Genomic DNA, 72,089 nt, shown 5'->3' on the forward strand with positions numbered 1-72,089 from the left:
CCCCCCAGAACTGTGCTTCCCCCCTGGATTTTTTTGAAAAATTATTTACTTTTTGTTACATGACAATGACAACCTCCATTTAAAGAATGATTGCTTGTTTTAAGAACAGGAGCAATTTAAGAAAATTTAGGGCCCTCTGGAAAAAAATCAGTGAATAAGGTAGGGCAAGTGCACAACAAAAGCTTAAACTGGAAGAGCCCCCAAAAGTCTGCTCACCCAAGACTTTCCCTGACTGAGGCTGGATTTTTCATGATCACCATCACCCTATAATTACTTAAGTGATCCTGGGGGGAAAACCCAGCCTGTATATTAACATGACCCCTGAAAAGTTAAATATTAGAACTTGGTATTATGGGCTAGAGTTAGATTCCATCACTTGGTCTTTCCTTTACACCACTTTTCATTTTCATTTTCAGTTGTGCTGTCTTCCCAAAAGAAGCATGTTTGTTTGCCTGCAATAAGAAGTAAGAGTTTGTTTATTCTGCAGTTATTATGAGTAGAGCAGGACTGAGTGCTTATTGCTAAAGGGTGCAATAAAGAGTTAATGTAAAGTGACCTGAAAAAATGGCTACCCTTTACTCTTTTAAAGAACTCACTATATGCACAATCATAGCGGCTATGTTTTCTTCTTTTTCGTGATTACTTGATGGCAAAGAATGCAAACAGCCCTAGAGGAATAGGAATATTGTTGTGCACACTACAGTTAGCTAGCTGTCTGGCTGGACACCTAGGTTGTAGCTCAGGTGTAATTTCTGATTTTCCCAATATGTGCAGCTCAGCATGAGGCCTTTTCAGGGTCTCTGGACAGAAAAATCAACCTAGCAACCAGTAAAACATAAAATTCCAATTGCTTTCCATAATTAGTTTCCAAATGCTTATTTTGTCCATTACATAGCAGCCAGTTAAAATGTTTTCCCTTGATTGTCCAACAGGGGGGAAAATTGAAAGGCCAGGAACAAAACTAGAAGGAGGGGCTCTCAAGGAAGAGTTAACAAACACACCCTGTAGTTTTTATTTTCTCTCTGCCCTTCCTTAAAGTTGTAGTATGGACAAGTTTGTTTTTCAGGTGGATTCTAAAACTGAGATACTTAAAGCCAAGCTCAGGAGGTCACTGTGTTTACCAAAGTAGTTCAGCTCACGAAGAAACAAAACACAGAGACAGACCACAAATGAAAGGGGACTGTAGCTGTAGACAAAGTCAAGCTTTTGAGTCTGATATTCTTGGAGATCTCTCAAAATGGGACAGACAATTCAACAGATTAAACTTCATTCATGTGAGTTAACACATTCTCTGGAAGGAGGGGAAGTGACGAGGAAGGTCATTGCCTTCCCCTTCCCCTGGCCTGGCCCTCACATCCTGTCCACCAATTTGGGGGGGGGGAATTGGCTGGCACTATGCACTTCTTCTATCATATGCCGAACCTAGAAATATGGCTACTCCACCTAACATGGAAGGTTGGCTACAGAGCTGCTATTCTGTAAGTGAAGTTTAAAAAGGAGAAACCCCATATGGACTAGGGGAGTTAAGAGGAACTTAGAGATCAATGAGAATTACTAGCCTGCCGTTTTGACAACTTTTAGTACTCCCCACATATATAAATTACGCATGCTTTGATTTACCAACTCATTAACAGCTTTATGGGCATGATTAAGTGCCATGTGAAAACTCTAGTGTTGAGAACAGGCTATAGAATAGACAGATTTAGACTATGTAATGACTTGTCATTTGCCCTTTGAATACACATTGTGAATTCTCAACTGATTGAATTTTATATCCAGTGTATTCATTCCAGTGATATAAACATATGTTTGCTTTCTCTTTCGATACAGAGCAGTGAGCTTTTACTTATGTGCGATTCAGTTTCTTATGATCTTTCTCAGTATTGCCTGAGAAATATTGATTTCGGCAGGATTTCAGAGCTGCCTCCCAGACACTGATATCCCCTCCCCCTTTGGAAGCCAGCAAAATACCTTATACTAAACAATCAAAACAATTACAAAACCTGTCACATTTTAAATTCCTGAACAAGGTGTCAGGAGCTAGTCAATTTACAGTATATGGACAAAGATGAAATTCTGTACTGCTCATCAATTGCATTGAATACTTGAGAAGATGCAGTGCTGTTTTGCCAATATCAAATGTGTTTCTCAAGTATTTCTTTAACATTTGACACAAATAATATTTTCAACAATGACAGACGGTAGTTATTATAGGCTGTAATTTTAATGTTGAAATGAATGGTTTATAGTGTGTAAATCCTCTTGCCCTTACTTTTTAATACAGTGCACCAAAGATCTCCAATGGCCTTAAAATACTGAGGTTGGGAAAACCTGTCTATTTATACACTAGGATTTCATTGTCCTCTTCTGACTACAGCTCCTGCATACTGCATTGTAGGCAATACTGAAAAGCTCTACACATTTCAGGAGAGAATCTTATGGGGGCTATGTGAGGAAGGCAAGGTGCCCAGATTTCCCTGCATGAACCCTTGCATAAAGTTTAGGCTCAAACAAGAAATTAAAAATAAAGTTTCAGAACATTCTGGTCAGAGGATCTGCCTGTACCAAATTTTAATTTGTGTGGTTCTTTGTGATTTTAAATAATTATCCTTGAGTTGTTTGTCTAATTGGTCTTAATTCAAGAACTGTAAAAACATGCAATGTAAGCCAACTCAGAGCATGTCCAAATGAACTTATTAGGGTTCTGATGCATTGCTTCAGCATATCTGAGCTCAGACAACCACTCAGAATCTGTGCAGTCCACATGGAATCCTTGATGGTCTTCTTGACAACCTTGGTGACTTTGCAGGGTTGCTGCTGTTACATTTGGCCACAAATCTATGTGCATGGTGAACGTGATCACCCCAGAAGCTGTAGAATGGCATGGAAGAAAACTTTGGTCAAGAGAATCTGGCTTATGAGAGAAATAGGCTTGAATGTCTGTCTGGAGGGCAGAAATGTTTGTCTGAAATATGTGAGAAGCAAAAATGCTGATAAAGTCAGTCAAGCTAAGACAATGCACCATTGTGAAAAAGATAGATCTGTTGCTCCATGTGCCTAGTAGCACTGGGTAACCTTCATGACTCTCTCTGTCCTCTGATAAATCTTGGGATCATGTCATCCCTAAGACAATGGAAAGCTGTTTCTGCAGGTGTTTACCCCATGACCTGTCATTTATCCTGGACACCAGATTGATCTCTTCTAACATGCATCTAAGATCAGAGGAGACTGATTCCTGGAATGTCACTCTGGATTGGTAGCTATGTCCTTCTCTTAAACTTCTCTTAAAGGCCATGTAGTTGGGACAGCTGGGGTAATATAGTATGCTTTATTTCAAGGGCTGGTGGCATTTAGTTGTGCCAGTGTAGAATTCATTGATATGTTGTATTCAATTTAATCTTGCATATCGTCTTCTGAGTAGAATTAAGTTTATATACTCATATTCTATTTTGTTATTTCCATACAATCATCATTTGCATATACTGTTCCTTATTTCTCCCTACCCCAAGATTCATTCATTGATAATGTGCTGTTTATTTCTGTTTCATATCTTTACACTCATATCTTTTATAAATTGTAGTGTGTTCACTGGTCTTTTGCTGATGTATTTAAAACAAATATTTCCATACAAATTTTAGCCTCCTGAGTCCCGTCTCGTAACCATCCAGTCACCTCTTGGAGCAAATAAAGAACCTCATTTTCAACTGCTGGTGGTACAGACCACACAGGAAAGAACAGAATAAGCATCACATAGCGTATAATTTTGTTTCAGGCACTACTGCTTTGTATTGCACTAAAATGATGAACCAGGAAGCAGTAGAATCAAACATGGCCAATTGCCAATAGGCAAGCACGTGTAAGTTTCTAATAAGGCTTATGGTCCAATTGTTTAACTTATTTCAGGTGTGACTACCCACATTCAGATTCTACAGTGCTGAATTTGCATGCAGGCATCAGATACAATTGGTATAGAAGGTTTTTAAAAAAATTCGTTCAATGCTACCAATAACATCCTTGGTAAAATCTTTACTCAGATCCTGCCGCTATATCCCTTGCCTGCTTCCCCATGAATGTTCTTGGTTTATTGTCTAGTTCCAGAATTATGGAATAGAATTTACCAATCAATCCCTTTTTGTTCAAAGATGTAAGATTTCACATTTAGTTTCTCCCTTAATTCTTCATATTTTCTGATTAAGAAAAAATAATGCCCCTCTGAACTGGAAATATTGAAACAGTGGGAGATTTATATTTCCCATTGCATGAGAGACTTTGACATAAAATATTATGCTTTGGCTAGCTGATCATCTCTTAATAGGGTCCAAGTCCATAATGATAAATCACCTAACATGCTAGATATATATAAACACAAATTCACTGTGCAATGGTGTGAGATCTGGGCATTATGTTTTTTCCCCTCTCATTTTATACCAGACTATTGGAGAAGTATACATAGAAGAACACAGGGAAAGCTCAAAGGATAATGCAGTGTTTTCTAAAAAATATCCCACTGAAGGGGAGAAGTGAAATCTTTTTTCAAACTTGTTTCAGTGTTGTTCTCAAGCAACTACAAACATCAAGTATAGTTCGTGGTACACAAGGAAATAGGCATTCTGGAAGGACATAGCTAATTGTCACCTTGAGTAAGTCCACCTAGAGGCTACTGATTAATAAATCTGTAAGGCAGCCAATGCATGAGCCTTTATTAGATCAGATTATTACTGTATCAAATAAATGGCTCATTTATCAGCCTTTGTGTAGCCTGGCTCTGACTGCTTGCATGCCACTGGAAGATAATCACAAAGTGCTTGGAACAAAACAAAATTGACTGGTTCCAGCTGGTGTGCTAATAAGGAGAAACTGGGAGAGTGAGATCAAAGGTTCATGGGCTAAGAAATGTTCAGTAGTCAACAATGGTGCAGCAATACATATAAGCATGTCTGATTAAAATACTTTGTTGGACTAAAAATCCTGAGCATGACAAAAGCCTATTTTAACAAGCACTCAGAAGTCAACACATTCTTATTGAATTTATGACTAATCCTCCAGTGTATTTATTATGTGGGATAATTAGAAAATGTTGGAGTGTCTGTTCTGGTCTCTAATGTAAGGAATGTAAGGGATACAAATGATACACTTTTGAACAAGAGACAGAAAAAAAGTCATGTTTCTTGGAGACTATGCATACTGACCAGAGTGTGCATATTGCCAGAAGAATATACAGAATACAGTTGAGATATGTACACTACCCAAGGCCTGTTGGAGATAATGGCTGGAGAGTATACAAAATTCAGGTGATATATGCACATTCCCAAAGGTCTGTGGGAGTTTACATGTATTGACCAGGAAATATGCACAATTCCCCATTCAATATGCACATTCTCCATGAGGCCTGGTGAAAGATCAGAATGGCAATGATTATGCACATTCTGCTCTACTTCTATTCCCCTTAATATACTAATGGAAAGTATCCAGCATTCTAAAAACCAACCACCACCCCCGAGATGTATAAATGGATAATGTAATTTGTTAGCGTCTAGGACCATGCATGGCCCTCTGATCCAGGCTAACCCAGTGAACACCCAACCAGGATGTGGCCCTGAATCATTTTGGGGGAAGGGCTAATGTTTAATTAGGGCTTATAAAACCCTTTATAGTCAAGTGTGCAGGAAAAAGAGATACTGTGTCTCTTCCTCCCACCCACCCCGACCACACTGCATAGAGCAGAAGGGTTCAGACCTGCTGGGTGCTGATTCACCAGCACATTCCATTCAGGAAACACACTGGCAAAGCAGACTGCTGCACCCATCAGGACTGCACCCTTGGTGGGTTGCTCCTGTATAGCTGCTCCACTTACTCAGCTGCCATGCCAGGCTCTTCTGCCAAGAGGAGCAGACATTTTCTTAAACAGATCCAGGTAGGCAATAAAATTTTACAGCAGTTGTGCTAATTAACAAGTGGTTAAGGGGTTGGACTGTGACTTGGGAGACCAGGATTCAAATCCCCACACAGCCATGAAGCTCACTGGGTGACCTTGGGCCAGTCACTGCCTCTCAGCCTCAGAGGAAGGCAATGGTAAACCCCCTCTGGATACCACTTACCATGAAAACCCTATTCACAGGGTCGCCATAATTTGGAATCGACTTGAAGGCAGTACATTATCATCATCATTCATGAGATAAGGACTAACAGAACAAACAGCACTAACAGATCAGATACAACCTGACTCAGATGCTGGGAGACCTCTTAGTAATTCTTGACAGCAGAAGTTAAACTTCTTTGGGTCATCAGTCACACACTCTCCCTCCTGCTGTCATCATGTTAATAGTATGTGTTAGAGTCTCATAGAGCAATGAAGTGTCAGCCCCTCTTATTCCAACTTGCCAGGGGTTGGTCTCTTGTGCAGCCAATCAGAATGATGTGCCATCCTCATGACAGTCAGCCGCCCACTACGTGAGTCAGCCTGGAAGCCCATGTATGGATTTCCTTTCTGGAAATGCCTAGTAGCATGACTAAGTGCTTGGCAGGCAGCACACCAAGATAAGCACCCACAGGAATTTCCCAGCATGCAGCCAAAGGAGATAAGCCATCCTTTTCCACATATTAAAGTCCTGCCCATATTTGATGCTTCCTCTGAACACTCCTTATATGGCTCTTCCAGTCTGGCACTGCCCAGCAAGCCCCCACTCCTCTTGATAGTTTCTAAGACTTGGAGTCTCCAACACCCTTCCAATCTATATTTCGGCTTCCTGGATACAGGCCTTTAGCCACCCCCTCTTGTAACATCAGGTGACATAATCCATTATATAGAATTAATTATTTACAAGATACAACTTCTCCCTATTACAATGGTATATGCTGACAGCATATACAAGCATATTATTAAGCCGTTTCAGATCCTTATTTAGGCTCCAATTAAGGCATTAATGGACTCCACATATATCAATCCGTTTGGTATCACAATAACTTGTTTGCCTTTCCCTCTCTGCCATTGCCCCCTGTGTTGTTGCCCCCAACATGTCCTGATTGGGTTCAGTTCAGTCTCAGGCTACCCCCCATTTCCTAACACACCATGGCTGTTGCTTACCTGGCTGGCCTCACTGCTGCTGCCACTGCATTATGGAAAATGGCTGTCTGAGCCAGACCAACCTCACTTGCCCCTGCCCCTCAAACCAACTCCCGCATCAGCTGTCACCATCACTATGGAGGCCATAACCAACGGTGAGAGACCAACTGACCCCTGTTGCTGGGCCAACAAGGGGTTGGTGGCTGGCTCTTCTCTGTTTGTCTCCATCCCAACAGTCATGGGATTAGGTCTCCTCTTGTGATCTTGGGATCTCTGCAGTCTTGGTAACCCTCTTTGCAATCCTTTTGGGCTTGCTTCCCTAGCATGGTCCTTGCAACAAACATGCTGGCAAAGCAGACCCTCGCAGCCAGCAGGATTATACTCTCTACTCACTGGTGGGGAGGGATCAATCCTGATCAGTTTCACTGTGCATGTGTGTTCCCCTGCTGGGAACAGGCACACACAGTTAAAGCCAATGGTGGGGATGTTTGAAAGCCCTCTTGCAAACAGCCCTGTGCAACTCTTTGCAGACTCTGCCTGCCTCTCCTTGTTCCTGCCAGACACCCTGCCTTCTGACAGCCCTGTATCTCTCCATGTGGCCCAAGCCAGAATGCTCTGGGATTGTTTCAACTCTACTGGTCAAAGCCTGGATCAGCCCCGATCAGTCCAATTCAGTATGGGATTTGAGCTTTGGCTGAATCCTGTGCACAGTCTACTTGTTGCTTAGAAAATTTGGTTAAAATCAGTGCAGTGTTGAAAGGCTCCACCCACCATATTGATTCAACATGGCATCTTAAGGTATCCAAACATAAACCAAAACCTGCTCCTTCATCTCAGGAACCATCACACCAAATTGGATGATGATATGTTCAGAGGTGTCCAAATCAGTGTAGTTTGGAATAGTTCAGCCTGCCATCTTGATTCAAAATTTTGTCTGATGGTTTCCAGATGTAGACCAAAACCTGCTCCTATATCCTGAGAACCATCACAGCAAACAATAACTACAGAGATGTCCAAATTGCTGCAGTTTGGAACATTTCATTCCAACATCTTGATTCAAAATGGTGTCCAATGGTATTCAAAGTAGACAAAAACCAGCTCCTCCATCTTGGGAACCATCATGCCAAATTTGGCAACAATACCTCCAGAGGCATCCAAATGCAGAGAGAGCAGACAGACAGAAAACGGACAATCCCTTTCCAAAATATATAGTAAATTTATTTTACATATTTTCAGTTGTTTTATATATTATTTATTTTATATATTTTCTGTTATTTCAATACATTTAATAAAAGCTGCCTTTCTTTTTAGTCTGGTTCTGGTTCTTTGGTCACTATCACTATCCCTATGCTCACTGGAAATGAATTGATATAGAGAGAATTGAGAACTGGTGTTTTTTCTTCAAAATAAATCAGCCAGTTTAAACATGCTTTTTCTGGAAAGAAAGAAAGAAAGAAAGAAAGAAAGAAAGAAAGAAAGAAAGAAAGAAAGAAAGAAAGAAAGAAAGAAAGAACACAATGTGAAATTTGATTCTCATTTAAAAGCTAATGGGTTTTCCCTTTTGCATCTTCTGTTTCACTTAGCATCTGCCCTTAGCACACGGTTTCCTCTTTATTATGTCCAAAATAAATAATTAATGTTTACTGCCATTGATCTAAGCAGACAGCAGCAGGTTGGTATATCCAGGATTTCACTTTTTTAAAATGCAACAAGGAAATAGATTACTGTCCAATGGACTCTTAGTTGGTTTGCCTAGATTTCACATTTTCATGAGCCCTGTTCATGAAAACCCAAGATTATTAAATAATGCAATACATTCTTATACAGTCTAGATGGTTTCACACATACTTATATAAAAGAATAACAGTTAAAATCTTATCCACGGGGGCTCAGATAAAACTCAAAATAAAACTCAGCAATTAGGCAAACTGACAACAGCATGAACATGGCTAAGGGGCATGAAGCTGTGCATGTGAGCCCCACTCCCAGTTTCTGCATATGCACCCACCCATCCCTGATATGCTGCACCCCTGACCTTCTCTCATTGAATGGGAAGTGCTGAAGAGCGGTTCTAAGGGACGTTAGTTGAATTTGCTTAGAAACTTCCTCATGATCAGGAAACCTAATTATCAATTAAAGCCAACATAGTGCTAAGGAATGTCCTATCAGCGCAGGGATTTATACTTGCACAACAGGACTTCCCCCCCCTCTTTTTCCCATGTGCCTTCTAAATCTGTTCTAGGGGTTCCCCCAATCCTACAGAGCAGGATTAGTAACCTGATTATTAATCAGGTCATTGCTGGACCCTATACATTTATATATAGAAATGAATGCACAGAATAGAGCAGCCAGAGTGCAGCCATGATGAATTAAGTTGGAGGGCCAATTTCATGCTGTGAGCATGTGTCATTTCTGGCTGAAGGCTGCTGATATTTTTGCGGACATTGCACTTTCAACTGCCAGAAAAGATATCCTGGTAAGAAGTTGGAACAAAGCTGCTGGATAACAATTGTAATGGATAACAAAACAATGTCAAAGCAAAAGAATAATACTGTTGCACCTCTCCAGTCTCCGAGCGATGAGATCTCAGGGGTCTCTGCGCTCATCCAGGGTTTGGTTTCCTTTGGGAAGAAGGTCAGCGGAGACTGCGGTGTCTTTATGAAATATGGTTTGTTTATTTACACACATGCCAACCTGAGCTTAGGATGGAGGGATTCAAGGCATAAGCAGTCCAATATCCAGCTTTTCCATCTGGGTTGCAGGAGGCATCCTAAAGCTATGGTGCAGAGGGATAGCCTCTCTGCCTGCCTGCAGCCCCAGCCATTCTCTAGACACTTCTAAAAACACTCAAAGCACAAACCTCTGCTAGCAACCAGGAAGGGGGGGAAGGCTCTCCTGAAGAGTTTCAATGATAAAAGGATCTTCCTGGCCCATTTCACCAGTTGCTGGGCAACTGATAGACCCATTATCCTACCTGGCCACTCTATTTGTTGAACAAAAGACATTCATCTGGCCAGCAAAGCCAGCCCCAAGGCACTGGATTCCAAATGAGAGGCTGGAAAGGGGACCCACAGGAATCATCTATTCCAACCCTCATGCTCATAACACTACAAATGTGTTTCTGAAACGCTGACAAAAGTGCCAATGGAAAATCACTGATGCAAGGGGCTCAGGTACTCATTTTATCCCCCTCCCAGACAGAATGTGGTAATTCATGGTATATGTGTTGTGAGGTTCTACTGTCAATTATTGAAATTCATATTCAATTATTGAATAATTCCAACCGCCTGATTCAAGTTTGCTGGGTGATATAAAGGGATGTATTTACATTAGGAAAAAGCTTTTTCTTGGGGGGAGGATTGCCTTTGGATTACTTTTTCTTCTTTTCTTGCCTCTATCTGCTCTTATCTGCTTTCACATGCTTTGCCAAGCTGAAGGCTTCAGGCCTGCCCACTCACAGATAACTATGTCTTTCTTTAATCTAATATTCTAGAAAACTTCAAGAGTCATAATACACAAGTAATGGGCTGGAGAGAACTAGGAGGAACATATATATGATTTATTCTGTTAGTTCATATTTTTATTGTTTTAATTAATTAGCTTACGCAAATATATATATATCACTTTAAGATATTTTCAACATTACTTTAAGTTCCTGTAATGTCAAACTATTATCTTTGTTTTGTTTTTTATCTGTCCGAGAGTACCACTGAGTTTATGCGTACATTGCCAATGTAACTTTCAGTTATTTTATTGTGTTCCATCATTTATTATTGTATCGTGGTTTTTCATTACAAGATCTCATTCTTATGAACTTCACAACTTTAATAAACCGATGTATTCATGTAAGTGATAATTTTGAGCTTGTGGTTTTGAATAATAGATTGTGTTTTCCTCCTGTTCCGCTGGGTTGCTGCTGAGCAAATAGAACCAGGGAGATGTATTCAATGAAGGTTGATGCATAGGCCAGAATTGGCATGTTATGCGTAGGCCCTGATTGAATCCACTAATTGACATTTAGAACCTTATTTTCAGGTGTGGGGTACACACACAGGGGGAGGAGAGGGGGAAAGTCCCACAGTGCAAGGAGAAACACTTGCATCGATGGAATGAGCTAGTTGGATACCACCCAATTCAGGGTTATTGATGATGGAGAGGCTTCTAACTGTACTCAACTGTACACATTTCCTAACCTCTGTCAGACCTTTCTGCTCCATATGGGAAGCGTGGGGATTGGAGCAAGGACTCATGGGGACATTGAGGATGGGGGCAGCATGGATGGCTCCACTTCTCTTCCGTGGGTTGAAAATTGCATGCATGAAAAGAGGTAATATAAAAGGTTGGTGAGTGTGGCTATAACACCTCAATCGAAACTGAATGCATTTACTTGAAATTTAATTCCATTGATTTCTGTGAAACCTGTTTCAGTGGCAGTTCTTCAAAACTGGGGTATTAATATATTTTTTCAAATGCTACAAGAACATTTTCCCTTGCGGCTTAATTCAAAACAAAGAACTTTCACTGCAGCAGCAAGCAAAAACATGAAATGTTTCAGTTAAACATAACTCACGGCTGGCAACTACTTAGATTATATCATCAAAAACCAATTAGACAGACCAATCAGGTTGATAAGATGGCTGACAAGCACTGTCTCAAAAATCCCCAGAAATACCAACTGGAGAACAGAGGCTATAGGAAAATAACAATTAATGTGGATATGAAGGTCTAAAGATTCAGAATGTCTGCCTCAATGTTATAAGGTTACTAATGTGCAGTTAAAACAAACAAGAGTTCTGTTACAGCATAAAGACTATGGCATGCATTCATTCATTCATTCTTTCATTCATTAGATTTATATCCCACCCTTCCTCCCAGTAGGAACCCAGGGTGGCATGATGCAATTGTTATTGAACTAGATTCCATTTCATCAGATAAATGAAACATTATCCTCAATTGGCAGTTACAAATGCTGCTACATGCACCCGATTTCAGGGGTTCCAGCATGTATCTTGGACTGATTTCTTTAAAATGATGTCACTGCAGGTTTGCAGCATCTTTGTGGTCTATAGTTTCATGTACACATGTATAGGCTGAGCATAAGATGGTGGTTCAGAGCATTAATGCTCCAAAAGATCTTGCTCTCCCCTTAGGTGTCTAGGGGGCTTCCCAATGCCATAGCACTGGCTTTTCACAGAGAGCAAATCAAGTCTCTGAGTCCCTTTCAGATTCAACACCAGGGTGGCCATTCAACTGCCCTCTTTCTCACACACAGTCCCTGTTCAATGACATCACCTCCAGCCAGAAGAGGAAGATGTGAAGGTGGAAGATGCCCTATTTGGGCATACTGGCAGTGCCTCCAGCTATTTAGCTTCTGTGACAACACGACAAAAAAAGGATAGTTAACAGACCCAGCCAAGGTTAGTTTGACCCACTTTAGCATCCTCTTTTTACAGCTGGAATCACAAAAGAGGAGGGAAGCCCCCCCCCAAAAAAGCCATGTAGTTTAACTCCAAACTGTAATTTCACATGGGTGAAGTGGGGGGAAAGAGAGAAAGAAATAAACAAACATTCCCATCTTTCCTGACCATTGGCAATGGTGGCTGAGGCTGATGGGAGTTGTGGTCCAACAACATCTGGTGGCCCACTAGTTGGGAAAGGCTGGTCTAGTGTGAGTAGGACTAGCATCGAATACTACCCAAAATAAGCAAGGGGGCCGTTCACATGAGCTGGGTTTATCTTTTCTCATTCTCTGCAATGGAGTACTATTTTGTTGCTCATACAGAGCCAACCATAATTATCTTTGTCCAAGAGGTCCAAGGGAGCTTCTGAGCAACAAACCAAATGAGTCCAGCAGTTCCAATTCAGAGCTTGACAAGCACAGGAACATTTTAATAAACTGAATACTAGAGGCTAGTGGTGGTAAATTAACCGATAGAGGGGTGAATTAAAATACAGAGATGTGGCACAGAAGACAGAGGACAATACAGAGGAACATAGGATCCAGAGGGCTACTATAAACAGTCTCAGTGAATTATTCATTTGTTTTACACCTCCTCCTCCCCCGCCCCTTTAAACAACAGATCCCAATGTCATATTTCAACCTGTGTATGAAATTCCCCTTGGTTTCAAAAGTGGTTTACTGCGTGTCATGAGGAGGAAGGAGTGCTTCTTTAGATGACGCAAGTCCAAATTCCTATTGACCCATAGTTACGTGGTTTGTAGGATCGAGGCTCTTGTGCTAAACTCCTGTGTGTAGTTAAAGTAACTCTGCAGTAGCTATGGAGAAGAGCCTCTAGGGGAAACATAAGAAGACCCCTGCTGGATCAGGCCAATGGCCCATCTAGTCCAGCATCCTGTTCTCACAGTGGCCAACCAGATGCCCATGGGAAGCCTGTAAGCAGGATATTGGCCCAACAGTGCTCTCCCCACTTATGATTAGCAGCAATTGGTATTCAGAGGTATACTGCCTCCGAGAGGGGAGGGGAGGCCCATACTCTGCCACAGGAAGTCATAATATTCAGCTTCCATCAGGTATATGTCATACATATTTCATAATGATAGTAAACAAGAACTAGTGTCTGGTTATTTTTAAAAGAATGAAAGATAGGATGTTCATACTGCTTATCCTGCAGTCATGCTGCATATATTCCAGCATATATTTTCTTGTCAGGTACATGTGTCAATCCACAGCATAAAAGACTCCTGCCAAGAGCCAGACATTCAAAAGTTTCTGTAGCAAGCTTGGGGATTAGATCTAGCTTTGTTTAGAGGAGAAATAGGAGAAACTGAGTCATATAAGCAAACTACTTCATGTAGAGTATTCAAGATGTACACTGTGCGATGACCCTTCCATTTTCGTAACAGAATGACGCAAACAGATTGTGTGTCTGAGTTTATTTCAGCCATATAAACATGGTGCAAGAACAACCTGTCAAAAATAAAGGTCCCAAGGCACTTAGCAAAATGTAGGTCAAGACAATTGCATCTGGAGAAAGCCCTGCTTGGCTTTTAACTCTGTGTTTTTTTCTGCTGAATTATTTGTGTTGCACAGCTATTTTAATTCTATTTTATTTAATTAGCTGTTGGCAAAACAAATGTATCTTCCTGACAGGTTTAAATATGTACTGTGAAAGGGGAAGGGAAATCTGTTAAAACAGAAATTAAGCGTTCCTGCTTCATTTGATAAGGAGGCCCAGAATGAGATGGCTTCTGGATGCTCAAACGGCATCATTCCAAAATCATTATATAAATTATCTCTCTTGATCTGTTCAGATAAATTACTCAATTATTTCACTTGCTGGAACTTTCCCATACACTGCAGTTGTTGCATTTCTGTGCAATGAAGTGCAAATCTGGCTTTGCATGTCCCTCCCACACACACACTCTTGAACATTCTATAAAAGATTGGATTTGATTTACCAAGGTTATTATTTTGCCATACATTATGCTGAAGTATTTATCAGTACTCCTCATCCATGTCAGGATACAAGGAACAAAAAAAGTGTCATATAGCCCTTAATTCCCTGATGAAATGCAGCCCTTCACAGAAAAAAGGTTCCCACCCCCTGCTGTAGCACTTTAAAAGTGCCCTCTTAGAGTGCCCCTCCTCCATAGCTGGTTGGAATGCAACCGAGTGACAGGTTCTCCTTGCCTGTATAACCAGGGTGAGGAACCGAGGGCTGAATGTAGCCCTTCAGACCTCTCTATCTGGCCCTCAGGAGTACTCTTCCCAGACTACACCCCTGCCCAGGCCATTTCATTTCTATACAGCTTGGGACCAGGATACCCGAAAGACCGTCTTACCTCTTATTTACCCTTATATATCCCTTATATACCCAGTCGATCACTGTGCTCCGCAGGTGAGGGCCTCCCGCAGATACCATCTTATCAGGAGGTCTGCTCCGCACAACATAGAAAATGGACCTTTAGTGTAGTGACACCTACCCTGTGGAATTCCCTCCCCTTAAATATTAGACAGGCACCATCTCTGTTATCTGTTCGGTACCTACTGAAGACCTTCCTCTTTCAACAAGCTTTTTAAGTATAGACCTTATCCCAGTCTGCATCTGTGCTAGAATTCCTTTTTAATATGTTTTTAAACCTTCTTTTTAAAAAAAATAGATGTTTTTAAAGTTTGTTTCAAAATGTTTTTAAAGATGTTTAGTTTTAATATGTTTTTAATGGTTCTGTTTTAATATATTTTAAAGTCTATTTTTATGATGTGTTAAAGTGTTTTTAAGTGCTTTAGTTTGCTGCCCTGGGCTCCTACTGGGAGAAAGGGCAGGATGTAAACAACAACAACAACAATCATAATCATAATCATAATTTCCCCTCTCCCTAGGCTATGTCCCTAAACAGCTCTGTTCTGCACTCTTTTTGAATGCTCTGGCCTGGCTGGAATGTGTGCTTGTAATGCCTTTCATATGCCTGGATGGAGGACAAAGAGACGTGGGTGGGGTGCAGGTGTACATGAAAATCTCTGACATTTGTGTAGCCTGTACAAAGGTAAGAGTCACACGTGCTGCACTACCCACTGGTGACTCTGGCTCCACCCACAGGCTGCATGTGCTCTCCGGAAAGTTGCCCCCATGAGGAAATGTAGCCCTCAAGCTGAAAATAGCTACGGCTATTGGGCGGTATAGAAATATAATTAATAAATAAATAATAAAAACTGTCCCCATCCATGCTGTACAAAGCCAGCTATGCTGTAGAGCAGACCGAAGTGACTGCTTCAAACAGCACCATAAAGGGGGAGAATATATGAAGGCAGGAATTGGTAAATGGAAAAAATCACAAATGAAGAGTCCTGCTGGATCAGTCCAAAGACCAGCACTGGCACATGTGACTGATCAGTAGGGATATAAGAAGGCATAGGTTTCTGTTCTATCTTGAGCGGTGCTGGTACTCACCCGCAAATGGCTTTCCTGCCTCTTGTGAAGCAGCACCTAGCAGAATTTACCCCCATTCTCAGTCGGGGGGGGAAGGAAATGCAGCGTCCTATTCCCCCATTCTCCTCCTGGCCATATGTTTAATTAGAGTGGTTTAATTAGCGCTAATTAAACACTAGTCCTGCCCCTCAACTTGTTCAAAACTGGCTTTGAGGCAGGGCGGGTAGTCCCAAGATCATCCCAGGGTGGGTTGGCCAGATGCCCCCCGGATCAAAGCCACAGGATCGATCAGGAGGACTGTGCACAGCCCTACCAGTGGTGGCACATGTGATGGTACTAAGGATGTGCTAGAATTCCACCCAATTCAGATTTGGTACCGAATTTTCAATTAATTCGTTTACTCTCAATGGCTGAGGATCGTATTTTAATGTAGGGAATTTCTGCGGTTTGAAAACAGGCTTTTTTTAAAAAAAAAAAATCTGCCTCTAAAACATAAATTGTAAGATTTTTTTTGAGCTGAAAAATAAACACGTATTGGTAAAAGCAGTGGCTAGCGAATACAAAACCAACTGGGATTGATGCCAGCCTTTCAGATTGATGGGATGTTTTCAAACTGGCACCAGCCAATGGATCCCATCCCTAGGTGGCACAGAGCCACAGAGCTGCTCTTCTGTCTCTGCCATTGTGGCTGCTTACCTGGATGGGGCGGTGAGTTTGGGGCTGTGTACATGCTCTAGTGGGGCCACTGTCACCAATCCAGCACTCCTACCATTGCACCCACACAGTTCTGGCCTCATCACCGCTCTACCTAGCCCTGACTAGCAACAGTGAAGCCAGTCTCAGGAGGATGACTCTGCAGCTCTGCCCCATCATTTGTGCAACTACTGCCAGATCTGTCTGGGAAGGCCACAAGCAGGACATGAGGACAACCTGGGATAGCAAAATCTAGAAAAAAGTTGGCCTAGGAGGGGTGAGGGCCCGTTGGGGCTCCACTTCAGGTACAAAAATGTCTTGAGTCAACACTGCAGCTGTAGGCAGTTCATTAGCCACCTCTGCTGAGTTGGCAGAACTGAGATACTCAGGAATCATAAGGCTGCGGCTTCTGTAGGAGTGTGGGAGTTGTTTTCTCCCAATTCCCTCTTAAATAGGAAGGCTTGCAGTCATCCAGAATCCTAATGGCCCTTGCTATAGCTGCTTTGCTCAGTTTCCAGAAGCAGTAGAACTCCCTCCTTGTTCTTGTCAGCTTTATAAATTGCTTCTCATAAAACATCTCGAAGCAATTATACAGGAAAAACATCACCAATAAAAACCATTTTTAAAATTCATACATAAAAACAATTTCAAAACCAATACAGATGAAGCCTGGGATAAAGATTTCCACTTAACAGACTTGTGGGGGAAAGGAAGATCTTCGACAGGTGGCTATAAGTATTAGGGTTGCCAGGTCAGACGCATCCCAAACCCTGAGATTTTGGGGGCGGGCCTGAGTGATATCACAGGGTGGGTCCAAGTGATGTCATGGAACAGGCCCAAGTGACGTCATGGGGCAGGTCCAAGTGATGTCATTAAGCATGATACATTAAGCATCAACCACAGTTGCTTGTCTCATACAATTCATACAAAAACATCTATCTGATTGGAAATTAAGATAGAACTCTTAGCTAAAAGATGGAGCCTGGGTAGGGAACATTTAATCTAGCCACTTATGACAAAAAGAGTTCAAATGCCCTCAGGCCAGGCCAGGCACCAGAAGGCCATTGTAGGAAGAAAGAACCCTAGTGTTGTGGAGATGGGAGAGTTCAGGAGTAAAGATGGATGTCCCCGAACAGCTGCAATTCTAAACACACTTTCTAAGGGACTAAGCCCCATAGAACTCAACAGGACTTACTTCTCAGTAGATATGGTTTGGATTGTGCTGTTGGTAAAGCTTGACTGGGGATCCTCTGCAAAGATATCCATATCCAAGTAGTGTTGGCAACCCCTGCCTGGAATGCCCTGCCCCTACCTTTTAACATCCAAATTTATTTACAGATTTGACCCTTCACTTCAGAAAGAGGTCTGAGAAATGAGTAAGAAGATTCTCTACCCTTTTCTGTCTCCCCTGTGGGCTGCTATAAACTTACTTTATCAGCCAACCCAATTCCAGTGAATATAATTGACAGAGAGAAAGCACACATGATTTGGTCTACCTTCATAGGCAGCAGCTTGGGAACAACAACAATTACAGCCACACTGCCCAATATGTGAATTCTCTTTTACTGCTATTGTACAATAAACAAACAACAAGGTGCATCATCATTGGGTTCAAGAAGGTTGAACGGAGTGCATGGAACCACTGTTGTTGCTTCTATGGATGAAGGGGAGTGAGGATAAAGGTAAATGAAATGCAAATAGAAAAAGAAGAACAAAAGACAGTGATGATTTCTTAAATTCAATACCATACCAACCACAACAAGTTTCCTATGAGTAAGGCAGAAAACTAAGCATCTCACAACCAGTCAGGATTCCTAACCAAAAACCAAAAATATGAAAAATGAAGAAATATTTGTATAAGCATGACTATCAAATATATTTATTATTTATACAACGTGTAAAGATATTTATAGTGCAATCCTATGTTTATTTATTCAGAAGCAAGTCCCAATGCATTCAGTGGGGCTTACTCAAACAGGGACAGAACTGCAACCTCAAGTGATAAGCAACTTCATTCATGCAACCCAAAATTCAGAATCATGCCACTTTAAGCTGTTTTGCAACTGTTTATACTTGTTTTTTATGGTTTTTTGGATCCATACCAATCGGGTTTCAGGACTGGACATGGTACTGAAACAGCCTTGGTCGCTCTGGTCGATGATATGAGGAGGGCATTAGACAGGGGAGAATTCACCTTTCTTGTCCTCCTGGATCTCTCAGCGGCTTTTGATACCGTCGACCACAGTATCCTGTTAGATCGTCTGGAGGGATTGGGAATAGGAGGCACTGTTTTACAGTGGTTCCGTTCCTTTCTCTCTGACAGGCATCAACAAGTAGCATTGGGGGATGAGGTTTCAGACCCTTGGCCCCTTACTTGTGGGGTGCCACAGGGTTCTATCCTCTCTCCCATGCTATTTAACATCTATATAAAACCGCTGGGAGCCATCATCAGGAGTTATGGGCTGCGGTGTCACCAATATGCTGATGACACTCAGCTCTATCTCTCTTTTAAATCTTCACCGGAGTTGGCTGTGGAGACCTTGTCCAAGTGCCTGGAATCCGTGAGTGGATGGATGGGAAGGAACAGGCTGAAGCTTAATCCTGATAAAACCGAGGTGCTGCTTGTGGGTGACAGGGGAAGATTGGATATTGTTGACCTGAAGCTTAATGGGGTGAGACTACCCCTGAAGCATCAGGTCCGCAGCCTTGGGGTTGTTCTTGATTCTAAGCTGTCCATGGAGGCTCAGATTTTGGCAGTGAGCTGGGCAGCTTGGTATCAACTACGCCTCATACGGAGGCTGCAACCCTATCTCCCTATTCATCAGCTCCCACTGGTAGTACATGCCAAGGTCACCTCTTGATTAGACTACTGCAATGCGCTCTACGTGGGGCTACCCTTGAAAACGGTCCGGAAACTACAACTGGTGCAGAATGCGGTGGCTCGTTTACTTACAAACAGCCGCCGCCGTGATCACATCACGCCAGTGCTATTTCATCTACATTGGCTTCCAGTTGTTTTCCGGGCCCAATTCAAGGTGTTGGTATTAACCTTTAAAGCCCTATACGGTCTTGGCCCAGTTTACCTGAAGGAGCACCTCCAGCACCACCAATTAAGCCGCCCGACTAGATCAGCCACGCAGGGCCTTCTCTCAGTCCCACCAACAAAAACAGCTAGGTTGGTGGGGACTAGAGAGAGGGCTTTTTCAGTGGCGGCCCCCACTCTCTGGAACTCCCTCCCGTTCGATCTCTGCCATGCCCCTTCCCTAGATACATTTCGCCGAGCCTTAAAAACTTGACTCTTTGGACAGGCTTTCGGGACCTCCGGGGTGGGCTAATTTTTTATGAGTGTTAATTGTTTATTGATTGCCCTACATTGTCTTATACTGCCGCTATTTTAAAATGATCATTCTTGACTGCATTGTATTTTATTTTGTATTGTATTGTATTGTATTGAATTTTAATGTGTACGTCGCCTAGAGTGGCTTCGGCCAGATAGGCGACAAAGAAATTAAATTTATTATTATTATTTATTATGGTTATTGGATTTTAAAGGGATTTATTTCTTATTGTGAGCTGCCTTGGTTTCCAGACTGCAACCCTACCTCACAGGGTTGTTGGAAAGATTCCCATACACACACACACACACTGGAGATGTAAAAATACATACACCCCATATAATAGTTTATTGCCAAACCAGTTGATCATTGCAGAACATTAAAAAAATAAAATCAGTATTAGTTTCCTACATAATAAAAACAGTGATACCTAAGTAAACCCTGCCTAATTGCTTTAAAAATAGAATTGGAGGGGGAGAGAAAGATATACACAAACACAATTCTTTCCTGTGTTCACTCAAATGTCCCATCAATTTACAGCACAGTCCTAACCATGTCTACTCAAAAGGAAGTCCTATTGAATTTAATGGGATTTAATCTGGGTATATTTACTCTGGAAAAGCAAGTACTGGATTAAAGCTGCATATTGGGAAGTTTGCAAAACACTGCCCTCTTTAAAATTTAAACCTCTCTGACTCCTACACACAAGAGAGAAACAGACTGAAAGCTTACATCTGTGAGATGTTCAGAAAAGCAGGAAGAAGCATGTTTTCTGATCCTTGGGCCAGTCACTGCCTCTTAGTCTCAGAGGGAGGTAATGGTAAACCTCCTCTGAATACCTCTTACCATGAAAACGCTGTTCATAGGATCACCATAAATCAGAATCGCCTTGAAGGCAGACAATTCAATTTGACTAATTTTGGCTCTATAATTCCTTGTCAATCACAACCCTGACTTCTTACTGGCTAAAAACTTGAAAGGGCAGGGATTAGAGCAGAATTTAGAGCAACTAATAAGATTTGTAAGATCCTCCATGGCGCAGAGTGGTAAGCGGCGGTAACGCAGCTGAAGCTCTGCTCACGGCCAGAGTTCGATTCCAAAGAAAGGAGGAAGTCAAATCTCTGGTAAAAGGGGTCGAGGTCCACTCAGCCTTCCATCCATCCGTGGTCGGTAAAATGAGTACCTGGTATATGCTGGGGGGTAAAGAAAGGCCGGGGAAGGAACTGGCAATCCCACCCCATATATATGGTCTGCCTAGTAAACATCGCAAGACGTCACCCTAAGAGTCAGAAATGACTCACACTACAAGTGCGGGGACACCTTTACCTTTTAATAAGATGGGGGGGCAGCTGACGTTTTGGTGTATATCTCTGGAACCAGACCACCTAGAAATTTATTTTTTTAAATGAAAGGTGAAATCCCAGACATTAAAGTCCCCCCAAAACCAGAGTCTCTGGCTGAAAAACAGAGGACTGGTAACCCTAAAAGCATCCGCCAGTGATTGTCTTGGATAAAACAGCTTGTGCTGCAGCTTTCCCTTTAATCTGGCCCCCAATCTACCTATCCAGGAGCCAAAACTGCTGCTATTCAGCCGATAGGCAGGAACAGGATGGGGAGGATCAGCTACTATCACCAGGGCCTAATGCGGGACTCAGAAGCCTAAATAGCTTTCTGAAAGGAAGTTCTGTGTGTGTGTCTCTTCCTGGAAAGGCAGAAAGAGGTATAGAGACCACCTGCTTTTGGCTCTGCTGCAGTCCCTTCTCCTATTTGCAGGGAGGCAGAGGGAGCCCCGAAAAAAGACCTTCCTGGTTTTCCCTATTCTAATGGTGCCAGAGTATCTCGAGAAGGTGGCAGTAACAGAGCCCCAGGACCTTTCACTACTCAAACACTTCAGTGGGGGAAAAGGGGGCATTGGGATGCCCCAGCTGGGAAGCATTGCTTGTGTTACCTGGGAAGGGCAGGCGAAGTTTGGGGCCTGATCCTGTATCTGCTGTGAAACCTCAATAAATCATAAGTAGCTGCACTTAGCTTGTTTATCCTCATTTGGGGCTTAATCTGAGCCTCCTTATAGATCATGGCCTTTAATGATCTGAGGCCTTTAATGGGTTCCTTCCTAAGGAGAGCCCCACAGTGCTGAAGAGAACGACAGAGATTGTGACTGTCTAATGGGATGGAGTACCAAAGGGTAGGTGCCATCACACTAAAGGCCTGACTCCTATATCATACAGAATGGGCCCCCTGATGAGTTGGTTTCTGCAGCAGGCCCTTTCCTGCAGAGTGCAGTGAGTGATTGGAGAAACAGGGGAAAGGCTATGTTTTAGATGAGTATCCCTTCCCATCCATGTGGGGTGCCTTTTAAGGACCCTGACTGAGGTAGTAGGCAGCCACTATTCACCCATGGCAAATTCCTCTCTCATCTGTCCTTGGCAAGTCTGCTTTAGGTAGAGCCAGGTATGGTAATGGCCTAATTATTATTAATTTTATTTTATTTACCAGGGGCTGCTGCTCCTGCTCATTTTGCTCGTCAACCCAACCTACCATCACCAAAGTTCCTCTGCCCCCCACAGGTTGCCAAAGCCCTCCCTCATGAGTTGCCAAAGTCTCCCTCTTTCCCCCACATGGTTTGCCAGAGCCCTCCCCTTTCCTGCCATATGATTCACCAGTGCCCTCCCTTTTCCCCCACAGGGTTGCCACAGTTGCCTCACTCCCCATGGGTCACCAAATCTGTCCCCACCCTCCCTGTGTCACCAAAGCCCTCCCCCTCCCCCATGGGTCAGCAAAGCTCTTCCCCTCTCCACACAGGGATTTCCAGAGCTCTCCTCACAGGTCTCCAAATTTCCCCTCTCCCCATGGGTCACCAAAGCTTCCCCTTCCCCCCTTTGTCATAAGTCCCATGGAGTGTTCCTGGAGTGATCAGGAAGAAGTACTAGAACTGGTCTCAGGAGAGGGGTCCAGTGACTTGCAAGAGGGAGGTCCTCAGAGGCACAAATTCTTCCAAGCTACACAAGAAGTGGATTGGACTGTGAAAGACCAACCCAAATTATGTTTGCATTTTTACAAATTTATAGGACAGTCCAATATCTCAGAGAGGAGATCAGGTCTCCTGTTCCCCTGGTGCATTCACTATAGCTGCCCAATTTCCCTGCTTTTTAAAGTTTGATAGAAATATCTGTTGCTATAGGTACATTCTTAAAATACAAGGGTTTTTTGCCTATTAGCGTTAGCCTTCATCCATTCCACAACTTTATCCAGACAATGTTCAGACTGTGCTCAGCCTCCCCCAACTCAGATGTTATGGAGAAAGAGTTATGTATCCCTAGCACACTGGTGACACTTTGCCCTCAAACTCCTAATGACAACTCCCAATGGCTTCATATAGATGTTAAACAGCAACGGGAACAGCATTGTGACCTGTGGCACACCATAGCACAAAGACCATGAAGCAAAAACACAACCCCCCCAATTCTATTCTCTGGACATGGCCCTGGAGGTAGGAATGGAACCACTGTAAAACAGTGCCCTCAATACTCATCCCACAGAGCTGGTCCAGGAGGATACTGTAGTCAGTGGTATCAAAAGCCACCTAAAGATCAAAAAACAAGAGGAGAGACATTCTTCAGGGTGACTAAGGCTGATTCAGTCCCCATACCACACCTAACTCCAGACTCAAATGGATCCTGATAGTCCTGATCTTCCATGAACTCCTGTGACTGTTCCATCACCACTCTCTCCACTACCTTGCCCAAAAAGGGGATATTTGTGACTGGGGGGAAGTTATTGTAAACCACAGGGTCCAGGGTGGGCTTCTTCAGGAGTAGACACGCTACTGCTTGTTTAAGGGCAAGCAGCCCTGGCACTTCACAACAAATAGAAAGCCACATTGTGACTGAATAATAACAATTATAATATTATGTTTCTAAATCCCTAAGGCCATAATTCCCATTTTTTTGTACTTATTAGGCACTCAGAATCAATATTGGTTTGCAATATACTCAGAATTGAGTGTGCTGTCATCAGCTGAAACATGTGGCATAATTGCTCAGAATAACTGAAAGATAATAATTACTGTTGGGTGAAGTTTTCAGAGCAAACAGTATATATGATGAAAATGGGACCTTTACACTGTGAAATGATATTTAATATTTAATCACATTACTTTGTAATTTGCCATTGTGTCATGGTAGCTTATGCACATGATGTCGTAAGGAAGCTAAACAGATCTGGACCTAGTCAGTGGCTGGATGGGAACCTTATGCACAAGTGGTGGCTAGTGGCTCCATGTCAGTGGGGCAGCGGAATCCACTCTGGGCTTTAGTCCAAACTGTCAAGGAGCTGTCCAATGTGCTGAAAGCATACAGAAAGAAAAATTAGGACTAAAATTTAGAGCGGATTCTACTTCCCCACATTTTATTCATTTTCTAGGAGGTGATGAGCTACTATCTCAGTACATGTATTACGCAGTCGAAGCTCTGCTCACAGCCGGAGTTCGATTCCAATGCAAGAAGGAAGTCGAATCTCCGGTAAAAGGGGTTGAGGTCCACTCAGCCTTCCATCCATCCATGGTCGGTAAAATGAGTACCCAGTATATCCTGGGAGGTAAAGAAAGGCCGGGAAGGAACTGGCAATCCCACCCCATATATACGGCCTGCCTAGTAAACGTCGCAAGACATCACCCTAAGAGTCGGAAATGACTCGCACTACAAGTGCGGGGACACCTTTACCTTTTTTACAGTGAAAGAACATTTGAGAAACCAATCAGCATGCCTAATGATCACCCCCAAAGTGGCTTTGTCATCTCAAATGGACATCTGAACATCCATAGGCAAAAGTATCAGGATGGACAACTTAAGCTTTACATAAAAGGAACTGAACACCTGCACTCTTCTACCAGGAAGAATATAATGGATATGTCTTTCACTGACAGGACATGGCGAGATATGGCACTGGTCCGAGGGTCCAGGATCTCACATAGGGCCCCAGGACCCTGAGATAAGTACAGGCCAGCAGCAGAGGAGGGAGTCAGTAGGTGGCAGTGCAGGCAAGCCCCACCAGCTCTACAGCAATAGAGTCTGTTCTGCTCAGCTGCACTGCTGCCAGGGAAGAGAAGCACCAAGATGGTTGCTAAGGAGCTGCCCGGCCTGTCTTGAGTTTCAGGTATGGGAGGAGGGGCGGATCTCACTGACCTGAAGCAGCAGAAGCGAGGCAATGCTGAGGGGAAGAAGGCACTGAAAAAGAGCCTAACTATGTCTGTTCTAATGTCTGCTCAGAAGTAAGCTCTGTTGAATTCAGAATGGCCTCCTCCCAGGTTAGGATTGCAGCCTCTAAGAGTTGGCTATGGAGCTTGGAAGGAAGGTAGGAAGGCTTTCCTGGTTTTCTTAGGCTGCAATCCAATAATGTCTGCTCAGAAGTAAACTCCATTGGGTTCAATGGGACTTACTCCCAGGTAAATGCATTGGATTGCAGCCTTAATTACATAATAATTATTGCCTCCCACCCCCCTCGTTTCCTTTGCCCCACTGATCTAAGAGAGACAATTTTCCCTCTCCTTTTACTGGCAAACTTCCATTGTTCAGGTCTGTCCTAGGGCTTTTGTATATGAATTCCCTCCCCCCCCCCCACCGTTCCAGTTGTAGCTGGGAAGCTCCTATTATTTTCATTGATATCTTGCTTTTTCTATAAGGAGCTCAAAGATAGTTCCTTCCCCATTTTATCCTCTCAACACCTCTGCTCTGTGAGGTATAGGGTTGCCAGGTCAGAAGCATCCCCAAACCTGAGATTTTAGGGGCAGGCCCAAGTGATGTCACGAGGCGAGCCCGAGTGATGTCACGGAGCAGTGAGAGCCGGAGGGCCCCCTCAAAAACCGGAGACTCCAGCCAAAAACCAGAGACCTGGTAACTCTAGTGAGGTAGGTTAGACTGAGACAGTTACTGGCCAAAGGCAACCCAGCAAGCTTCATGGCTGAGCAGGGATTTGAAACCAAGTCTGGCAGGAGGTCCTGGTTATCGTGTGTCTCTTTAGCTTGGAAACTTGTACATTTATGATGCTTGTGCACAGCATGTTCAGAGATTAATAGTTTGTCCCTAGAAAGGCCTTTTTTTTCAGTCCTTCATACAAAGCACTATATTAGAAATACTAATAGCATTAAATCTCCACCAGTGCTGTGTGTTTATTCTGCACAAGACATAAAAGGTGATTCCTCTTAATAGACATATTTATGAGGGTTTCTGATGGACTGTGTCATGCTGCAGTATTGTATTGAATCTGTGTTTATATGGGTCTACAGTATCTGAAGGTTTCTCTGCATATAAGCCCTATGATGTGGAGGTATCCTTTTGTGTCGTTTTTGTACATACACACTTCTGAACATATGGTGAATTGTAACTGAATTATTGTGAATGCCCCCCTTTTTTTTGAGAAATGGAATTTTAACTTTTTAAAAATAGAATTTGCTTAAAAGGGCAGCCTTTAATCTACTGTTCTGGCCTGGTGCTCTGACTTAACAGTGCCACGCGGCAATAAGGAGTTTTAAGATTAATTCTAGAATGCCTCCTAATATCTCAGCACAGTTGAGTAAGTTGTGAGTGCGCAGGAAGGGCCACTGCAGCATTTACTTTGCATGCAGAAGGTACCTCAGGTTCAGTCCCCAGTGGCATCTCCAAGCAGGAGAGATGCCAGAAGGGACTGAACCTGAGCAACCTTCTGGGAAAGACTCCTGCCTGAAACGCTGGAGAGCTGCTGCCAGTCAGTGTAGGCAGTATAGATGGACCAATGATCTGACAGTATCAGGCAGCTTCCTATGTGAGTAGAAAATGTTTATTTGAAGTAGAAAATGTTTATTTGAAGTGCTTTTTTCAAAGATCTTTGCAAATGACAGGAAAGGAGGGCTTCACACACACCCCACACACACACATACTTTTTTGTCTGTGAAAACATTAGAGAAGCCAACAGAAACAGTGAAAAATGAGAATTATTTCTCAGTACATTTTGTGGAAAATCCCAAACTCTGATACTATTCATATAATCTGCCTATCATCAACATAGTAAACCAGAATAAATTCTTAGGAGCTGATGCCTACAAAATAGGTCAATTTACCCCCCCCAAATTAAAATAAATCAAAAGTTTGTATTTTTATTTTATAAGAAGGGGTTGCAATATTGGTGATTTGTTTTCTTTGAAAAGAGTGGGGCCACAAGGAAGGAGGAATGTGGTTTGAGGAGGAAAGGGAGGGGACAAGGGCCCCCAGAAACCTGGAGCCGGCCCTGTTCACTGACATGTGTATATGAATGTGTAAAATATAAACAATGTGTATTTTTGTGGGAAGAGACCATAGCTCAGTAGCAGAGTATATATTTTTCATGTAGAAGGTCCTCCAGGTTAATGCCTGGAATATCCCACTTTTTTTTTAAAAAAAAGGATTAGGTAGCAGGTGATGGGAAAGACCCCTGCAGGTATGTTCCTGGAGAGCTGTTGCCAGTTAGAGCAGACAATAGTGGACTGGATGAATAAATACAGTAGGGCCCCTCTTCTCGGCGTTCTGCTAATTATTTATTTATTTTATTTATTTATTGTATTTGTATACCGCCCTATAGCCAAAGCTCTCTGGGCGGTTTACAGTAACTAAAAACATTAAAAACAAATACACATATTTTAAAAACAATTTAAAACACAATTTAAAAACACATGCTAAAATGCCTGGGAGAAGAGGAAAGTCTTGACCTGGTGCAGAAAAGATAACAGTGATGGCGCCAGGCGCACCTCGTCAGCAAGATCATTCCATAATTTGGGGGCCACTACTGAGAAGGCCCTGTCCCTTGCTTCCAGTTCTTCTTCGCCCACTCCCCAAGGCTTTGGCTTAAGTGCACTGAGGGTCCTCACAACAGCACAAAAACTTTTTTCTAAAGCTGCTGATTTTCCACAAACACAGGAGCACTGGGAAGAGCGGGAGGCAGGGAAGCTTCTTGGTGCCAGCTGCGGTGGCGCTCTCTGCCTTGGCCCTGGACCAGGACACCCCAAGCTGGCCAGAGGAGGAGGAGGAGGAGAAAGAAGCAGCACCAGCCTTCCTCCCCCCCTCTTTCCAGCCCACGGCAAGGGCGAAGTGGGCTGGGCTGGAGAGGCAAGCCTCCTGGCTCAGCCAATGCCGAGGCCAGCACCAGGAGGTGAGGTGGCACGAGGAGGGACCAGAATCCGCCTTGTAGATGTGCCCATAGATCCCCCTCCCCACCTTGCAGTCCTTGTACTTGAAGAGGCCCACTGCAGGCACCGGGGAGGAGGAGAGGGAGCAGTCCCCCGATGTCATGATGTGGACCATCCACATGAAGGTGGGGAGGAAGGGAGGCTGCCATGTGTGCGGGGAAGAGGCGGGAGTGGAGGAGGGGGATGGAGTCTGTTGCTGGTGGTACAGCTACTCCACTCAGCTGGCTGAAGAGCCAAACAGGCAAACCGCAGCAAAAAAAGCACCCTCATTGCTGCTTCTGACAGCCTGGCTGCAGCCCACTCATGCGGTGGGTTAGGTTCCAGACCCCCGCCATCCAGCCCCCGCCTCACACTGCCTTTAATCCACTTTTTTCTGATTTTAACTTTTCGGCGGGGGTCTGGAACCTAACCTGCCATATGAGTGGGGCCCTATTGTAGTTTGATCTGGCATGAAGCAGCTTCCTATGTTCTTCTGTTTAAAGGGGAGGGTAAACTACTGATTATTCCTCAGCAATTCATATTAAAATCATCATGTCCAGTGAATGGTCAGATTCTATAGCATTAGTGTTGAAGAAAAGTGGGTATGAATCTGCACCTGCTGATCACTGCCTAGATGGCAAACAAGTGAAATACTCTATGTAAGCTGCTCTGAGGCTTTCAGTAGAAGAAGAAAAGAAGAAAAGAGTGGGTTATAATATGTATATGTATAATATGTATGTGGTAAAGTATAATGGTATTTTGTTTTTAGTATTTACTTGCACAAACACCTACACACTCTGAAAATACTCAAGTATTTTTATTTTATTTTATTTTAAGTAATCCAGGAATCCTATGGCCCTCTGATGGTATTGGGCTATACCTTCCATCAACCCCAACCAGAATGCAAAATGGTCAGGCAAAGGGATGGACAAATTTGTCAACGTTCGGTTCTCTCCACCTCTCATTTTTCCAATCTTAAATTCAGTTCTCTACATTTCTGCAGCAATTTGTGATTATTTTTTAAAAATAAAAATCTGTATGGAAATTCTTTACCTTCTCCTAATAAATACATTTTTGTATGCAGTTGTGAAAAATGTACACAGTTTTGGAGGGCATTTTTATTAATATAACACTAATATATGCATTTGTATGCACACTTTACCCTAATACATGCATTTTGTACATGTTGTTTGCTCAAATTGCACTGCAAAATTGGAAAAGTGCAAATTTCAAAGGATGGCTGGGTTTTAGTTTACATGTTGTTTCAGAAAGTGAAAATTTGGCAGGTTTGCCATTAAACATGAAGTGAATTGAATTTCTCCCCCATCCCTAGAGAAAAACAGTATTCATTAATTCATTCATTTTATGAATTGCTTTCTATGAGGCATCCCTGATTTACAATATAATAACATACATAAAACATCTACATACATAAAAGCAGTTAATTGCCTGCCCATAAACCCTAGAGTGAGAGACTAGGGGGATGTCTGCAGGTTCCAGGAACCATCTTTTTTGTGAGATTTTGGGGTTTATCTATGTTTGGGCCCTGGGTGAGAGCCAGGGTGGATGGCTGGAGTCCTGGAAGAAAGCCAGGAGGTTGAGAGACATTGAATGGGAAGTATGAAGGAATTTGTATTTATTTATTAGTAGTTTGTACTGCATATTTTTGTAACATTTGTTGTTTTTAAATTTTCTGTATGCTATCTAGAGATATTTTTATACATTAAGTGGTATAGAAATTGCCTTAATAAACAGCAACATCATCTGGGTGGGGGTCACAGGTTTCCCCCTTTGGAGTAATCAGAAATCAATTTACAGCACAATCCTTATCATGCCTACTCAGAAGAAAGCCCTATGGAATTGAAGCCTCAGGCTGCAATCCTAACCCATAGGCCCCATTTAACCCAGAGTAAGGATTTACTTCTGCATAAGGACATACAGAATTGCACTGTAAGCATATTTTCTCTTACAATACTTATGCGCATGAATATATTGACTTGATTTGCAGATCATACACATTTTTCTATTTGAGGAAGGATTTGATTGCATTGTATGCCTTCGTTTTCAGAAGTAATCAGTTGTACTGTGTCATATATAGCTAAATTAAATAATGTATGAAGCTCTTCAGCAAATCTCAGTTTTTCCATATATAAAGCATGGGTTAGTTATTTGATTAATCATGAGCAGATGTGGTAGCTTGATGAAGTATCCTTTAGGCAATCCCAGCAAAATAGAAGTGGATTATACAAGTGGTACTTCTATTCATCTTCAGTCACAAGAACCGAACATCCCAATTTTGTGGGTAAAATAAAGTTGAGATCATGTTCCTTGTCAGAACAATGTACAATAGCAAGTGGCATTACAATGCCTGACAATTTCTTCCTATTTGGAGGAAATGCATCCTTGCAGTTGTTTCTTCCAATCACTTCACTAAATTAGGTCTGACTGCTCTGGAATGAGAAGTTGCTTAATCATAATGGCTTTCCCTTGGCAAATACATCTAAATTTGATTCCTGCTTCTTTGGGGAAATGACAATAGTTGCTTCTATTTGGTAGGTGGTTGTGTTACACGGTAACTTACACCTGATTACCACAAAGAGGACTTTGATCAAAATTCCATTTCAAGATACCTAATTGCTGTTATACTGGATCTTGTAAGAGGATAGGATTGACTCTACAGGATTCTTATGGGAAGCTTCTCCTGATATTTGAATTGTTGTGTTTAAGGCAACAGTGGGGATCTTCTGGCCCATAGTCCTCATTAAGCCCAGAAGAGATCTTAATTGGCTGTTGAGGCTTGTTTCCCCAAACTACATCCACCTGTGGCACACCAGACATCCTGTGCAACATCATATGTGGAGCAGATAAAGATATTGCTATAAAAGAAAGTGCATTACCAATTGTTGCTTGGCAAGTAGGATTCACTGATTAGTTGACAACTATTGGCATCTGATATCATAATTGATTTGTAATTGACAGTTGAGTAGCCCCATCCATGTGTTAAAGTGGCCCATGGGAGGAGGGTAGGGATGCCAGATCTCCAGCTCTCAGCCGGAGATTCCAGCTTTTGGGGGTCCTCTCCAGACCTCCTGTCAGATCTTCCTCATGTCCCTAAATCTGATTATTTTGGACCCCCGCCCATTTGCGCATGTGTGTTCTAACATGCATACGTCAAATCCCCCAGGCTTCCACCTTCATGGCTGCTTCCGTGCCTCCTCACTCCTTTGCCTCAGTGGGGACAGGTAGGGAGGAAGGGTGCCAATGGTCTCCCTCTTTTTTTTTACACGCACGCACACACACACACACAGCTCCAAACTAATACATATGCGTGGGGAGAGAACTTCGCGGCAGGACAACAAGCAGAGAACGGGATGGGCTCGCCTTCCCAGCAAGCGCCACCCCACGTTGTCATTGGCTGCACCCTAAAGAGGCATTTACAAATATAAACAAGCAGACATCTCCGTAGTCAGGCTGGAGCGGATAAAGCTGTTGCCACCCCACACACTGCTGGTATATGGAGTACATGCAGCACTTGGGTACATGCAGCACTTGGGTACGGACTCCTTTTCCCAAGAAACACCATACAGTCACTCTCTTCCCGCACCCCCTTTTTCCCTTTTCCCGATCCCTTTCGTTTACCTCACAAGCATCAGCTGCAGCAGACTCAGTCTCTGCCTGGGGTGGGGTGGAGAAGGTAAAAGAAAATGCTCTCCCTCCCTCTTTTTTTCACCTCTGTAAGGATCCATGTACTTGTGCCCCCTTTGGGAACCCTCCCATGGTAGTTACATGGTACTTTATAATAGACTGTAATTGCTAGGGGCATTATCAGGGAAGGCAGAAAACTGGGTCTTTAAATTGTGCTAGACGCAGAGGTGCTGCTCCCTCCTTTTAAAACACATTCTTTTTATTTTGCTCATAGGGCAGCAAACTGCAGTGCCAGTGAGACCCCAGGCTGCATACACATACATTTAAAGTGCGAGGCTTCCCACAAAGAATTGTGAGAACTGCAGTTTATCCCCACAGAGCTAAAGTTTCCAGCACCCTTAACAAACTACAGTTCCCAAGATTCTTTGGGGAAGGAGAAATGTGTTTTAAATGTATTGTGTGTACACTCACTATTTTAATTTGCCCAGAAGCACTCTATATATTTATGCAGCTTTTTGACCAGAGTCTTTCAAGTACCTAGCAACACCCTTGGCCATTATGCAGCAGACTAGGGTTGCCAGGTTCAGGGCCTGATACTGATCCTGTATCTTTAGGAGAAGAGAAAGTCAGCCAAATGCAGGTGTCCTTGCAACACTGTAATGGGAAAAACCACAAGGTGGAATTCTCCCTTCCGAAAAGATACAGAAGACCTCTTGGAGGCTGGGCCTGGCACTTGGCTGACTTTCTCTTCTCCTAAAGATACAGGATCAGTCTCAGGCCCTGAACCTGGCACCCCTACAGCAAACGCAAATAACAGTCTCCCAGCCTTTTTGGCTAAAGGGTGGGGTATAAATGGCTTAAATAAACATGAAAAGCAGCTACTCTGAGGAAAGCCTCAGCAGAGGATTAAGGGTTGTTTTCACTGCTGCAATCAGTCTTGTCTGGATTGACCCTCAGTTTATTAGCCTTCATCCAGTTCATTGTCGCAGCCAGGCACAGGTTCAGCACATTGACAGCCTCACCTGAAAAAGATGAAAAGGAGAAATAGAGCTGCGTGTCATCAGCATACTGATGGCAATGCACTCCAAAGCTCCTGATGACCGCACCCAAGGGTTTTATGTAGATGTTGAACAGCATGGGGGACAGAACTGACCCCTGTGGAACCCCATACTGGAGAGTCCAGGGTGCCAAGCAATGTTCCCCAAGCACCACCTTCTGGAGCCGGCCTGCCAGGTAAGAGTGGAACCACCACCATGTAGTCCCATGCAGTCCCTCCCACTCCCCACTCAGCCAGTCTTCCCAGAAGGATACCATGGTCAATGGTATTGAAAGCCGCTGAGAGATCAAGGAGAATCAACAGAGTCACACTCCCCCTGTCTCTCTCCTGACAGAGGTCATCATACAGGGCAACCAAGGCTGTTTCCATGCCAAAACCAGGCCTGAAACCCGACTGAAATGGATCCAGAAAATCAGTCTCATCCAAGAGTGTCTTGGAGTGGCATCTAAGAGTGGCAACCTTATATTCTTTTGTTTATATTTTTTAAAAAGGGGGTATCCATCTGTGCTCCCATCTAACATCTCTGCAACACTAGGCTCCTTTCTTCCTATAATTGCCAGAAGCAAGTAGGCTATATTAAATGTTCCCTAAAGGTATTGGACTACAACCTGGGAGACCAGGATTTGAATCCCCACAAAGCCATGAAGTTCACTGGGTGACCTTGGGCCAGTCACTGCCTCTCAGCCTCAGAGGAAGGCAATGGTAAACCACCTCTGAATACTGCTTACCATGAAAACCCTATTCATAGAGTCGCCATAAGTTGGAATCGACTTGAAGGCAGTCCATTTCCATTTTCCATCCATGCTCCCTAAGCCTGTGAGAAGGAATGACCTTATCACTTCAGCTGGACCTGGGAACATCCTCTTTTAGGTAAGATTTCTATCTTAATTTCCAATTGGAGAAATTTTTTTGAATGGTATGCTGCAAGCAACTGTGGTTGATACTTAATGTATCATGCTTAATGACATCACTAGGGCCCGCCCCATGATGTTGCTAGGGCCCAACCCCATGATGTCACTAGTGCCTGCCTCATGACATCACTAGGGCCCACCCTGTGATGTCAGTAGGGCCCGCCCCCTTTTTCTTAGGTTTTCAGATGGTTCCGACCTGCCAATCCTAGAGGAGGGAGGTGTGGATCTGTCCCAGTGGACTGAAAAGGTTCCCCACCACTGATTTTAGGCATGTGAGAGAAATTGTCTGTTTCAGACCTAGGAGTTCTGATCCATGGTTTGCGTTCTCCTGCTCAGATTGGCTTACTCATCATTTCAATGGAGGATGCTGATACTTATTTTGAAATGCATGGAAACCCCTACAAGTGGAAGGGATCCACATGAACTCTAAGGCACATACCAAGCTCCAAATCTCCAAGAGCAAGAAAGAAGAATAAATAAATAAAATAAATTTTGTGTATGTTATATGGAGGCCCTTGAGTCATCTTTGGAAGCTTTGTTGGTGTGTCTACTAGTGCAATTAATTAAGCTGGTGGGAATGAGGGAGAGAGTCTTCTTAGCAGTAACCCCCACATTTGTGGAAGTCAGTTCCAACAGAGGTTCTTGCAAGGCTTTTAAAAAGCGTTAAGAGTAAATGTAATAGCAAATTTAAAACCCTTGTGTGCACTTGCAGCAATATAAAATTCTCTGTGTGCCAGCTCATGTTGTTTAGTCACATGAGACTTCTGGGAATTGCTCAGGCTTAAAGCTGCTGAAAGCAAGAAAAGTTGGATGCCTTTCCTGATATGAAAAAGAAAAGAAAAATACAGAACCCCCTTGGCTACATCACACAGAAAAATAAAGCAAGTGATGCATCCCCCACACCTCTGAAACTTTCTCAATCTTTGCCATGCATCAATAAAAGCTGCAGGAAATAGCAAGGGAACTAATGTTCCTACGTAACAGGGGAGCAACATTTGGCCCAACACTAGCATTTATTTACCCATATAGTTGTAATATGTCAATTGGTGTTTTTGTTAAAATTGAAACGTTTTTCAATCAAATGTATCTTCTGGATAATGTAGCTGCGGTTGACTGATGCAGGAAACACAATAAGTGTTACAATCATTTGTGGTCCTTAACACAAGAGAATGTTATTAAAGCTAGAATGACCACTTTGCAGCTTAAAGACCAAATCCAGTCTCCAAGCAATTTTATCTAGCCCTCAGCAATCCTAGTTTGGAAGTTTGTCCATAGCTTCACTCATTGGGAAACTTGTGTTCAAAATAAGCAAAGTGAGATGTTCTATATTTTAACCGTATACCTCTCTATCGATCTTGTGTACCTTCTATACTTGCATGCACCTCTGCATAGCTGTGACACTCTTGCTACTAGATGCTTTATTATCATGTCTGATCACCAATCAGCTTGTGTGGCAAAATAGTTTTTTGGCCCCTGAATTACTCTTTGGAGAATCCAGCCGCTGCTGAGAATACAAAAGTTGTCTATCTCATAAAGCCTATAGGTTTAAACTACTGGGATCTGCAACAAAATGTTTTAGCATGGAGTGCTCTTGTTCAAGATTCTAGCCAGCCAGCCAGTTGTGTTATAGTATGCTCTATCCGAGCTTTCCCATGGTTTCCCCCCTCTCAATAGTCACTCAGCATTCCATGGCTATTGAGCATGCTAGGTCATCATCCGGAGAGGGCTAACTTTTTTGGGATATTTTATTATCTATTGATCGCCCTAACTGATTTCATGCTGCTGTGATTAATGATCGTTCTGATTTTATTGTATTTTATCTGTATTGTATTGTAATTTACTGAATTTTAGTTTGTACGTCGCCTAGAGTGGCTTCGGCCAGATAGGCGACACAAAAATTAAATTTATTATTATTATTATCATTGAGTTGTTTGGGGAGGTATTACCCTCTTAAGTTGCTTCCCCTAAAGATCTTCTTTTTATACTTGTGCAAACTTTGTGGTTTGCTGATACAGTATATCCATCTTGTGTGGGTAGTGCCATTTTGACCACGTAAGCATTCACATCTGGAGAACTGAGTCCATTATTAATGTACAGAATGTCTGGTCAGCACTGTTGCCGTTATGTCAACATATGGTGAGTATGCAGAATAAATAAGTCATGGACCAATAGATAACTGAAATAATTATTTAATAACAAAGTACATGTGCAATACAAACCTCAGTCATAATATAATATAAAATAAATGCATACAGTAAACAATAAAAGGCCTGTATATCAACAGGAATGAATAAACATAAAACAATACAAAACTGTCTCAGTAAAGTACAGCCACCTGCATATAAACAGTCCAATTTCTGTGTATCAGTTGAATAGACAATATAATTAATGTGTTTTCATTTCCAGACATCTTCAGAAACTACTGTAATGGTTGGCAGCTAAGCTTGATTGTCCCAAAATATCACTGCATTAATAGCAATACTGTAGCCTTCCAAAACTCCAAAGCAGAAATAATTTCTCCAGGGGAATAATTATCCTGCCAATATGCCAAACACCTCTAAAAAAGGCAGTGAAATTCCAAAGGGAGGTGGCCAATGGATGCTCCCATAAGGTGAATCACCATGAATAATTGCCATGTGATTCTTTCCAGTTTAGCTTCCATTTGGTTCATATGCCAAGAAAAAGAGATATGTGGTCCTTCACAACATGGTCACGGTTGCCAATATAAGCGCACAGTCAAGTTACAGTATCATAGAGTTGTACATGGTAATGTATGAAAAGGCCATCCAGTCCAAATCCCTGGTGCAAGACAGAACAGTTCATCTGTGATGTGCGTCTTTTTTAAAAAGACCACCCCACCCCCTAAAAATTTTATAGTTAATTTTGAGATGTATAAAATGAAAAGCATGTCTAATACTTACGATTTTATTTTATTTTATTTTAAAAAGCCCACTTTATTCTATTGGCAAAGTTTCCTAGTGTATGTGGCTTTTTTTACATTACGTTAAATTACATTTTTTCATTACATTTTCCATCTGTATTAAATTACCATATTTGAAGTTTACTGTTGTGTGCCTCCCCAATCTCCGAGCGGTGAGATTTCTGGGGTCTCTGCACTCATCCAGGGTTTGGTTTCCTTTGGGAAGAAGGTCAGTGGAGACTGTGGTGTCTTTATGAAATATTGTTTATTTATTTACACACATTCCAACCTGAGCTTAGGATGGAGCAAGGCATCAGCAGTCCAATATTCCACTTTTCCATCAGTGTTACAGGAGGCATCCTAAAGTCATCATACAGAGAGATAACCTCTCTGCCTGCCTCCAGTTCCCAGCCTTTCTCTTGACACTCTCAAAACACTCCAGGCACAAACCTATGCTAGCTACCAGAAAGGGGGGGGGAATCTCCTGCAGAGTTTAAATGACAAAAGAATCTTCCTGGCCCATTCACCAGTTGCTGGGCACGTGAAAGACCCATTAGCAAACTGGCCACTCTATTAGCTTAACAAAAGAAACTTATCTAGCCAGCAGAACCAGCTCCTCCCCCAAGGCACAGGATTCCAAATCAGAGGCTGGAAGGGGTCACACAGGGATCATCCATTCCAACCCCCAAATTCACAACAGTACTTTTTATTATCGGTAAGCATTCTATAACCTTTTTTAGGCAAGTAAGTAAGGGGATGAGACCAGAACAATCTTAGTCTGCTTACCTTTGGCCCCTTCAGATGTTGTTGGACTACAAGTTGGAGCCCAACAACATCTGGAGACCCACAGATTAATCACTTCTAAGTAGTTGATTTTTAAATTTCAGCAAACTCTCGTAACAAATACCAGTACTTCATGAAAAACATCAATACCTCAAGGTCCTTCTCCAATAACTATTTAAAATAGCTATTATTTTACAATGTACCTCCAGTCTTACAATGAAATATCCAGACATCTCTTTCAGACCAAGCTATACATAATTATTCATTTTCAAAATATATAACTATTTTATGATTCCAAAAACAGTGAAGGCCGTGCTTTATTTTACAGTCATGAACTACAACTTAAATAACTGTAATACCCTAGGAGTTAAATAGACTAGAATATTTTTAAGTGAAACCAAGAATGAAAAGATTAGAGTATTAGTCAAACCATACACACCTATACAAAACTACTCAGCAGTAAGCTCCACTGACCTAAATGATACTTACTCCTAGGAAATATCTTGTTCATATGATTTCAGTCTAAGACAGCAATTGTATTCACATTTACATGGGAGTAACTCCCATTGAACTGAATGGGGTTTACTTTTGGGTAGACATAGAGATGCCAGGTCTCAGCTTTTGCCCAGAGACTCCAGTTTTTGGGGGTCTTCTCTGGGTGAGTCACCTTAATCTCCAGACTCTTAACTTTCTTTTTCTTTTTTTAAAAAAGGTAAGTTTCTAGGTGGTCTGGTTCAAAAGGTATGAATCAAAATGTCACACACACACACAACTTCTGTTAGTACCAGCTGCTCTAATCCCTACCTTTTCAGGTTTTTAGCCAATAAGTGAAGTCAGGATTGTGATTGACAAGATTTGTTGACACCCCCCAGGAAATACATAAACTCCATTTCAAGTTCTGAGAACAGGTCCTTTCCCTGCTTTTCTCACATCAGGAATTCAATAAATATATAGCTTTCAGTAGCATAAAGAATACTTTCTCTGTTAGGGTTGCCAAGTTCATGGCCTGAGACTGATCCTGTATCTTTAGGAGAAGAGAAATCAGCCAAGTGTAGGTGTTCTTGCAACTCTGTAATGGGAAAAACCACAAGGAGGCCTGGCCTCCAAGAGGTCTTCTGTATCTTTAAAAGTTGTGCAGGGGGAAGGGAGAATTCCACCTTGTGGTTTTTCCCATTACAGAGTTGCAAGAAAACCTACACTTGGCTGATTTTCTCTTCTCCTAAAGATACAGGATCAATCTCAGGCCATGAACCTGGCAACCCTAGCTGGACCTGGAAACACCCTCATTTAGCTAAGATTTCTATCTTAATTTCCAGTCAGAGATATTTTTTTTGTTTGAGTGTTGTGCTCCAAGCATGTGTAGTTATTGCTTAATGTATCATGCTTAATAGCGTCACTAGATCCCGCCCTTGTGACATCACCAGGACCTGCCCCTGGAATCTCAGGATTTGGGATGCTTCTGACCTGGCAACCCTAGTAGAGAGGATTGTGCTGCAGGAGTGACTCAGCTTCAAATCCCTGCTGAGCTACAAATCTCATTGGATGACCTTGATCAGTGTCTTATCTCCAGCCTACTCCAGTTACTTTGAGGACAAAGAGGGAGCAAAGAAACCTTGAATGCCACTCCTAACTTTTTGAAGCAAGGTCAGGATAAAAATGTAATAAATAATACAGTAGGAATGGAAAGACCTGTCAGTTGCAGTTCTCTCAGTTTCTTATTTTTCCAATCTTAAATTCAGTTCTCCACATTTTTGCAGTAAAAGTCCTCAGGAAAATTCTCCAGCATTTCAGTCTGAATTTCTCTTAATAATTTTTTAGGCAATTTTGACTAATGTAGACAGTTTTGCAAGCAAGTTCTCCTCATATAATACATTTTGTATGTTATTTTCATTCATATATTCATTTTTATGACACTTTCCCCTAACATATGCATTTTTATAAACATTGGTTGGTTGGCGAACTGCATTGCAAAATTCAAATAAGTGCCAATTTCCAAGGATGATAGTGTTTCAGTTCTCATATTGTTTCACAAAGTGTGAATTTGACAGATTTGGCTTGAAATGTGAACTGAATCAAATTCTTGCCTATCCCTGTAATACAGTGAGAAATTATTTGTAGGTTTTTTTTGTTTGTTTGTGCTTTTGTAACTTGTCACTTTTCAGGCCAAATTAAATATCCTGAAATGCACGTGGAGTTGGAGCCAAAAACAGCAACCGCATTCACCTCCCATCCCTATCTTCTTAGCATGCAGTTAAATTGTAACAAGACCGGATTACCAAGGGTGCAACTGGAGCAATTACACCAGGGCCTGTGTCTGCAATGGGTCCTCTTGCCTTGACCCACTCATTGTTATTTCACCTAATTTACCTCACTCATCAAGAGAAGTCTTAGTCTAAAAAAAAGCTCTTGGAGCTTGCAGATGGATGAGAAGGGGGAAATGAGAAACCTTAGCCTCAGCAATGCATCACTCACAGCCTCCTTCCATCTTGTCTTTCAGTTTCTTAAGCATCCAGATCAGACCATTAGTAAATAAATTCTGTTGGTGCCCCCCCCCACAATCTATTGAAATCAGTGAAGCAATCATTAGAAGCCCCTGAATTCTTCTCCAGCTAGGATTCAAATTATTTTGGGGTGGAAGGGAGGAATCACATCACTTCTGAGTTAATCCCAAGTGAGTTCTCCCATCTTTAGTTTTTCTGCCCCTACTCTACCTGATTAACTGTAGCTGGCAGGGGAGCAGCCGAGCAGGATCAAGGAAAGTGGATGATGTTGCAACATGGTTAAATTCTGCTGTATATTACAGAGGGGAAGAGGAAGCTAAATGATTTATGAAGTATGAACCTGTAGAAATAAAGTATAATTTTATTTATTTAGAACATGTGTCACCATCTCTTCAGCTGAAGCGGTTTACATATAATCAATTGAAACAAGAAACAAGACAGTCACTGCCTGTAGGTTTGAAATATGAAAAACATAACACAAAAGGAAAAAGAATTGGGAAAGGAAAAGGAAAGAAGCAAACTCAGGCACCAATTCATACAGTTAAATAGTAGTACTTATAGTGACCAGCTGGAATGGAAACAGTTCAGGTTCTAGAGAAGCCTGTTGGAGCTGGTCTTTCAGCTAAGCTGATGGAATAGACCCCGCTTTCCATCCCTCCTACTAAGGCAGCCAACAGGAATGGCTGCCATCAGGTAACAGTTACTTATGTCATTTAAACATATGAGGAAAGGATTTGCTATTACTGGTAAGGGACATTTTTTGCCAAATGACTAAAACAGATGACAACATAGATTTTTAATGTCTAGGTATTGTATGCCTATTTTGTACGTTGCCCAGAGTGGCTGGACAGCCAGCCAGATGGGCGACTAATAAATTCAATAAATTAAATAAATAAATAAACATTCCCCTCCCACCCTTTTCAGATTCTAGCAATGGCATACAATTTATTTTCCCAGTTTTAATCTGTTTGAGTAATATGTAGGAAGAACCTTGGTGTCTGAAATCAAATCTTTATTCACACAATGGGGCATATTAATCTCTAATTTATAAATTGAATGTTCAAATATCCACTCAGTATGAAGAAGACATAGAATTTTAATACAAGATTAAACAAATTAATGTTTCATCTACTGTTGTTTAATTAGCTGGAAGAGCCTAATTTAAAAATGAAAGAAATCATAATCCAAGCAGTTCTTGTAGCTGAACAGCGCAACATCATAGAGAGTGCAGTCTACATCAACGTTGTCTTCCATTTTCTTCAGATGGGGAAAAACACCTGAAAGTAAAATAAATATGCCATTTTACCCATTCACCCATTCAAAATAGATGGATTAACTAGTTTAAACAGACCAGAACTTCTGTGAAATCATTCAAACCATCTGGGCATAACCTCTTGATGCAGTCCCCAGTCCAGTATCTATCTTGACCCAAAGAGTGCAATGCACCACAGTCCCTTTTACAAAAACCAAGTAGAAGGTCCAAGTTAATGAAAGGGTACCTGAAACTAGGCCACACAAGATATAGCTCTGTTACTTAGGTCAGATACATTCCCCCCTCCCATAACAAAAGTAAAATTAGGGATCAGTGCTGGATCTCAGGTTTTGTGGATGAGGAAATAGGGAGTTGTTTTCCATAGGCCCCACTGCAGTATACATTTAAAGCAGTCATAGTTTCCCCCAAAGAATCCTGAGAACTGTCATTTGTTAAGGGTGCTGGAAGTTGTTAAGAGACCCATATTCCCCTCGCAGAGCTACAAGTCCCAGATTTTTCTGGGAAGGGGACAGTGGTGGAAGGATTTGTCAATTTCGGCTCTCCCAGTTTTTCATTTTTACAATCTTAAATTCAGTACACCTTTTGCAGGAATTTGTGTTTTTTTAAACCCTCATGAAAATTTATCAGTATTTTAGTGGGAATCTCTCCTAATAAACACATTTTATATGCATCTTTGACCAACGTACACATTTTTGCAGGCAATCTTCCCTATTATAATGCATTTTATATGTTATTTTCACTAGTGTGTTCATTTTTATGCACACTTTTACATAATATATGCATTTTTGTAAATGTTGTTTGGTTGGAGAACTGCATCACAAAGTTTTGATAAGTGCAAAGACTGAAGAATAGCTGTGTTTTGGTTCACATATTGTTTTGGAAAGTGCAAATTTGAGAGATTAAGCTTTAAATATGAACTAAATCAGGTTTCTCTCCCATCCCTAGAAGAGGAATTGGCTGTTAAACCACTGTGTAAATTGTAGCTCTGTGAGAGAAACAGAGGTCTCCTAACAATTCTCAGCACCCTTTAAACACTATACTTCCCAGGATTCTCTGGGGGAAGCCATGACTGTTTAAAGTGGTATAATAGAGCTTTCAATGTACAGTGTAGGTGGGGTCTCTTCTCTTAGTGGATCTATCTGCTCCTTGCCAAAATCACTGAGGCCCACCCGGCCTCTCCCTCTGGACCCAATCTGTTCAGCTTGCCAGAGTGTAAGGCAAGTAGAACATGCTGCAGTGATGACAGGTGAATAAGAATGTGACTCAACCCCTGAGACCAGCCCTGTTCAGAACACAGTAATAATGAAATTCATTTGGCTTTTCTCAAAAGTACTTCAAGTGTAGGAACAGCTCCGACCCTCTGGTTCAGCTGTCTACACAGCTCACAGGACGAGTAGGGATAGTAGTAATGGATGGCAGGATTTTTTCCAGACGTGGGCTCAAAAGGAGCCACCACCCTCCATTTTCCTCATGCAGTTTAAGTCGATGGTGGCAGTGGCCCCAGCTGAGAGAAAGGTGCAGAACACCCTGCTTGATTGTTCCCCTCCCCTTCATTGCTGCTTTAAACTAGAATTTCTCTGTCCCCCAATAGCTCACTGTAAAGCTGGAGAGGAAGTAGCAGCACAACTACTACTCATCCTGAATAGCATTGTCACTACTGCACACATATGATAGGGGGATCTTTTGGAAGGCAAGTGTATAGAATAAAAATGCATGTTTTGGCCTATGGACATGTATGTTTACTCATGTGCAAAGGGGTTTTGGCTATTTATTTTATTTAACAACATTTACTGTATATACTACTTGATTGTAAAAAAAACCTTTTATTCAAAGAGAGAAAACGTTCATTGCAGAAATCAACAATCCATAAAAATATAAGGGCGATTATTGTTGTTGTTGTTACTATTATTATTATTATTCATAATACCTAAAAACCTAAAAAGCACCCATGACAATTAAAAGCCAAATTAAAACAAGCACAATCTTTGTCTGGTGCCATGAATAATGATGGTGCCCGGTGTGTGTCCCTGGGGAAAGCGTTCCACTGCCGGGGAGGCACCACTGAAAAGATCCTCTGTTGTATTGTGCCCCCCCAACCTCCCATGGAGAGGACACATGAAGAAGGGCCTCAAATGATGATTGCAGGGTCTGGGGTGGTTCATATGGGGAGGGTCAGTCCTTGAGGTATTGGGGTTCTGAGCCACATAAGGCTTTATAGGTTAATACCAGCCCTCTGAATTGAGCCCTGAAACCAATTGGTAGCCAGTGCAATTGTGGCAGGATTTATGTTATATGTTGAGTCTGGTTGTTGAATTCTGCACCAGCTGCACTTTCCTAATGAGGCAGCTCCATATATAACACATTGCAGTATAGCCTAGAAGTTACCAGAGCATAGACAACAGAAGTCTACATGGGGGCACAGCTGGACTACCAGCTGAAGCTGATGGAAGACGCTCTGTGCCACCACGGCCTCAACCAACCAGTAGTAGATCCAGGAGTACCCCCAAACTGCATCCCTCCTCCTACATATCTGAATTCAGAGCAGGCCACATCTCATGCCTCCAGTGTAGGAAGGAACCCATAACAGTGCCTCAGTCTTATCTGGGACGCGGGGTAGAAAGGGGTCTGGTACACTGCACAGCCATGTGCCATCCTGGGCTCCTAATGGGAGGAAGGGAGGGATATAAATATAATAAATAAATAAATAAATAAATAAATAACGGTCTGTGCTGTGTGCCCCTCACCTGGCCTGCCACCCACTCCCACACCATACATCCCCTTGCCCAGAACCACTGTAATTCTTCCCCTTGTACTCCCCAACTGTCCCATGCACATGTTTTCCTTCCTCTCAGAAAATCCCCATTATAAAATACCTAGCGGCAGATTTTAACTAACACAAGGGCCACCCTGTAAGAAAAAAGGGAGTCCCGAGGGCGAGTGCACTACTCCCCTTCTATTACCTTCCTTTTTGGTTTGTTTTAATATTCTGTTAAACCAATCTAGAGGAGATTGGTGGTGGGGAGGACGTGTGGTGCATCTGTAGTTCCTGCACAGGGTGAGAGCCTCTGGAGTGAACTGAATGGTAAGAGAAAGTTGCCAGATGCCTTCAGAGTGAGAGTCTGTAACTGGCAGAAGGCTGGCCCTCCCTGGGTGTGAGACAGGAGGGGGAGTAGATGGGCCCTGTGTGAAAAAGTTTGAATGGGCATGACTGTTCCCAATTCTCGCAGAGGCCTTCTGGGATAATAGGCTCTGGCAGGCTTTGTTCGTGGGCTTGTGTTGGGTCCATATCAGGTGTTTAGGAGGAGTCTTAGTACGGAGGAACATGGGTGATGCCACCCGAATTTCAGTGATCATGGCTAGGGGGAAATATAGCCATGGTGATGTGGTGAATTACCGTAGAAGATGAGGGTGAGGCTATCTGGATCTTGTTCCTTGCTGCCACTCCTCTCATGGATGGGTTCTGCGTTGCTCATCTGCTGTGCCCACTGGCCTGTGTGTGTTGTTGTTTAACGCCAGATAGGTACACAATAAGACCATTCTCATCCATGATTTGATTGTGGATGAAGGTGCCAATTTGGTGTGCATTACTGAGACCTGGGTGGGTGAGCTGGGAGGAGTTGATCTGACCCAGCTTTGCCCACCTGGATATTCAGTGCAACACCAGCACAGGCTACAGGGATGGGGAGGGAGAAGTTGCTGTGGTCTACAGAACTTCCATCTCTTTCACCAGGAAACCACTCTGTCTTGGAGCTGGCTGTGAGGGCCTGCACCTTGTGTCGGGCCGAGGAGACAGTAAACTAGGGTTGGTGCTGGTGTACCATCCACCCTGCTGCCCAGCAGCTTCTCTGATTGAGCTGGTGGAGGCCGTCTCAGCTGTGGTGTTGGAGGAGCCCAGAACGATAGTGCTGGGTGACTTCAATGTCCATGCTGAGGCTGCCTCTAGTGTTCCAGCTCGGGACTTCATGGCCTCCATGATGACCATGGGGCTGTCTCAAGTTGTTACTGGCCCGATGCATAGGGCAGGACACACCCTTGACTTGAATGGGCACAAGTAAAACATCATAACCGTGCCTACTGTGTGGCAGTGAGGGCGGCAAAGAAGGCCCACTTCTCTGCCTCCATTGCATCCTCAAGTAGCCATCCGGTGGAGCTTTTCCGTATTGTCAGGAGTGTTGACATCAACTCTAGGAAAGTGAGTTTTAGACCCTTCGGAGGCCCACTGTGAATTGTTTGCTAGGCACTTCGAGAGTAAAGTTGCTCGCCTCCAGAGCAGTCTTGATGCCCCCTCCACATCTACTGTACTCCCCAATGAGGTGTCCAGTGCAAAGTCTGCTGCAACTTCTTGGGAACGGTTTCAGTTGATGTGGCCTGATGATGTGGACAAGGTGCTTGTGATGATGCGGCCAGCAATGTGTCCTCTCGACCCTTGCTCTTTTTGACTTATTAAAGCTTGCCAAGGGGGTTTGACCGAGTGGATCCAGAGTATGGTCAATGCATCATTGCGGGAGGGAGTGGTTCCAGGCACTTTGAAGGAGGTGGTGATCCGACCACTCCTGAAAAAGCCCACTCTGGACCCATTGGTTTATGACAACTACCGACTGGTTGCAAATACCTCCTTTTTAGGGAAGGTGATTGAGAGGGTTGTGGTGCAGCAATTGCAAGTACTCTTGGATGAAACAGATTATCTTGACCCATCCCAGTCTGGGTTCAGGCCTGGTTATGGGACTGAATTGGCCTTGGTCGCCCTGATGGATGACCTTTATTGGGAGAAGGACATGGTGTTTAACATCTATATGAAGCCTTTGGGAGCAGTCATCAGGAGATTTGGAGAGAGGTGTCAGCAGTATGCTGATGATACTCAGCTCTATTTCTCTGTAACATCTGAATCGGGAGAGGCTGTGCAAGCCCTGGACCGGTGCTTGGACTCGTTGGTGGGCTGGATGAGGGCCAATAAACTGACTCTGAATCCTAGCAAGACGGAGGCGCTGTGAGTTGGTGGTTTCCGAGTTCGGATAATTGGTCAGTTGCCTGTTTTGGATGGGGTTGTACTCCCTCTGAAAAAGCAGGCCCATAATCTGGGGGTGCTCCTGGATCCATCTTTGTCGCTAGAGGCCTAGGTGACCTCTGTGGCTAGGAGTGCCTTTTACCAGCTTTGGCTGGTGAGACAGCTGCGGCCGTTTCTGGACCAGGATAGCCTGACCACTGTTGTCCACGCACTGGTTACCTCTAGGCTAGATTACTATAATGCGCTCTATGTGGGTCTGCCCTTGAGGTTGGTCCGGAAGCTGCAGCTAGTGCAAAATGCAGCAGTGAGACTGCTCACTGGGACAGGGTATCGACAACATGTCACCCCGCTGCTGAAAGAACTGTACTGGCTGCCCATTTGCTACCAGGCCAAGTTCAAGGTTCTAGTTTTGGTGTACAAAGCCCTATACAGCTTGGGACCAGGATACCTGAAAGACCGTCTTATCCCTTATATACCCAGCTGATCACTGCTCTCTGTAGGTGAGGGCCTTCTGCAGATACCATCTTATCAGGAGGTTCATTCTGTACAATATAGGAAACAGACCTTTAGTGTGGCGACACCTACCCTGTGGAATCCCCTCCCCTTAAAGATTAGGCAGGCGCCATCTCTGCTATCTTTTCGGTGCCTTTTGAAGACTTTCCTCTTTCAACAAGCCTTTTACGTTGAGACCTATCCCAGTCTGAGTCTGTGTTAGAATTGCTTTTAATATGTCTTTTAATACCTTTAACCCTTTTTTATTAAAGATGTTTTTAAAGGTTTTTTTAATGTTTTTAACGTTGTTTTGTTTTAATGTATTTTAAGGTCTTTTTATGATGTTTTAAAGTGTTTTTAGTGTTTCTGTTTGCTGCCCTGGGCTCCTGCTGGAAGGAAGGGTGGGGTATAAATAAAATAATAAATAAATAAAATAAAATAAATCCCAAGTGGGCTGTCAGTCCAAGCAAGGGGTGGGCTCTCTCCTCCCTCAGTGTGGAGGCTTGTGTTATCAGGCATGGAGATAGGATTTCAGAAGAGCAACAGCATGCAGGTTGGGCTGGATGCTCACCTTGTTCCACCTGTTGCTCGCCATCCTGCAAGTCTCTGGTGGAGTTTGCAGTGAGCTGGCTCTATTTGTTTTACTAGAACTTTCCTGGAGCAAGTAGATGGCGGATCATAATAATAGTTCTTGGTACATTATTTAGATCCAATTTCACTTTAAAAAAAATATTCTTCCTGTCCCCCTTTGTTGAGAAATACATCTTTCCTAAATGGAATAGACTATGATAAAAGGAAAATTTCCTCAAAGCAATAATGAAAGGAAAATAAATTAGCAGCATGATGATAGACATCTTTTTTACCTGCAACTTGCATTTCAGAAGTGAGTTATCTGGAAGTGCTTTGAAAACTGTCCTTCAAACTGAAAGATAAAATACAAACGTTGCGTTCTCTTTTCTTTAGCATCCTTTGGTATTAAAATATGTAATTTAATTATTAACTGTTTGGGTACCAACTGATGTGTAGAGGCATAGCTGCTTTGTATGCGCATGATTGCTACATGGACCTAGGGCTGTTCAGATTAACAAACTAGGGAGTTTGACTATGGTTTACAGGCAAGCACAAACCATAGTTTGCCTATTTGGGTGAAAAGACAAACTAGCAAAAGAAATGCAAGAAGACAATAAGGGATGCTAAAAAAGAACTTGAGGAGCACATTGCTAAGAACATAAAAACCAACAACAAAAAATTCTATAAATACATTCAAAGCAGGAGACCATCTAGGGAGGCGATTGGACCCTTGGATGATAAGGGAGTCAAAGGTGTACTAAAGAACGATAAGGAGATTGCAGAGAAGCTAAATGAATTCTTTGCATCTGTCTTCACAGTGGAAGATATAGGGCAGATCCCTGAACCTGAACTAACATTTGCAGGAAGGGATTCTGAGGAACTGAGACAAAAAGTAGTAACGAGAGAGGAAGTTCTAGGCTTAATGGACAATATAAAAACTGACAAATCACCAGGCCTGGATGGCATCCACCCAAGAGTTCTCAAAGAACTCAAATATGAAATTGCTGATCTGCTAACTAAAATATGTAACTTGTCCCTCGGGTCCTCCTCCGTGCCTGAGGACTGGAAAGTGGCAAATGTAACGCCAATCTTCAAAAAGGGATCCAGAGGGGATCCCGGAAATTACAGGCCAGTTAGCTTAACTTCTGTCCCTGGAAAACTGGTAGAAAGTATTACTAAAGCTAGATTAACTAAGCACATAGAAGAACAAGCCTTGCTGAAGCAGAGCCAGCATGGCTTCTGCAAGGGAAAGTCCTGTCTCAGTAAACTACTAGAATTCTTTGAGAGTGTCAACAAGCATATAGATAGAGGTGATCCAGTGGACATAGTGTACTTAGACTTTCAAAAAATGTTTGACAAGGTACCTCACCAAAGACTTCTGAGGAAGCTTAGCAGTCATGGAATAAGAGGAGAGGTCCTCTTGTGGATAAGGGATTGGTTAAGAAGCAGACAGCAGAGAGTAGGAATAAACTGACAGTTCTCCCAATGGAGAGCTGTAGAAAGTGGAGTCCTTCAAGGATCGGTATTGGGACCTGTACTTTTCAACTTGTTCATTAATGACCTAGAATTAGGAGTGAGCAGTGAAGTGGCCAAGTTTGCTGACGACACTAAATTGTTCAGGGTTGTTAAAACAAAAAGGGATTGTGAAGAGCTCCAAAAAGACCTCTCCAAACTGAGTGAATGGGCGGAAAAATGGCAAATGCAATTCAATATAAACAAGTGTAAAATTATGCATATTGGAGCAAAAAATCTGAATTTCACATATACGCTCATGAGGTCTGAACTGGCGGTGACCGACCAGGAGAGAGACCTCGGGGTTGTAGTGGACAGCACAATGAAAATGTGCGGCAGCTGTGAAAAAGGCAAATTCCATGCTAGCGATAATTAGGAAAGGTATTGAAAATAAAACAGCCGATATCATAATGCCGTTGTATAAATCTATGGTGCGGCCGCATTTGGAATACTGTGTACACTTCTGGTCGCCTCATCTCAAAAAGGATATTCTAGAGTTGGAAAAGGTTCAGAAAAGGGCAACCAGAATGATCAAAGGGATGGAGTGACTCCCTTACGAGGAAAGGTTGCAGCATTTGGGGCTTTTTAGTTTAGAGAAAAGGCGGGTCAGAGGAGACATGATAGAAGTGTATAAAATTATCCATGGCATTGAGAAAGTGGACAGAGAAAAGTTCTTCTCCCTCTCTCATAATACTAGAACTCATGGACATTCAAAGAAGCTGAATGCTGAATGTGCACATTCAGGACACCATTCTACATTTCAAGTTCAAACACCAGCTTTTACCCCCTGCATCAGTTTTCAAGAGGACCAGAGATAAAAAAGAACAGAGATATGACTTTACAACAATATTTCAGCAACTTATTCAGAATCGATGGCAAGAAAATATTTGGGATAGAGGAAATTCCCATCAGACTCTTATTATATGACTATGGCAATGACAGCAAGATTATTATGGAATACTGATAATGGAAGATTGGACACTGAAATTACTGGACTTAACAGGACTATTGAAGATGGAAGATGGAATTAATACTGATAATGGAATAATGGCTATTGAAATTATTGGACCTAACAGATTTGATGAGATGGGTTAATCGATACGTTTATTTGGACTATGGTTATGACAACAAGATTGTTATTATTATTAACGAGATGGATTAATCGACATGTTTATTTGGAGAAAAATTGGTAGATATATTTCTTAAAGAATTGAAACCTCTCTTTGACTTTTTGTGGAAAGAATAAAGTAATGTTTATGAGATTTGATGATTAATTAAGATAACTACTGGAGGAAAGTGATTTTATAATATAATTTAAGAGACAGGATTGTTATATATTGTAGACCTATAACTGATCTGCGACAAATGGGAAATCAACATTTTATTTTTTTGTTTAATCATTTTTGTTTTGTTTTGTTTTTTGTCTTGGAATGTTTTATGACTTTGTTTTGTTTGTTTTATGAAAATCTGAATAAAAATTATTGTAAAAAAAAAGAGAAAATGACGCAAAAATGGCGTGCGATGAAAAAAAACACTGTAAAAGCAGAACAAGCGCCTTAAAGCAGGGACTTTCAGGAAATGAAAGCCGCCTCATTAGCGCAATGCCGAAAGGCGAAATGCTGTAAAGCGGGGCCCGCCTGTATTGAGAATCTGAAAAACAATTTTTTTTAAACAAAGCTCTGAAACTATATAAGAAAGAAAGAAAGAAAGAAAGAAAGAAAGAAAGAAAGAAAGAAAGAAAGAAAGAACAGGTGGGTCCGCCCACATTTGTCTCTGGTCCCCCCCCAAAAGAATGTGGTCCCCGAAAGATTACTTCTGAGGGAACACAGCCCTCAACAGAAAAGATTACCTACCCTAGTACTAATGGATGTACTATCCTCACTGTCTTACGGACCTCACCTAATATTGTTCTTGTCTGTTCCCTCACAATATTTGAAATGGTTGAAATTTTCTTACCTCATTGGCCAAGAAAATGGAAGCTTTGATTTATCTAGGTCATTTGGTATTGCTTGTTGGTTGGTAGCACAGTGATTTTCTCAAGCATTCAGCTGTTGGAATGAAATGTCTTCTTATGGAATGTCTACATCTCTAGTTTTATTATGCTGGATTACTCTGGGTTGTATTCAGAGATTTCCTTCCCATGAATGGCAGTTCCTTTGATGAAAGAAACATTTATAAACAGGTGATGGGTTCAGCTGGTATTGTTTGAAACATAAACTGTGTTCTAAATATGTGCACCAAATTTCATTCCAATAGCCCAGTGTTCGAGAGAGTGATCATGCTGAGAATAGAGGTATCAAAATATGTGCACATTCAGGACACCATTCTACATTTCAAGTTCAAACACCAGCTTTTACCCCCTGCATCAGTTTTCAAGAGGACCAGGCAAAATATATAATGTGACATCCACCTTGGAGATTGAAATGGAAGAATGGAAGTTGGTGTGGACATTCAGAATTTCAAGTCTTTTTCCATACTCATTTACAGGGGAGTGGAAAGATCTGCAGTGAGATCTCTCAAACGTTGTGCTTTACTAAGATATAGTTATTTTACAGAGTATTATTTTAGAGTTTTGAACATTTATTGTCTCCTTGTTAAGAAAGTCACAGCGTGTGTCCTCAGTGGTATCAGAATATATTTACACTGAAAATAATTGGCAACATATTTTTCTGGCTCACTGCCAACAATTCCACCCCTCTCCCCGCCCCCTAAAATCCAAAGTGTCAGGGAAGTAAATCCTTCTAGCTCAGCAGTGAAGAGATGGGCATAAGTTGTAAAATTATAGCACAAAAATGTGCATCATAAAATCTAGTGTGTGTATAGATACAGATACTGTATATAGATAATTGCATGGTAAAGCTTTAGAAAAATCAGCTTGCTGACCTTTTGTTTATATTATAAAAGTGAAGCATCATTTTCCAGTGATACTTGTTATCCGGGTAGTGCAGTATTTCCTCAAAATATGTAACTTTGCCAAATGAGCAAGATACGTTTAACTTACTGTTCTCATTCTCTGCCTGAGGCAGAATTTTTGTTTAACTGTCATTAACAAAAGTCTAAATAAAAAGCATTAAACTTAGGGCCATATCCAGTGTTGCACCACTGCTAGCACAATGGACTTCTGTGCGTGCAAAGGAGTTTCCTCTTCCTCTCCCTTTTCTGTCACCTTCAGCTCCCCCCCCATAACCTCAGGATCAACTCTGGAGGGTTGGAGGACCTTCCAAAGCAGATTTTGGAGGGACAATTTGGAATTGGTTAAGAAGCAGAAAGCAGAGAGTAGGAATAAATTGACAGTTCTCCCAATGGAGGGCTGTAGAAAGTGGAGTCCCTCAAGGATCGGTATTGGGACCTGTACTTTTCAACTTGTTCATTAATGACCTAGAATTAGGAGTGAGCAGTGAAGTGGCCAAGTTTGCTGACGACACTAAATTGTTCAGGGTTGTTAAAACAAAAAGGGATTGTGAAGAGCTCCAAAAAGATCTCTCCAAACTGAGTGAATGGGCGGAAAAATGGCAAATGCAATTCAATATAAACAAGTGTAAAATTATGCATATTGGAGCAAAAAATCTTAATTTCACATATACGCTCATGGGGTCTGAACTGGCGGTGACCGACCAGGAGAGAGACCTCGGGGTTGTAGTGGACAGCACGATGAAAATGTCAACCCAGTGTGCGGCAGCTGTGAAAAAGGCAAATTCCATGCTAGCGATAATTAGGAAAGGTATTGAAAATAAAACAGCCGATATCATAATGCCGTTGTATAAATCTATGGTGCGGCCGCATTTGGAATACTGTGTACAGTTCTGGTCGCCTCATCTCAAAAAGGATATTCTAGAGTTGGAAAAGGTTCAGAAGAGGGCAACCAGAATGATCAAGCGGATGGAGCGACTCCCTTACGAGGAAAGGTTGCAGCATTTGGGGCTTTTTAGTTTAGAGAAAAGGCGGGTCAGAGGAGACATGATAGAAGTGTATAAAATTATGCATGGCATTGAGAAAGTGGATAGAGAAAAGTTCTTCTCCCTCTCTCATAATACTAGAACTCGTGGACATTCAAAGAAGCTGAATGTTGGAAGATTCAGGACAGACAAAAGGAAGTACTTCTTTACTCAGCGCATAGTTAAACTATGGAATTTGCTCCCACAAGATGCAGTAATGGCCACCAGCTTGGATGGCTTTCAAAGAAGATTAGACAAATTCGTGGAGAACAGGGCTATCAATGGCTACTAGCCGTGATGACTGTGCTGTGCCACCCTAGTCAGAGGCAGCATGCTTCTGAAAACCCGTTGCCAGAAGCCTCAGGAGGGGAGAGTTCTCTTGCACTCGGGTCCTGCTTGCGGGCTTCCCCCAGGCACCTGGTTGGCCACTGTGAGAACAGGATGCTGGACTAGATGGGCCACTGGCCTGATCCAGCAGGCTCTTCTTATGTTCTTATGGTATGATGAAAAATAGGACTGAAATTTAATAGTCCTCATACGTGATGGGATAAGGAAGTGAGTCTGAGATTTCTCAGGGCTCAATCTTGTAATGCTAAATCTCAGTTATAATGCCAGTTTGTATTATGTTTGGAGGTCATACAGTGAACATGTCAGAGAGCATGCAATACAGTTTTACATGATATCCTTGTATATAAAATAGGGGAGTGTGTATTCAAAGTAAATGCTTTGACATTACTCACATAGTAACAATAAATCACTGTGAGGAGGTGTCAGGTGTGAAACTGTAGGGGATTTGATAGAATGAGCACCTTAATCAAGGAACTAGATGTGGCAAATATATGTCACTAATCTGTTGATGGTTATGTGGGATTATAGTCATTATACTAGATGAGATCATACTTTGATAGGATCTTATCTTAGGGATAACTTAATATTAAATTTATGCATACTTGAGGAAATGGAATCAGTAAAATCATAATAGATTATAGATTAACAGTTTATGATTTTACACTATTTTACACTTACACTTACAATAAGAATCTAGAATTGTGTAAGACTCTGGGACAGAGTACTTATAATAGCCTTCACAAAGAAAGCACTTCAGTTCATCTATTGCTACATGGTGGCTGTTGCCATGTGATGAGTTATTCATGTACTTTAGCACTCCAGTGTACGTACACTGCAGTCCTATACATTTCTACCCTAAAGTAAGATCTGTTGATCTCAGTGGGCATACTCCTTGGTAAGTGGATACAAGATTGCAGCCTAAATTATTCACACCACAATAAACTGCTATAAAGAATGATTTGTAGTAAGAACTGGATATCTGTGCAGAGAGCATCTGAACAAACAATAACAGCTGAAACACGGAATAATTTCTTTATGTGGCAGTACTGTAATTATTTATTAAATGGTCTCCTGTATTGCAAGAGAGCATTTATTTATTTATCTTCTTTTTGTAATCAATAGCCCTGGAGACCATAGTGTATGTGCAAATTATCTTTTCTTTCTTTCTTTTTATAATTGTGAGCAAACAGTTTGGACAAATGGATCTGTGTGACTTTTTGAATTCATACCTATCCTCAATCATACTTAAGCACATGTTTTCCCATGACCCATTTTCCATGTTCCATGACTCATCTCTCTGCTGGTCTACACTTCTGTGATAAAGATATATCCAGCACTGGCCACACAAAACATCCAACAAGTCAGAGGGACATTAGAAGAGGGCATTCAGAGTTGCAAGCTTAGGTTATTGATGAGCACTGTGATTAATGCACATATTCTTTGGAAGTGTCTATGTGTTAAAGATCCCAGCAAGTTCTGTCATCTTTAAAACTGTAGCTTTGTCTCAATGGGGAGGTTAACTTTGCAAACCACAAACTCTTTCTCTTATTTGGATTAAAATATGAGCCAGAGAAGAAACTCCCTCCCACCCACTCCCTGTGAATCCCTTATAGTCCTCAAAAATCCATCCCACCAGCCCTGCCCACCTTCTCTTCTCTTGCAAGCAGTGGTGGCAATGAAAGCAGCAAGCACAGGAACATGAGGAGAGGAAGATATTTTTCCTCTTTTTCATTGTTCTCCATTGCCCTGGTGTGCTAGGCAATAGTACATCAAGCACAAAGCCCAGGAGGACCATGTGAGATGCCCTGCTCCCATGAGCTGCTACAATTGGATTTGGATTGGATTGGAATATTTTATATTGTGGCAGAAATGGATCACCCTATTTCTGAGTAGGGATGGATGAATCTGCCATTTTTGGTTCCTCACAGTTTCCCATTTTTTCAATCTTAAATTCAGTTTGCCAAATTTCCACATCAGTTTACAATTTATTTTTGCAAAAAGTCCTCATGAAAATTTTTCACTATAGTAAGTGCTCATGTCTCCAAATATACACATTTTTGTAAGTAATTTCCCCTAGTATAATGCATTTTTGTATGCTATTTTGGCATGGCTTTTCACTAATACTTGCATTTGTATACATACTTTCCCCTGCTAGGCACACTGGGGTTTGGAAAATTGCATCACAAAATCTGGAGAAGTGCAAATTTCAAAAGATAGCTGTGCTTCAGTGCATGTAGTAGGAATTGAGTTCCAAGAAATGTAAATAACCATATTTTTTCTCCCATTTTTATTTCGGAGTTCACCATCCAAGGTCTAGTATCTAATATACAACATGGTTCTCCAGTTTCCCCATGGAGAGAAAGGGAGAGAGTTCAGAAACAAAGTTTCATTTTCTTTATAACCTTTCAGGGATGCTATGAAGTTTATATACGTTTTGGCAGCAGAGGTGAGGCCACAGAACACATGCTATGATTGCATGTGATTCACAAACATTGCCTAATGACTTTATGCAAATTTATGCAGATTATGTTATAATATCAAGACTAAACAATGTCATTGTATGCCTGTGGAAATGTTCCTCTGAATACTAAATGAAAATAAAATTAAGCAAGTCTCAATAAATGTCTGTTTTAATGATGCTGCAGTGTCAAAATTGTGTCATTGTATTTCTTGGAGATGATATAGTGATGTCTAGTTAAAAGCTTTCTAAAAAAAGAAAATGAAGCTGTTATTCTATAAGGCAATAGTGCAGGGTAACATTGCCTTGAAAACAAGCCCTTAATACTATGCACACACTTTTAGCAGTAAATAATGACGATTCTACAAAGATGAATTTGGGAGGGGAATAGCGAAATATCCAACCTGGTGTTGCATCTAAAATCTATTGTTTCTCTTTAGACACTGTAATGGAAGGCACTTGACCATACCTCTGAAGTAACTCAAGCTGCATGAAAGTTACACTGAAATGAATAATAGATAAGCTCTTCCAGCCTCAGTTCAGAGTGGGCTCACCTCATTCAGGACCAAGGTAAATCTAGCCCAAATTTTTTAAAAATCAGCTAAGTCCTTGTCATGCTCCTGATGTCACTGGGAGCACAACATAGCCTGGACCCTTCCCAATACGAACTTCCTATGAACCCTTTCTTCTGTGTCTTCCCAAACTAGTGGTGGCAGGAAGATCTCCCTCCAAACATTGGTGGGTTTTTTTAGCTTTAGGTCAGATTTCCTTTTGAACTTCATAATCAGGTCCAGCCCCAGACATGCTGGGGCCCTTGGGCACAAGCTTGCCCCGGGCCCCGGCGCTCCCCTTCTGTAATTCGCGGCAGTATTGCTGCCGCAGATCACATGATGAGAGCTCCGGAGCCCCTTCCATTCCCTTGCTTCTTCAACCTACCTTTCTTGGCTGTTGTGCAGTTGCACTTGCAGCCCTGCCCTTAACCAAGATGGCGCCTGAGGTTTCCCTAAGGGGCTGAAGCCTCTGCCACCATCTCGACTCATGGCAGGGATGTGCACGCGTAGCACACATGCATGCCACCAGCCAAGATGGCTGCAGAAGCTTCAGCCCCTTAAGGAAACTCAGCCGCCATCTTGGTTAAGTGCAGAGCTGCGCACACAACTGCACAACAGTCGAGAAAAGTAGGTTGAAGAAGCAAGGGAATGGTGGGGGCTCTGGAGCTCTCACTGTGTGATCCACGGCAGCAATCCTGCTGCAAATTGTGGAGGGGCCCCTCAGGGGCCCCTGTAGCCCCAGGGGCCCTCACCCAGGGCCCCACCTGGTCACCCTTTGGAGCCAGCCCCGTTCATAATTGTGGCAGTGACTCCTTGGCTCAAGAAGGTATCAGAAACATTGGTCAAATGGCTCCTGAGTGGAATTGAAGAACTATATGTCCCATGAATCCTTGCAGTCAAAATGTTTCTGTGGGAGCACTAATAGTAGCAACGGTAGTAAGCACTACTACTAACAATAACAACAAACACATCTTATAGTTCTTCCAAGCACTGAAAGAGCTTCACATGTTGTAAACCTTACAATGATCTTGAGGCAAGTCAATATTACTATAGTTCATATTGCAGATAGGGAGTCGGAGGCTGAGTGGCTTGTCTAAGGCTACCTAGTAAGTTCATGACAGAGGCAAGACTCAAAAAGGGAATTTTCCAATTCCTAGTGTGGTCTCTGGATAGGAAAGGGAAAAGGGGTGGCTGCATCAAGGAGTGCTGGCACAAGCTGCAGATCATTATGAGCTGGGTCCAGACTTTGAAGGTTCTCCATCATTAGCTGAAAGTAGTGGGGTTTGCTTCTGTCTGGCTGTCCAAGTCCAAATCCCTTCATGAGCACATGAGGCTTTTATGTGTGCAAGCTTCTCCATTGTTTTTAGGGATGCTTCTTTAATGGTCCTCATCCAGATTTCTGCCCAGATCCTGAGTTTTTTAACTAGTGTTTAGTATTTAACCTAGTATTGTTTCCAAATTGAAGCTGATGCATTAAGTATCCTCTGTTGTTTTGTTAAATCAATCAATCAATATCTGCATATTGTGCAGGGGTGGAGGCAGACCAAACCAATGGAATGATGCCGAAACAGAATAAACAAAATCTGTTTAACGCTAATTCTTTTCAGTTAGCTTCCTAGAGAGAGAGAGAGCTGTGGCATTCTGTTGCAGCAAAAACAACCACATGCTGAATATAGACTTACCTTTCCATGAATGGAAGGATTACATCTGTTCAAAGAAGAGACTGAAATCTACCAGAGGCTCCTGCCAGAGGAAAGGGAGAGGCCTTTTTTTTTTTTGCCAATTTCCTCTTCCATAGAAGCATCTGGAGAGTCTCCACAGCAGATTTTCTGGAAATAGACATGGCTGCAGTGGAAGAAGGTAAAAATCATTCTTCGGGCAGGAGTATTCCCACTCACTGCCAGAGTTCAGTCCTGCTAAGACCTGGAAACAGAGGTTTCCCAGGAGGGGGAGGAGGACCAGGACCACCAGGAGATCACTACATTGTCAGTGACCCTGGGGAGCCTTTGAACCCATACAGTTGAGCTGCAGGACCAGGCATATCCACAACAGTTGCCTGAGTTGTTCTCAGCCCCCATCATAACCCCAGGACTACAGGAGAAGATTCAGCAGAAGAGTGCAAGGAAAGTGCCCAGCTAGCTGGAAGTTAGTTTACTGAGAGAAGAAGAAAGCTCACAGCAGCACCTGCCTGGATCAGGACTTGGGTGAGAGCCAGGAAGTAATAGAGCTTCCCATTCCTCTATAAGGGCTCTGTCTGAGCCGACTGACCAATGAATAAACAGTTGCAGTGCAATATCATTGTGGAACTGTGGGACTGACACTCATGGGAATTCTGAATCAAACCTAATAAGCCTGTCCAATTTATCACGGCATTCATTTTCAAGGACTAGAGTTTACTTCTCCAGATGCATGAAGTGTTATCTTTAGTTTGTGTAGTGCCGAGGCCAAGCTGTAATGCCCAAGGGCAAGGTTCTTTGCAGATTTGAATGCAATAACAACACAGCTGGAGTGAAAAGTCACAGGTTTATTAACTACTAAATAATGTATAGAGATACAGAAAGTGAAGCAGTCAATATCATGTTCCTTCTGCTGTCAGAGAACCATTCAGAAGGACAATGAACAGACCCCATAGGAGCTTTGGTATGTAGCACACTGTCCTAGGATCTTTGGTCTATGCCAAGTTCCGCTATGGGATGGTTTTGCAGGGCTTTTTATACTCTTAGATGCTAATAAGCCACACCTGCTGTTTGGGTTATTGCGATCATGGTTATGTTAATTCATGGGAAGTAGCTGAGATCTGTAGCTGACTAGTGATTCTCTCCACTTCTAAACAGCAGATGCAGAGCATGAGATAATGGCCTTATCTCTGAAAGAGTCCAGTGGTCTCCATCAAAGGGAAACATCAAAGGGAGATACTCCTTAGTTATTCTCCCAGCTTTCACACTGCTATGGTCATAACATTCTGATGAGACACCTGCTATCTGACACAGTCTGTCACACTGAGTGCTGAGCTTGCAGGTCACAGCATAGCACTGTGAAGAGCTTCAGAAAAGCTGATTTAGCTCCTTGAGGAAGGCATTCTACTTATTAGCTCTGGTTAACAATATAAGCCTCATATAACTGCTTCTACCAAGCATGGGTTCAAACCCCTAAATATACTAAATTAGTCATGCTATAAGGAACATTGCATATGTCACTTACATGGCATTCAGAGAATATTAGACATTAATCAGTTATATGCCTTCTAGCTCAGAAAGGATCTCTAGGCATGAAAAGAACAAGCAGGTGTGCCAATATTGAAACCTTGTCAAAATACAATGGTCTTCCAGATTTATGGTACTACAGTTGGCAGGCATATATATATACTTGGGTATAGAGGGGAGGAAATCTAAAGGTGGGTTTAGATGGTGCCAGCAGCAGATCCAGTCAAGCAAAGCAATTTATATCCAGAACTTTTTCACCACCTGAAATAAACGAAAACATGTGGTAAACGTCCCCAACAGATTGCTGCACCAAGGCACCTGTGTTTATGAAAAGGGTGGTGCATATTTTATATTTTATCACAATATCAATAATATGTTTCAGGCATTCAAAAATGTGAGCCTGTAGTATTTATCTCTGACATAAGATCATGTAATTCTACCAAGAGAATTGGGGAAATATAATTCTTTCATTGCAGCACACAGTTTCAAATTGCTGTTAGCATAGAGAGGTTTTTTTTCTCATCATAGCAGTTACTGAAATCAAAGAAATACAATTAAAGACCCTTGGAACTTAATTAAAAACCTCAGTGCTTGAGTCAGCATGCTTTTCTCAGTTAAATTCATTTTCTTAACTTCCTCCAATTTCAAGAAGGTGTTGCAGCATTTTCTCATGATAATTCTGATTATTCATTTTTTTTCATGTGTGTGTGTGTCTCACAAAGATGAGGTTCATGATAACTGTGATAGGTTACATTTAGGGTACACATTTCAGCTTGTTTCCACATTATCTTGATAAAATAGTAGGAATGAATAATTTTGGCTTATATAATTTTATTGCACCATTACTAATTCCCCGCCCCAAAATTAAATGTAAATTTAAATTGAAAGCATACTTTCCTCTTACATTCCAGAAATGTAAGTATAGGGGAGAATGCCTTTGGCACCAGAGCTGTTTGCTCACTGGCAGGGGGAGTCAAGGAGGCAGAGTAAACACTACTTAAAGTTCTCATGGAGCTTTGCAGTTGCTGCATAGGGGTGAGGTTGGCCAAAGGAAGCAGGAACTGTGTACACCACTGATGCATGACTTTTGCAGACTTCAGGAGTCTGCAGTGAGGGTTCTTGGGACATGTGTGCATGTGTGTGTCTGTGCCTGTTGGTGTATGTGACAGAATATAAGAGGTGGGGATATGCAGCATAGGCCTATGCAGGTCTACGCAGAAGGAAATCCCACTGAGTTCAAGGAGACTCACTCCCAGGCTAGTTTGAATAGTTTGCAGCTTAGGGGAATAGAAGAAGAAAAGGTGTAGTGAGAACCATTTGTTGTAGTGATTAGTTAGAGTGTTGGACCAAGACCTGGTGACCAAGGTTCAAATCCTCAGGCATGACATTCACTGGGTGACCTTGGGCCAGTGACTATGTCTTAACCTAACCTACCTCACAGGGCTGTTGTGGATAAGATGTGAAGGTGGAGTACCATGTACACCACCTTGAGGTTCTTGGAGGAATAATGGAATACACATGTAATAAATAAATACATGGGAAGTCACATACTGGTTGTTAGAGGCTTACTTCTGATTAGACATATATACAATTGTACAGCAGAACACAATATTTTTTTAAGTGTTTTCCTTATCTTTGGGGGCGGGCAATATAGGCTCTACTTCAGGCAGAATTATGCCTTGCTCTGGCACTACTGCCCTTTAAATTATAGCATGAGTCATTGTTCTGAGCTTGCCTTCTCATTGGAAGCAGCAGGCAACAACTCATACAGAAATGGGCAATGAGCTGCCTCCTATGTAATTCTCCTTTACATTGGGGATGGGGACTCTGTGGTCTTTCAGATATTGGTGGACTGCACCTCCCATCAGCCCCAACTAGTATGAGCAGCAGTCAGGGGTGGTAGGAATTGGAGTCCAGCAACAACTGGAGGGTACCAGGTTAGTCACACCTATGTATCCTGTTGGGTTTCATGCTCTACATCAGGTGTGGGGAACCTTTGGCCCTCCAGATGTTGCAGAACTATAACTCCCATCATTCCTAACCATTGCCATGTTTGCTAAGGCTGATGGGAGCTGTAGTTCAGCAACATCTGGAGGGCCAAATGTTCTCCACTCCTACTCTCCATGATGAGGCAGAAAAACTCCACCAGACCTTAATTGGAAGGAGGCAGGGCCAGAGCAGACACCCAGCGTGCAACATCCTCTGCATACTGAGCTCCCGAGAGCCATTCATTTCATTCATTAATTACCTTCAGCACACCAAGAGTTCTCTTGTGGCATATTGGTGTGCTCCAGCACTGAACATGGGCTTCATTGCTCTATTAATTAAGATAGAGCAGCACAGATTTTTTTCATTGCATGGGTGATGAACCTGTGAAAGTGAACTTGAAGCTTTGAAATGCTTTGTTAAGTTGTTGTCACTTGCTTGGTTGTTCAGAAAGAATCCTTTCTCAGAATAATAATTTTTTAAAAGAAAGATTCAAAAGACCCAATCAAAATAAATAATGCATTGTATGGTAGCATCAAACATAGCATGTTGTTGCTTTGACTGTCCCCATCCCTTTCTAGCATTTTCCATACTTTAAAAGAGACGGCCATTAGAACATGTTAGACCAACTTCATTCAGTGCAGTACTGTTACATGAAAGCTTAATTTGGTCCCTGGAAAGCTCTGCGACAAAGTAATTTTTTGCATAGCATTTATACTGGCTAATTTGACACTCCGAAGCCCTGTCCTAGTACTATAAGAAAAGAAGCACAGGTGGCAAACCTAAGTGTGGCTCTGATACAATTCTGCATGTCAAATGTCTCAAAAAATATTTTGGAATTCAGACAGAGACATCTGCATTCTACATCTGTATGACTGTCTGCAAGGAGGTGGAATAAAGCAATAAATCATATGACTACTTTTTTGGGTGTTCATCAAGCCCACATATGCTAATTTAGAAATGCTTACAACATCTCTGCAAGGTAAATGTGTCCTGTTACTACTGACTGAGGCAGGGGTGCTGAGTCTCGCAGACAGTGGCTTACCTACCTCAGTCAGTGAATTCATGACTGATTTGAAAGTTGTATCAGGGTCACTTCTGATCACATTCACAACAACTGCACAATACCATCTTGTTCTCAAAAGTGTGGCATGTCAGATTTGAGATGCCATGATTTGATCTTCCACCCTTCCCCCCCCCCGCAAAGAAACTTTGGATTTCACTTCAGGGATTAATTGAATGGAAATATAAAATCAAATTGCTTGAAGGAACCTAAGATGATGTTCTACAGCAGGTGTGGGGAACACCTAGCCTGTAGGCCAGAGGAAGCCTGTAGCCAGATTTTATCCGGCACTCTCCCTCCCCACCTGTCTATCACCTGTTAGCAGGGATGAAAAAGGGATCTCATCTTGTTTAGCATGAGCCATGGCAACTCTTTCTTTTGAAAGAAAACTTGGTGCAAGAAAATCAAAGCAGAGGCAGAAATGTCTCAGCAGACACACAATTTTTGGGATGCAATTGTGTTTTGGAGTTTGGGGCTTTAAATAATTATGAGATAGAGCTTGCAGTTCAACTGTGCATTAATAAAGGATGTTGGAGACCTTCCTACCCCAATGTTGTTGCACCAACAACAACAATAAAAGTCTATGAACAAAATGGAAGGTGGAACTTGAGTGGAATTGTGTGTGTGTGTGGGTGGGTGGTATGTAGGTCTGGCCAAACCTTTGGTCTGGCCCCACCCACTATTGGAATGTGATTCCTGACAGATCCAGTGTAATGTGGTTCATCTGTTTTCTACAAACTCCTCACCTGTTTTCTACATGTACTCAGGATACATATATTGTTATCTTCATGCAATCCAGAACCCTGATTGGACAGCCCAGAGGAACCATGGTTTGCATAAAGGAGCCCAACATATGTACATCTGTATCTGCACTAAGGTTTCCAGGTCAGAAGCATCCAAAACCCTGAGATTTTAGAGAAGGGCCCTAGTGATGTCATGGGGTGGGCCCTAGTGATGTCATTAAGCATGATACATTAAGCATCAACCACAGTTGCTTGGAGCATACCATTCAAACAAAAACATCTTAACTAAAAGATAGTGTTTCCAGGTCCAGCTAAAGTGATGGAATAATTTCTTCTCACCTGCTTAGGGAGCCTTGGTAAGGAACATTTAATCTAGCCTACTTGCTTCTGGCAAGAAGCATTAAAGTGCCCTTTCCCTGTTTAATATATATATATATATATATATATATATATATATATATATATATAAATTGTTCTTTTCAATTCATGAATGAATGCACAGCATACCTAGGGCAGATGCACACCATTCATTTAAAGCACATTCAGCACACATTTGAAGCACATGAATCACACCACAAAATCATGGGAACTGTAATTTGTTAAAGGTTATGAGCTGTAGTTTGTTAACTACTTCCCAGGATTCCTTGGGAGAAGACATGTACTTTAAATGTGAGTTGGATGTGCTTTAAATGTATTGTGTGTAAATTGTTTTAATTAATTTTTAAAAAAGGAAATGAGCTATAAAGTTTACCAGATGACCATCTCTCAGCCTAATTTGCCCCTCAGGATGAAAACAACAGAGGAGAACCATCACCACCCCAAGGAAGAAGGGCACACTTAAAATGTAGAGGAAATAATAATGTACAACCATAGTGTGAAATCCGATACTTATTGGGACAAGGTATGAAGAAATATTTATATAAGCATAACTATCAAAGATGTTTATTATTTACACAGCCTGTAAAGATATTTATAGTGCGATCCGATGCATGTTTACTCAGAAGCAAGACTCAAATAGGGAAGTGTGCACAGAACAACAACCTCAAGTGATAAGGAACTTCACTCACCCAACTCAACATTCAGAATCATTCTACTTTATGCTGTTTTGCAACTGTTTTATACTTGTTTTTATGGTTATTGGATTTTAAAGGGATTTATTTCTTGTTGTGAGCTGCCTTGGTTTCCAACCCTACCTCACAGGGTTGTTGGAAAGACTCCATATACATGCCTACTGAAGATGTAAAATACATACATAGTAGTTTATTGTCAAAGCCAGTTGGTCATTGCAGAACATTTTTTAAAAAATAAAATCAGTATTAGTTTCCTATAAAATAAGAGCAATGACACCTAAGTAAGCCCTGCCTGCTTTAAAAAAAATAGGATTGGAGGAGGAGACAAAGATTTTCAACACAAACACCATCCTTTGTTATGTTCACTCAAAAGTCCCATTAATTTACAGCACAATCCTAACCATGTCTACTCAAAAGTAAGTCCTACTGAATTCAATGGGGTTTACTCCCAGTATGTGAGATTATCACTGCAGCTTTATTCCCAGAAAAGCAAGGATAGGATTAAAGCTTCATATTGGGAAGGTTTTCAAAACACTGCCCTCTTCAACAGTCTAGGAAAAATTCAGCTTATTTCACTCTTCATAATTAGAAAAGTATAACACATTGTAATTGCATTTAGATTTCCTGCACACACTGTTAAAATCTATAAACTTACTCAGTTTATGAGATTTTTAGACAAGCAGGGGAAAAAACCATTTTTTGATCTTGCAGTGGGTTCTAGCTATTGCCTGGAGGTCAACAAATCCCTTGTCAATCACAATTCTGACTTCTCTTATTGGCTAAAAATCTGAAAGGTCGAGGTTAGAGCAGCCAGCTACAGGCTCATTTAACAGCAGTTGTGGCAGGGTGGCTGATATTTTGGTATATATCACTTGAACACCAGACCACCTAGAAACTTAATTTAAAAAAAAAAGGAAAGCTGAGATTCCAGAGATTGAGGTGACTCACCCAGAGACCCAGAGTCTCCAGGAGAAAACTGGAGACCTGGCAACCCTAAACAGGCCCTGTTTCACACTGCCTTATGTATGGCTGTTGGTGGAGCATGGATAACGTTCGTTTTCAACTTGTAGTGTCACTGAAGGTCTTCTGAACAGGGCTTGAGAGAGACATCTAGCAAGATTCTGGAGGGACAGGCAGTGGGTTTCTTAATTATTTATTACTGAGTAAAGATTCCAATCCAGATGGTGGTTGGTAATAAGGCTAACAGGATCTTCTCTGTTGGAGTTGCAGATACATATTCCCATTAACATTTAAAAGAGGAAGCAAGTATGTGGAACTCGTAGTTCACTTTTGCTGTAGTTACTTTGAGGATAAAAGCAACATTTGTTATCTTTCTACTGTGCTTTGTAGAGAGTAATTCTTGCGTAATTTTTGTTGTATCTGTTAGTCTCTGGAACTGAGTTTTATTTATGTTCACAATTTTATTTATGCTTTAAATTCTGTTATTTGTATGTTTAATAGATTAAATCAATAAAATATATATTTAAATGAGGAAGTAAGAGTAAAGGAAGTACCGCTGGTATAGCACAGTGGGGATGACAGCCTAGCTGGGAGTCCAGAGTCTGTGAGTTCAAATCCCCACTCATGTGTCCTGGGTGTCAAGGGCCAGCTAAAGATCAACCCCACAGTGAGTGGCTCAGGGGTTACGTGCCCTGCCACCTGTGCAGCTGTGGGCAAGCTGCATAGTCCCAAGGAGCCCAGTTGCCCCCCAGCTGGCAGTTGCGGACAAGGAAGGAGCTGGCTTGTGCAGCTGTGGCAAGCTGAGCAAGCCCTAGCCCGCTGGGGAGGACTAGCCTCAGAGGGAGGCAATGGTAAACCCCCTCTGGATAACGCTTACCATGAAAACCCTATTCATAGGGTAGCCATAAGTCGGGATCGACTTGAAAGCAGTCCATACAGTTACACATAAGAGTAAAGGAAGTATGTACTCTGGAATAGATGGTGATGAATGCAGTACAGTATATCAAACAAAGCATCCTAAGACCTAATATGAATCACCATGTTTGAAAAATTAGAAAGATTCTGAAAAAAATCAAGATTTGATAAATGTGGCCTGTTTAAAAAAGAGTTTTAGACTTTTTTCTGATTTATGCCAGATGAAGTGTGAAGCAACATTCTTCCAGATGATACATTATTATCCACTTGGTGTGTCTGCTCAAAAAGTACTGTCCTCCAGCCTTCATAATGGAAGCTTGTGCACTTTGTAAGTTCTACACAGCCATGCAGAAAGTCAAAGCTGAAGCAAAATTGAAGGGCATATCATTGACCTGGTGCCACTATTCATAGTGATATGTATCTCGTCAAAGCCCACTGTCATGACCATGCCTGATGAAATGAAATTGCCCATCTAGATATTGAAGGTTATGTGTAATAAATCAGGAAGGAAGGAAGGAAGGAATGTATTCCTTAAGAAGGGAGGATCTTGTAACATTGGTATCGGTATTAAAAGTCTTAACTACCAGTGTTAAGACTTATAATTTCTTTTAATAGTTTTTTTTTGTTAAACACAGTTGGATGTATTTTAAATTAGTCTTATTGGAAGTTAACTCTCAAAAAAAGAAAAGAGAAAGGCCAAATTAAAAAAAAGTGATTCAACATGAAACAATTAAAATTAAGATTTTTTTTACTATTGTGCAAAAAAATATGTATGTGGGGGGTGTTTCTGTGTGAGCTCAATAACATTTCCTGAAAGAGGTTAACCATATGGGTGTGCATTGGCTCTGTGTGTGCTCTGAATTATGAGGTGAATCAATGCGATTCAGGAAAGGATCTCACATTTCCAGGTTGGATCACACTATTGGCGAGGCATCTCAGGAACTCCTTAACCTTCCAAGTGATTCTGTAGCTTTGGTCCCTCCCTCCCTGCCTCCCTGAAAATGCCTCTCTGCTGAAAAAAGTAATCAAGCTGATTGGGGAAATGCTCATAGCTTGATGGGCAGGTCTAGCTTTTAATCACAGTGAACTATTTTCCAAAGGCATTCCAATCACAGTGATTTGTGGGGAGGGATTAAAATTGACTATGCAAGTCAATGGAGAAACTTCCAATGTATCCACACAAAAAATCCATGGGGAGGGAAACAGAAGCTCATCTCCTACCAATGTCCTGTGGGCTAAAAGACTCATGTCTGAGGGAATGGCATGTTCTTTCCCACTCTGTCCTGGGAATCTGTGCTCTTTCCAATGCAAGTCAATAATGGAGACATCTGAAAAATTGCAGTGAGGGGTAGAAATGTAAATGACCCTTGGGGTAACAAGGTCTTTGTTGGAGTGTGGCTTTTTCCTGCTCCATTCTTTCCTTCTCCCTATGCAAGTCAATAGAAATAAATCTCTCTCCAAGGGAGATGAAGGTATATCCCCAAAACTCCATGGAGGGGACCCAGAATCCAACCATCCATCAACAACCTTTGGTGTAGCAGGATCCCTTGCTATGGAGTGACATTTCCCAAACCCTTATGTTTCCTGGACATCCATGTTCTCTTTTCTACAGTTGTTCCACATCCCCTATGATTCCTGTTGTACCCACCCAAAAATGTATTGTGGGAGAACCGCTGCAGCTATCATTCAAAAAATTGTCTCTGAAAGGGCGACAATTTCTGCAAATTTTATCCAATTCTGTCTAGTTATACTTTTTGTTTTTGTTTTTAATTTAAAGGTGCCCAGCACAAAACACCCTTAATGTATCTGCCTACAATTTGGCAGGCTTAATCCACTCTGAAGGGGACCGTGTGTCTGTAGATTTCATCCCATTTGGTCAGAAGTTGAAAAGTTATAGCCATTTAAAAATTTCCTATTATAATGAATGGGAAACACAGAAATTCATTTTTACAACGTAGCTCAGAACCCAGAGCATTAATAAAAGTGGAGAGAGCACAAAGAAATTTAGAAACAGATTGGAATAATTGAAAATCTCACAGATACAAGTTGGATCTTGGGGGCCATGCACATCCCTAGTTAATAAACATCAAGTTATTGACATGCTATGTCCAACGTCAAGCACTCTTAAGACCCATTTATTTGAATGAGAGCATTTGATCAGTCACAGCTCTATGGCACCAATATCAAATCTGTTGCAAGGTGGCCTTTCTTCATAGTATCATGTGGCTCTGGCAAAGTGGCATCCCATCACTTGCTTATTGTCTGGCAGTATAGGATTAGCTGGTTGCCTTATGGTTAGTATGACTTTTTTCCGCTCCTTTTCTAATTGTCTATGGGTTGGACAATATATGTTTGTGCTGATTAAGAACACACAAAGCACCCTGCTGGATCAGACCAAAGGCCCAACCAGATGCCTATGGATAGCCCACAAGCAGAATCTGCATGCAACAGAATTCTCTCTACCTGCGATTCCCAGCAATTGCTATTTGGAGACATACTGGGTACTATAGGAAGGGTTTGCATGCAGAAAGTCCCAGGTTCAATCCCCAGCAACACCAGGTAGGGTTGGATGAGAACCCTGTCTGAAATCCTGGGGAGCCACTGCCAGTCAGTGTAGATTACCACATGGTAGACATGATCATCTAACCCATGCTCAGTCAGTTTTGTTTTGAAATGTGCAGTACTTGCAGTCCAGTCCATCACCCTTCTTGCCTCATCACCCAAAGCTCTGCAGAGTAAAAGGGAGCCGTGCAGATTCCGAGACAGAGGGGGTGTTTGGGAGTGATCATGTCAAAAGTCCTTTCTGTCTCACCATTCCACAGTGAGACTGGAGCTTCCACAGGAGCACCAGCTATATCAGGCAGAAAATCATAGGGCAGACTCTCACAAGGTGGCATACAGCAAAATATAAAACAAAAAGCAAACAAAACAAAACCAATTGAATAACATAATAAAAACATCAATACAAATCCTGGCAGATACAAATCAATACATATCATGACAAAATAAAAGTAAGTCTTTAGGGACTGCAGAATCATAAGACACCAGTCACAGTAGACTGCTGCATATCAGTTCCTGGGAGTCACAAGTGGAGAGTGCAATTGCACTCAGGTCCTCCTTGTGGGCTTCCCATATTCTGGTTGGTCATTCTGAGAAAAGTATGTTGGACTAGATGGGCCTTTGGCCTGATTCAGCAGGGCTCTTCTTATTTATATTTATACTGTACTTATTTATAAAAGTATTTGTATATTGACCTCTTGCAAAACATCAGGGCAGTGTACAACAGCATAACAATATTTAAAACAGTACAAAACAATCATTAAAATGACTGGATACTCAAAAACATTTTAAATATCTGCAAAGGCCTGTTAGCACAAAAAAAGCCTTCAAGAGATGCCTGAAAGTTAAAAGCGAGGATGCCAAATCTTGCTCCTTACATGGTAGCATATGGGCAGCCAGCGCAGATGTTTTAGCAGGGGTGTCACATGCTGTTGGTTATCTGCCTCCATCAGCAGTCTAGCTGTTGCATTCTGCACCAGTAGGAGCTTTTGGACCAGGCCTAAGGGCAACCTCACATAGAGTGCATTGCAATAATCACATCTTGAGGTTACCAGTGCATGGACTACAGTGTATAAATTATCTCAATCCAGATAAGCCCTAGCTGGCATACTGGTAAAAGGAACTCCTAGCCACTGAGATCACATGAGCCTCTAATGACAGAGGTATATCCAGGAGTACCTCCAAGCTACATGCCTGCTCCTTTAGACGAAGTGCAACCTCATCCAGAACAGGCAACTGGCCTATCCTCCGACATGGGAACCACCACAAAGCCCACATCTTCCCAGGATTCAAACACAGTTTATTGGCCCTCATCCAGTCCATCACAGCTTTAAGACACTGGTCCAGAGCTTGCATAGCCTCTCCTGATCCAGATGTTATGGAGAAGCAGAGTTGCGTGCCATCAGCATATCGATGGCACCATGCTCCAAAACTCCTAATGACCACTTCCAGTGGCTTCATATAAATGTTAGATAGCATTGGAGACAAAATAGTGTTCTGCAGAACCTCCTAGCAGAAGTGCCAGAGAGTCAAAGAGCAGTCTGCCAAGCCACTTGCAGGTAGTCATTGTATGTTCTAGAGCCTCCCCCCAAAAAAAATCTGGAGTAGCCAATTGCTGAACCACATGGAACAACTCTGCCAGCCAACTCCTTGAGAATGCAATAAATGCAGTGAAATATGGCTTCATTGCTGTTCTTAATTCATAGAATCATAGAATAGTGAGAATCAGAAGGGGCCTATAGGGCCATTGAGTCCAATCCCCTGCTCAATGCAGGAATCCAAGTTAAAGCATACCCAGCTAATGGGTTGTATTGATCTTCACAGATGTTGTTTTAATATATCATCTTTTAATATATTTTATAAACTGCCCTGGAATTTAATAATGAAGGTTGGTGAATAAGTATTTTAGATAGAAATTAGATACTATTTTAGATAGAAAGGGCCAAGCAAAGTTCTTAGGGGAGGGGATTCCACATACATAGGTAATGGGAGGAGGGGATTCCTTATTAGTCATGACAGGCAGGTACAGTGTGGTTGAGGAAGGAAGAATTAAGCAGGACATCTTGGTAAGCACTATGAAGCTCATTGTACTAATGAAGGGAGGCTGGCCCAATTCAGTCTCTGAAAAGCTTATGATTAGAAGCTTGAGGGAAATGGAGAAGGGTGCTGCTGCTGCTGCTGCCTGGAAGGAATCCTCTTGGCATCTTTGAGGGGGTTGGCAAAGAGGAGCAAGTATCAGACTTGTCCTGATCCATGGCTAAGAGCCAGTGTGGAATTGTCCAAGCAAGGATGACCTTTGGAAACAGTATGTCTTTCCGTCGTCTTAGAAACAAGGACCCACACTGGGGAGGAGAGGAGATCCTAGTAATATTGTGTTGCAGATCTCGTAGTTGTTAAACAAAGCTGTGGCCCTAATCTCATTAATAACATTGCTGTGTGTCTTTGTTCCAGATGTGGGGACAAAGTGTCATATTATTTCTCTTGTAAATTCAAACTGAAACTTAACAAGTATTATCACAAGTATTTTAACCTCCCTTTAACTTCCTAAGTTGCTCAGTAGGAATATTCAAACTGATGTGCAAAATATGTCAAGTGGTTGTCAAAACATGCTACTTTTCAGGATCTTGTAAATGGACCACTAAGTCCATCTGCAATCCAAGAAAAGCACAACTCGGTAGGATGAACATATGTCAAAATAATTGTCAAAAATTACTCCAAAGCTTTTCTTGTCATATGCGTTGATAGTCAGAAATGGCTGTACTCCAGGATATCCTACTATTCCCTTCTTCTGTCCAATCATAGTAAAATATATTCAAATGTCAAAAAAACCTGCTATGGTCAATGTTTCCTAAGTGGATCACTGAGTCCAAAGTTCTTGCAGCAGGAAAATTGGTAGGGTGTGCTTGTGCTAGAGATGTCATGCCAGTTTCATATGCACTCATGGGTCTGTTTTATCCCATTCTTTTTATGGTACTTAAAAATGAAATGAAAAAAATGAATTTTGTATGCATTTAAATACCAATTTCTGTATGCATTTTACTGTAAAATATTCATTTTTTGCATATTTTTTAAACTGAAGCTGCATCAAAGAATCTGGGGAAGGGTATAATATCACGGATAGCTGACTCCTGATCAGCATACAAGTTTGTGACTGTAGAATTAGGTCAGCTCACTTTAAAATGCAAACTGAACATTTTTTTTCTTCTATCCCTAGAATGTATTAGACAGGCAGATTAATCCAAATCCCCAATATGCCATGAATGACATGAAGGTATCCCACCACCCATCTCTGTGCTTGTTGCTGCTGCTCAGCTACTACCACTGCCCTCTCCCTGTTGGACATCTGCTTTGCAGGCTGTCACGTCCTGCAGGACCAGGCCCTCAGGTATCCAGGACTTCTGCTGTGCAGACTGCCTGGCTTTTTGTGGGACTTGTGGGTCTTGAGTTATGTGCCTGGGAGAGAGGACTCAGAGCCAA

Source organism: Rhineura floridana, chromosome 1 (genome assembly GCF_030035675.1).
Source record: "Rhineura floridana isolate rRhiFlo1 chromosome 1, rRhiFlo1.hap2, whole genome shotgun sequence".
NCBI lineage: Eukaryota > Metazoa > Chordata > Lepidosauria > Squamata > Rhineuridae > Rhineura > Rhineura floridana.